The sequence below is a fragment of the Magnolia sinica genome, chromosome 1 (assembly GCF_029962835.1).
Source record: "Magnolia sinica isolate HGM2019 chromosome 1, MsV1, whole genome shotgun sequence".
NCBI lineage: Eukaryota > Viridiplantae > Streptophyta > Magnoliopsida > Magnoliales > Magnoliaceae > Magnolia > Magnolia sinica.
This window is the reverse complement of record NC_080573.1, coordinates 90359856-90431944: the sequence shown is the minus strand read 5'-3', so window position 1 is coordinate 90431944 and position 72089 is coordinate 90359856. Positions and strand designations below refer to the sequence as shown.

The 72089-nt window shown below is 40.7% G+C and overlaps 1 protein-coding gene across 1 annotated transcript; it reads right to left on the bottom strand.

The window, feature by feature from the left end:
* Nucleotides 1-21037: 21037 nt before the first annotated feature.
* LOC131247561 (uncharacterized) lies at nucleotides 21038-38812 on the bottom strand. Its single transcript, XM_058247738.1, has 6 exons — nucleotides 38568-38812; nucleotides 28237-28510; nucleotides 28046-28141; nucleotides 27806-27961; nucleotides 27433-27718; nucleotides 21038-21201 (listed from the first exon to the last, which is right to left on the bottom strand). Exons 1-6 carry the CDS (start codon nucleotides 38810-38812, stop codon nucleotides 21038-21040), a joined length of 1221 nt encoding a protein of 406 aa, XP_058103721.1.
* Nucleotides 38813-72089: the final 33277 nt, after the last annotated feature.

The window sequence follows — 72089 nt, the reverse complement described above, 5'->3', positions numbered from 1 at the left end:
CAACAGTCAACATAGGTCCTGACTGCCGGTAAAGTCTTTAGCAGTTGTTGCTGGACCACAACAAAGGCTTTGCCGGTGGTTTTATGGGCCTTTGCCGGCAGTTTTGACCGCCGGTAAAGGCCAATTTTGTTGTAGTGAATGCCTCATTTGCAAGGGCTGATCAATGAAGATGCCATTTGCCCAATAAGAGAGAATAGATTTATAGCCATTGATACGGTGATTGGTTTTGACCAATCGAGAAGTAAGAAATCTTAAGAAAATGCAAATGATTTAGCATTAAAGAGAATATTTGTCATGCAATCCCTTATAAAGAACGTAAGAAAGTAATTGACTTTCTAAACAATTCTTAAAGTTCACACTAATTTAGAAACATAAGATGAAAGCCAAACAAAGCTTAAAATATAAAAGAACAAGAATGCTTTGAATTGTAAATCGATATTCGAATTATAAATCTTAGGATTCAAATTATAAAATTATAAGATTAATGTAAAAAAGAATTTAAGATGGGAATTCAAGTCATTTTGGTCAATATTTGACTTAAATTATAAATTATAAATCACAAATTATAGGATTTTGACAACAGCGGATACAAGGAATCCAAGTTATGTATATAAAAATTGTAATTATCATTTTTATTTTTGTAGTAAAAGTGTATTTGGAAATTTAGGAGCCTTGTTTAAATACAGAAAAAAATAAATCCTAGCATTATTGGACAATGATAACCATGTGGCTTGGGCTACACAACTACTATGATAGATGAGGCTAATGATAGTTTTGTAAAATTTCATAATTTTCATCCTTCCAAACATTAACTGTTATCAAATCAAGGCAGTACAGTTTCTTTTTCCTTAAAGTCCTCATAACTAGTTAGATAAACCAGCGAGTTCTGGCATGACTTGTTCAAAATCTCCAACTATTTAGAGCGATCAGTGAATATCAAGAAAAACATATGGAAATGTGAAATTTCAAAAGCTCATTTCATCACGGGTCTTAAGATTTATGCTCACCCATGCCAATTGTGAATGCTTATTTGTCAAGATCTACATGAGGCCCACATTTTACATGATCTCGACGAATAAGTAGAGAAGCCCTTTCGTTGGTACTTGGAATTGTCCAACCCTAATTAATTGGATTTGAATCTTACATTTCGGGTCCAATTAATTACCCAATGACATTTGAATCCATGGATTCAGATCCATAACTAGACATGGGGGATTAGTTTCATCCTTTATTTAGGTGGTCTCAAGTCCAACCGATTGGACTATAATTTAGTATTCAAATAGTGTATAATGTCTAATGTATCATCTTTTCAATAGGTTGGGCCCACTAGCAAGATCATTATGTGAAAAAATAAGCCCTATTATGGGAAAAACTGAACTGATCTACTACATAGGACACATATACATCATGAGGAGAGAGCAGGGAAATGCTGGCGAAGAATCGTCTAGACAGGCTCCTCGAATCACTAACACATTGACCACCTGGATGAGTCGAGCTGAGATCAGAGGGGAAACCCTAAATGTTAGCTCTAAAAATGGACTCACTTATTAAGCTAAATTGCTCATATTCAAAGCTTGGTGACAGAACTTACTGGTTAAGATGATCAGACTAGTCTCAACCTTGGACGAGGGGTATCTGGAAAAGTCCCGCATCGTACTAAGTAAGGATAGACCTGATGAGATCCTAGTCGAAGATCATGCCGATCGAGATAGGATGAGAGATATTCTTGGAAGCATATACCCATGCACTCAAATTCAAATCCTTCAGCACATATGACAGATCCTACTGAGATTTGCAAACCGCCTAAGCATCTTATAAATACACCTCGTGCCTTGGGAGAAAGGTACGCATAAAATTTCCAACTCAGATCCTATTCCTGTGATAAACCTACCCTCCTAACTTAGGCATTAGAGGGTCCCCGGCTAACAACGACACTCCCGTGGTCCTTTATCTCCTTACTGGTGTAGGTATCCGAGTGCCTACAGGTGTAGCCGCAAGCTCATCTAGGTTTAGATGATAATAGGCCCAATACAATCATTAGGTGGGCCACACCATAGAAATAATGTCTATCAATTGATAAATAACAAAATACAATTGTGGTCCATTCAATAAGTGTATGTGGCTAGTTTTTGTTCTAGGCAATCCTTGTTGAAATTTTGGGTTTTTTAAAAATAGAAGCTTGAAAATTTTCATTTTCCTTAGAAAATGTTTTTTTTTATAAATATATATATATATATATATATTTATAATATAAAAAAATCAAAGAAAAAGTGCATTTTCTTTAGTCCCACATCGAATAGAGTGGGAGGGAAGTTGTTTATAAGTGTTTGAGTGGGGAGTATTCTTACTTAGAGAAATTGAGGATGATATGCTCAGTTTGCATGTTATAGCAACACTAAAACACACGTACGCACACATGTGGACACTTGGGCTCGGGTGAGGGCGAGGGCGTGGCCGTGGGCAATGGGGCTTTAGTGGCACACTTTACACTTCGCACATGTACATTGTGTCGTAAAGTGGTCTCCCTCTCGCGACCTTATGCAAATCGTTGCAAGAAGAGAAGTGCGAAATGGTATGGGTTTTATAGCCTGCTGGAAATGGTTGGATCAATATATCCAAAATCGTCAATTATTTTTTAAGAATGGTTACTAGCCTTAATTGCTAAAACGGTCCAAAACATGGATGGGCCTTGATGATTCAAGTCAGATAGTCGTTCCAATGATCTGAAATGTTTGAAAATTAGTGCTAACGGTCAGAAATGTTTCACAAACGTTCCAAACCATTTATGACCACGTGGTAATGGTCAACACTTCATATGCTATATAAATTGGACCATCCATGTCCAGAATCATCAAAGTCCAACAAATTCAATCAGAATCTGATATGATCTCTCTAAACATTTTTCTTTTTAAGAAATTGCTAAGTAACTCAAACATTGTTGGATTTACTGAATTCGACTACTCAACAGATATGCTAGATTTACAAACTGTATTAACATAGTCCTTGAGTAGATCCCTTCATAATTGTTACACGTAGGATCTTAATAAGAATGCTTGTCTTATCCTGAAATCAATTTGCCTGTCAACCATCAACAATCTCAATTTCAATCGAGACGGGGGCGAATCAAGCTTTAAGGACAGCGTATTACATACGTGATTCAGCCTGGTGTTAATTTCATTTTTTTTTAAGTTTCAGTTTTCCAATATAATTTCTCCAACATTCTTAAAGCTTTATTATGGATACCAAAACTGTTAAATCATTTAAACTAATGAACCATGTTCTGATCAAACTTGACTGATTTGATGGTACAAACTTCACCAGATGGCAAGACAAGTTGAAGTTCTTCTCATTATCATGAAGATATTCTTCATTCTGGACCCCAATCTTCAATCTATTAGAAACAACCGACAATGACACTCCAAAACAGTTCACTGCCATAATTAAATGACAAGAAGGTGAACTACTATGTCGCTATCATATTCTCAACACTATTTTTGATCATCGGTAAAACCTGTAAACAGGAACAACTTTAGCAAAAGGATTTTGGAATGCACTAGAATACAAGTATAAGGCCAAAGAAGAAGGAACACAGAAATTTCTAATCGTCAGGTACTTCAATTTCACGATGGTAGATAATAAATCTCTACTGGCCCAAATTAATGAATTATAGTTGATTGTAAATAAAATAAAGGCATTAAAAATTGACTTTCCTGAATCTTTTCAAGTCCGAGCTATGATAGCTACACTGCCTCAAAGTTGGAAAGATTATATGAAGAAGCTACTGCATAAATCAGAAGAGTTTACCCTATAACAAATCCAAAAACATCTTTGTATTGAGGAAGAATCTTGCAACTGAGATAAGATGGATTACGCGAATGGTGCATCCTTATCTAAGATGAATGTAGCTAAAAAACCATCACACAATAATAACTCTGAGAATAATGAATCCCTAAAACCCAATAAAAGAAGAAAAAACAGTAAACTCAAAGGTCCTTGCTATGTCTATGGCAAGACCGGACATTTTACCTGAGTTTGTAGGGACCGTAAAAAGCCTTAGAAAGATGTTAATGTAGTATACGATGATATCTTAGGAATGGTCATATAAGTGAACATAGTTTAAGAGAAAGTTCTCGGTTTGTGGTATGATACAGGTGCCACAATCCATATATGCAATGATAGATCTGCCTTCAAAACCTAAGAAGACATGACCAACGGTCAAGATTTTCAAATGGGAAATGAAGGTTGATCGAAGGTTGTCGACAAATTAACCGTAGAACTAATATTTACCTCTGGAAAGAAAGTAATCCTAACTAACTTGTTGCACGTCCTAGACATAAGGAGAAACTTAGTTTTAGGGAATCATTTGAGGAAACCTGGGATAAAGGTTGTGTATGAATCTAGCAAGTTGATCTTATCCAAGAATGGAAACTTTGTGGGAAATGGATTGCTTGTAATAGGATGATTAAGTTTTCACTGAATGAAAAGAATTCTTTTGCTTATATGGTTGACTTTGTAATCTTGTGGCATGATAGGTTAGCACATATAGGCTATAATATCATAAGACTCATGGGTAAAAATGGCTTAATCTCATACAATAATAGTGAGAATAATAAATGTGAAGTATGCATATGGTCTAAAATAACCAAAATCATTCCTTAGTGTTGAGTGATCATTTCAGATGTTAGACCTAGTGCATACTGACATATGTGAGTTAAATAGAATTATTATCCGAGGAGGCAAGAGGTACTTCATAACATTTATAGATGATTGTTCAAGATAAGTGTGATTACTTGCCAAAATCTAAAGACGAAGCATTTAATGCATTCAAGGTCTATAAATACGACATAGAAAATCAATTAGTTAAAAAGATTAAAATTCTCCGTAGTGACAAAGGAGGTGAATACTTTTCTAATGAATTTTCTAGCCATTGTTAAGAGTACGGCATAGTACACTAGTGCACAACACCTTTACACACCATAGAAAAATGGTGTGGCCGAGAAAAAAATAAGACTTTAGTTGAATGGTCAACTCAATTCTAATATAAGCAAAGTTGTCATTAAGCAAATGGGAAGAAGCACTATTAATAGCGTGCCACGTCCTGAATATAATCTCATCTAAGAAAATCAAGACTTCTACATATAAAATATGAAAAAGAAGAAAACCAAATGTACGATATCTTAGAGTGTGGGGATGTCTCATATATTGTAGAACTCCCGAGCCTAAAAGAACCAATTGTAGACCAAGAGCTATAAAGTACATCTTTATAAAATATGTAAAAAATAGTAAGGCTTATAGACTTTTGGACTTAGAATCCAATGTGATTATAAAATATAGAGATACAAAGTTCTTTGAGAACTCACTATCAATGGAGAAAAAGGATACCGAGATTCAATCTCTTAATAAGACTATAGAGGGAACTCAACAAGAAGTTGAAACTCCCAGTGAACCTTATAGGAGCAAAAGAACCAGAGTAGAGAAGATTCTTGATCCTGATCAAATAGACTCTCAGAGTGTCACGCCCCAAACTCGAAAACCGGGCTCACAAAATTTTCGATCACTGAATCCGATGCCAACAGCCTCTGTAGTACCCCATTCTCTGCTCCCAACACCCATATGCCAGATTCTGGTCCTAAGATCCTACAAGGAGGATTTTTAGTGTAAATTTTTTTAATAAAAGAGCATAACCACAAGTGTACCCAAATCACAAGAGCAACATCATCATCACATATCCACTAATATAAATCGTTAATTGTAATGCTAAAAGGAAATACATGAATATAATAAAATCTCCATAAAGCTCGGCCTCCACGCTCCTGCCTCAATGCTACTACGACCTAATGTCACCTGCACGCAACGGTCGTGCATAAGCTTATAGAAAGCTTAGAGGGTGGTGTATGTGTGTGCAATTCACATGCCAAGCATATATATATCAGAGTAAATGGAAATACTGGCAATTCCATCAATACCATTGGACTTATCTAGACTATGCGATGCAAAGACATAATAAGGCGAAGTCATATGCTGAGGAAGCAATGTAAATCGACTACGCAATGCGGAGATATAGTAAGCCAAATGTCATATCTAGGCCGTACAGTGCAGAATCATAGTAAACCCAATGTCATAAGCTAAGGGTGCAGTGCAATATGCAAATACAAAAGAAATGATAAAGCTGGAATGTGTAATTGGGATGATAGTACGTGGCATCGCAAGCTGTGGGATTCATCACAAAGAACTTCTATCCAAACTAGTCTCATACCTAAATTTGGATAGCTAGACTCAATGTGGTAAACTCCTATTGGTCACGCGCCCCAACCGAAATCCTGACCATTGCGAAGGTACACATAATGGATTAGTTGCGCACCACCAACCCGAGTGGATAGTGAATGAATTAATTAAATACTGAGTACACAAATCTTGCTCAGTAAGTCCACATATCAGTGTCGTACATCTCTGGGACCATCACCTGGGCTAGTACACTCTACGCCAGCTTGTCGCCCCATCAAGCGCACAACTGGGTAAGTGGAAGAGACCTCACTATCTACCTGCCAATATTGGACTGGGTTGCCAATAGCGGACCCATTCCTCAAGCTGGATCAGACTCAGCCTAACATTGCCTACTCCCTAAAGTAGATAAGGCCACACTCCCTTCCAACCGACCATGACATAGTGGGAAGCACGACCTCCTGGTATTTGGCACTCGGCGCTCCTACATTCATTCAGTCTAAACGTTGGAGCATCCTCTCATACCAAGAGGGTTTAGAGAATTTCACCTAAGGACACCTATACACCCCATGTAAAAAAAAAATTGGTGTCCTATCTGGCCATCCACGATATGCCTGTGGAGGCTACGACCCTGATATCGCTAGGGCGTACAGTAGTCATGTCACACAAATGCGACATGCATGAATCACGCTATCAGTCATGCAACAATCCTAGGCGTACCGCGCGATTATGTGGGCCAATTTCATCTCATAAGGAGTCCCATAATAAACCAACCCAATGTCATATGTTATGATCAATCACTCCTCATAACAAGCATACGGTTGATACGTATGGGCGTGTATCACGAAGTATACCAAGCATAATTATAATCACATACATCATAATGGGCTGGTATAAGATGGCCCATGACCCGTATAGGTGAATGGGTGGTGAGCACATAATCACCTACACATGGTGGGCCTCACACATACAATGGGCTTCACGCATATAATAATCCTCACACATATGATGGGCCTCATACATCACAATGGATCTGCCTCATACATCACAATTGAGCCTCATACAATCATAATGAGCCTCACATGGTCACAATGGGCCCCATGCGATCACACAATTAGCCTCATGCAATCACACAATGGGCCTCATACAATCACGATGAGCCTCACATAATCACAATAAACCTTACAATGACCTTATATAATCATAATGCTATGCTAACACATACTCAGTGCGTATAGTCGAAATCAACAATTGGCCTATATATGGCTGGGTCCATAGAAGGATAGCAGATCTAATCCATAACATGAGGATCGGTCCTCAACAGTGGATATACCAAACTTGACGGCATAGGTCCCCCCATCAACAGTTATGATGAACTCTCCTCATATCAAGATTAGGCCTAGGTGGCCTACCTATATCCTAAGGATCCGAAATGGGCTTCCTTCACCATACTATCACATAGCTCGTTAGATGCCCTAGGGGGCCCAAATAAGTCCTAGATGGACTCCAAGATTAACATAATTTTATTAGCGACTAATGGGGGCCCAACATCTTGGGTTAGCCCAATGAGAATAGATGGATCATGTAAATATCAATGGGGCCCAATGATTAGGGTCAACCCACTCAGAGAAGGAAGAATGGGCCTAACAAAAGCCTAAGGGAAGGTCATAATGTGGACATTTACCTATCATTGCCCATCAATATGGACATTTAACTAACATTGCTCCCAAGGAGTGGCCCACATAGAGCCAAACGTATAGTGGGGCTCATGACCTCACTTAAGGGCCTAATATACATCATATTGGGCCTCATCATATGGGCCACATATACATCGCATCAGGCCTCATCACATGGGCCTCTCGTACATTACATTGGGCCTCATCATATGGGGCAGCCCATAATTTAATAAAAATGGGTGGGCAGCATGCATAACATACACATTAAGGTGGGACCCACAAACTAGCCCATTGTCCGAGAAAAATGGATGGACAGTGTGCTTATAACACACATCAAGGTGGGCCTGGACAATTTAGGTGGGCCCAGCTCATATAACAGGTGGGCCCTACATTTACACAATAGGTGGGTCCACCATCCACGTGTGGACAATGTGGATAGACAACACATATATCAAGGTGGGTTGCACTCAGATGGACGATTTAGATATAACACACACCTCATGATCAGACCCACAGAGCTTGTTGACGTCAATACAATAGCTATATAGCTGGTGGTCCCCATAGATGGACGGCGTGGATGAAATACATACATAGAGGTTGTTGGATGGTAAGGATAAGACCCATACATCACAGTTGGCCCCATCAGATGGACGGCGTTGATGAAACATATGCATCACGGTGGATATCCACCGTCCAGATATCTGGACGGTGTGGATATAAAATATAAAATATAAATCATTGTGGGATCACACGTCCAAGCAGTAGATAGTGTGGATATCACACGTACATCACGATGGGCCACGGACGGACAACGTGGTTGCTAACCATATGCATCAGGTGGAGTCCCACCGTCCAGCAAGCTGGACAGTGTGAAAACAACACATACCTCAAGGTAGGCCCCATCCTCACACATGCAACACGTGTAAGGTGGGTCCACGTCCAACCAATGGGCGGACAGCGAGGATGAAATATACATTCAAGGCGGGTTCCCACTATCCAGCAGCTGGAAGGTGGGGATGAAACCCATATATCATGTCCACACATGTGGACGGTGGATAAAACACCTATATCAGGTGGTCCTACATGTGGACCGTGAGCTCCACGTGAGATTTGGATCTGCTACATCTCCCAGCTCGTGGCTTGGGAGCTTGGATGAATGGTGTGGATCCACTCATTCATCAGGGGGTCCATGTCTAATGTATGGACGGTTTGGGTATAACCCATACAACATGTGGGTCCCACACGAGTGGTTAAAACAAATACATCAGGTGGGAGTGGCCCACCAGCTTCACAACAAGCTGATATTTGTGTTTCCCTGCCATCCAGACAGTCAGCAGTCTGGACAGTTCTGCTGCTGTTGGACGGTCCTGATTTGCTGGATTTGTCTAGCTCAAAGGACCTGAAATGATCAGGAAAACTGCATGGACGGTGTAGATATAAGGTACATAAATTAAGGTGAGGTCCACGCCAGCATGGACCACCCATTGAAATAGGCTGATATCCATGTTTTTCCTTCAACAGTAGGGCCTGCTGCCTATCCAGCAGAAGGTGGCCTGCCCACCCCAAAATGATCTGAAAAAACCTAGATGGATAGCGTTGATACAATAGATCAGGGTGGGGCCCACAGGTGGGGCTCCACACAGCTGGTTGATCAAGCTGATATTTATGTTTTCCCTTCAAACATGGCCTGCCCAATCGAGCAGCAAGGTGGACAGTGAGGTGGCTGCCACTGATGGACGGTTTGGATCTAATCCCTACATCAAGGTGGGTCGCAACAGGGAGAGAGAGAGAGAATCGTGTGATGGAGGGCTCCGCCACTATGAGCCCTCCTAGGATTACAATACATATATCAATATGGGTCCCAAATAGAATCCATACCATCAATCAGTAGGCCCCACTTGGTCCATCATAAAAATTGAAATCTAATCCTACAAAACACCCATTAGTTGCAAATCTTCTAGGCTCCTTAGAATGTTAGGCTCCTTGGCTCCAACTTTGATGGAGGATGATAAAGATTGAAGGGCTACGATGAGGGATGAAGGGGTAGGAAGTGGGCCACACTTGGCTCTCTTTGGGAAGAGCTTAGACGTTTTCTCCCTTGGGTTGCTTGGGAAATGGGTTAAGAAAGAGAGAGAGAGAGGTTGATGGGATGAAAAGGGATGGGTAAGTGACATGAGGGTTGACTTTGGAGATAACTTGTGTAAGAGAGGGATTGGTTATGATAAGAGGTGTACTTGACTAGTATTGATTGATTGATGTGATGGATTAGGTAGAGATTCTCTTAAAATTTGCAATGCGCGGCATTTTCCTCTAGATGAACGGGAGCTCACAACTCCTGGCCTGGGTATCGCATCGGTGCATAAGACATGACATTAGAACTGCGACGACGGCGCGGTCACAATGATACAAGTCTCGGGTCAAGTCCACTCAGATTTAAATGATGCAGTTTAGGGTCGCGGGCAAATGCCGATTATAGGTCTCAGTTTGCAAGAATTCGACAAGGAGGATCACGGGAGTCTACGAAATGATATATACTAGGATACAAGCCTTACACAGAGTCTCTCTTTCATCTAATAAAGGGTGATGGAGAAAAGGTCATTAGGAAAATACCTATGATTTTGACTATAGAAGACGAACCTAAAACCTTTAGTGAAGCTATGACTTCAAGAAACTCTGCTTTTTAGAAAGTGGCCATTAATGATTAAATGGACTCGATTGTGTCAAACCAAAGATGGGGATGAGAAGACCTACCTCCAGGTTCTAAACCAATAGGGTGTAAGTGGGTATTTAAGAAGAAATATCATACTGATGGTACAATACAAACCTTTAAAGTTAGGTTAGTAGCCAATGAATTTTGTCAGAAAGAATGAATCAATTATTTTGATACATATTCACTAATGGCTAGAATAATATCAATTAAAAATTTATTTACTTTAGCATACATACATCATCTTCATATCCATCAAATGGATGTGAATATAACATTCTTGAATGGTAACCTCGATGAGGAGGTATACATGGAGCAACCGGAAGGGTTTGTTCTACCAGGAAATGAAAAAAAAAAGTATGTAGACTCATTAAATCTTTGTATGGATTAAAACAAGCACCCAAAAAGTGACATGATAAGTTTAATTCAAAGGTACTATCTCATGATTTTGTACATAACATAGTTGATAAGTTCATATACTCTAAAGTTTGTAATGATTATATTGTGATTATATGTCTATATATAGATGACTTGTTAATTATTTGTAACATAATGGAAGGTATAATTGAAATAAAAAGGTTTCTCTCCTCCATTTTCAAAATGAAGGATCTTGGACAAGTGAACACTATATTAGGTATCAAAATTAAATAACATAGTAGGGGTTATGCATTGTGTTAATCTTATTATATTGAGAAGATATTAAACAATTCTAACAACTTAAAAAAAATAGGCAAAAACCCCAATTGATCCAAGTATCAAATTAAAAGAAAACAATATAAGAACAATTGCACAACTACGGTATGCTAGTGTTATAGGCATTTTTATGCATGATATACATTGCACAAGACCGAATATAACATACATTGTGAGTAAACTAAGTAGCTTTACTAGTAATTCTAGTATAAAACACTGGAAAGCTATAAGTAGAGTTCTAAGTTATCTAAAAGAAACCAAATAATAAGTATTATTCTACTCAGAATTTCCAGCATATTGGAAGGATATACCAATGTGAGTTAGATATCAAGTGTAGGGGACAACAAGTCTACAACATGATAGATATTCATAATAGGAGGTGCAGTTATCTCTTAGGGATCTAAGAAACAAACTTGCATAACGTACTCAATAATGGAGTTTGAGTTCATAACATTGACTGCAACGGGCAAAGATACTGAATGGTTAAGGGATCTTTTATTAGAAATCACATTCCGTACAAAGCCTTTACCTGTTATTTCACTTCATTGTGACAATGAAGCCACTCTAGCGAGAACTTACAGTGGTATATAAAATGGGAAGTACAGACACATAAGTAATATGATTACATATGACAGTTAATTTAAGATGAAATTATTGTCATCTCATTTGTGAAGTCAAGTAATGACTAGGCTAATCCTTTTACTATACCTCTAACAAGAGAGGTATTAAGGACAACATCTAAAGGTATATGGTTGAAACTCTTCAACTAAAGTTCTACTGGTGATAAAAACCTAACCTAAAATTAGAAAATCTCTAAAGTTTAGGTTCAATGGGTAAAACAAATCACTGATATGTGGAAAGTTCCAACACTAAAATTATAAATAATCTTATCCAGGTTGAAGAGTGCTCACCGTTACAACTAGAGGTCTGAGTCTTGGAACTCTTAATAAAATCTAGTCTATAAGACAAGTGTTTTAAGTAGTAATAGAAATACTGAAAGGATTTTACTTATATGAATGTAGAAGTGGTGCTGCTTCTCATGAAAGTTAGATTTTTCTCTGGATCGTTAATGAAACAAGATAAGCATGTGGTCATTAAAAGTGTTGAGCGAGTAATATAAGGGAACTCACATAAAGCGAATGCTATTATGTGTATGGTATCTTCGATTATGTCATTTAGGAATAATTAGTTCAAAGTTGCGGCTACTAGGGATTTTGACAAATCTTTAAAATATTTACGGTAAGGAAAGATTCAAATCATAATGATATTTATCTTTATGCATAAGAGTTGTCTTTTATCTCTAGCAGAATTTTGTACTATTTATTTTTAAAAACGAAGTGCGGATTGCTGAAATTTTTTTTTTAAAAAATAAATAAATGTTTGAAATTTTTTAGTTTTCGTCCAAAATGTTTTTTTTTAAATAAAGAAAAGTGGGATTTTTTTAGTCTTATATCAGATAGTGGGAGAAAAGTTGTTGTTTATTTGAGTGGGGAATATTCTTACTTGAAAAAATGGAAGATAATATGCTTGGTTTGCTTGTTCCAGTGCACACGCGTGCATGCGCTTGCGCTCGAGTACGGGCATGAGTGTGGGTGTGGGCGAGGGCAGTATAGCTGTAGTAGTGCACTTGGCACTTCGTATGTGCGCATTGTGTCGCAAACTAGTCACTCCCCTCGCAACCTTATGCGAGACGGTGTGATCACAGTGTGAGAAGAGAAGTGTGAAATGATCTAGGTTTTCTAGGTTACCGGGAACAGTCGGATTAATGAATCTAAAATCGTCGACTATTTTTTATAACGACTAGTAGCCTTGATAGCCAAGACGGTCCAAAAACTGATGGACAGCGATGATACAACGGCCAAATCGTTGATCCAATGATCTGAAACATTCAGAAATTAGTGCCAATGGTAAGAAACATTTCATAGAAATTCTAAACTATTGATAACCACTTGGCAATGGACCACACCTCATATGTTATATAAACTGTACCATCCAGGTCCAGAATCATCAAAGTTCAACAGATTCAATAGAATTCAATCTGATCTCTCTAAATATTTCACTTTTTAAGAAAATGATGAGTAATTTGAACATTATTTGAGTCACTGAAATCGACCACTCAACAAATCTGTTAGATTTACAAACCGCGTTAACCAAGTCCTTGAGTAGTTCCCTTCATAAATGCTGCACGCGGGATCTTAACAAGAAGGCATGTTTTATCCTAGAAGTAATTTTCTTGTAACCTATCAGAAATCTTAATTTCAATCGAGAATGGGGTGAATGAAGTTTTAAGGACAACATATTACATACGTGATTCATCCTGGTGTTAATTTCATTTTTTTAAAAAAATTCAATATAATTTCTCCAACAATCCTTGAGAGACATGACATAAAAAATGTCGTTGGACAAGTTAGATGTGAAAGTTAGCTCCCATGTGGGCTCCAACTTATGGTCCAATTGGTTAGACTTGAGACTTCTCTTATTTAATTATATTTATTACTTGGTACCCCTTCTTATTTAATTATATTTAGTATTTAGGATTTTTACCACAAAATTTCTTGAGAATCAACATTTTACCAAATAAAGCCTTGAAGATTAGAAATTACATGGAGGTACTTTTTGAGAAAGAAAATTACAAAAAATGCCCTCATTCAATTATTTCTTTAAAATTAGTGAAAGACGAGATTTGTGGGGCCCGCGTGGTAGGTGTATGGCATCTAAGTCATCCCTACCATGGTGATTACATGAATCAAAGATCGGGCTAATCAAATCATCAAATGGGTTACACTTGAATTTGGATATTTTGAGTGATATCTATTATTTTTAATGGATTGGCCCACCTTGTCATTAAATCTCCAATTATTTTTGGTTTACTTAATAATTATGTTGGTGTGAAGATAACCTCATTCCAATACTGAGTTCTTGGTATCGATTCCCAATAGGGGTGTGGCTAACAGTGGGGTATGTGTACTAATGTGCTAAACAATAAAAGAAAAATGTTGGTGTGCTCCTTTTGGATGGGTTGGATGTCAACACATACCATATGGGCCTAATAATTCTAGATTATTCACTTTATAAAGGAAAATAATAAAAAATTAAGGCAGTAATGCAATTTTTCCTTTGTAAAAGCACTGCCCGGAAATACGAGCTCTTGGGACACTGTTTAGCAAATCCTCATCATAGAGGCATTATACCGTAAAAATCCCTATTATTTAAGGAGAAAAGCTCCCCTTCTCCCAGAGTACCAGTTGCTGCATCCCTTCACCTGGACAGTTCAATCAATCAATCTAAACTTTCCATTAAATCAAGAATACATTTCAAGAAATACCATGGATGAGATAGTTATGATTACCTAACAAAAGTGCTTCCACCCGAGATCCCGATTTTACCTAACAAATAATTGGTAAAAATGTTGATTAGACCTATTCTATGTAAACAATCTTGACTGTCCACATTAAAGTTCATTAATGATTAATATTGTCAGATCCGTATGATGTTTCCTTGGTGGCCCATGAAATATGAATTAGTCTTACTAGACAGTCTTGATCAATGGATTGGACTGTCCAAGTTTCCCAATGCAACTAGGAGCATTATAATTTATAGTCTACATAGCACCGGATTGCATCATGCCCCGCCCGGATGGTAATCCATCCAGGCAAGGCTCTGTGGGGCCCACCGTGATGTAAGTGTTTTATCCATTCCGTTCATAGTTTTTACAAGAGCATTTTAAGATATTATCCAAAAAATGAGGCATTTTAAGATCTTAAGTGGACCACAAAATGGACATTGAACATCCACCATTAAAAACTTCTTGGGAGCCGTATAAGTCTCAGATCAAGCTGATATTTGTGTTTTCACTTCATCCACGTCTACATGACCTTATGACTAGGTTGGATGGTAAAAAACCATCACAGTGGCCCTTAGAAATATTTCAATGGTGGGTGTCATTATCACTGCACCTTCCTTTTGTGTGGTCCACTAGAGCTGTGGACATGACTCATTTTTATTACCATACCTTAAAATGATCTAAGAAAAATGATAAACAAGTGTATAAAACACTTACATCACGGTGGGCCCTACAGAGCCCTGCCCGGATGGATTACCGTCCAGGCGGGGTAGGACGCAATTCGCGTCCAATCTAAGTAGACAATTGGATTATTTTCTGTTATTTAAATACCATGTGACCTAAAATGTGAGTTTGAATGCAAATTCCGACGGGATTAATCAGTCAAAAATAGATCCTAAACTTGAATATATAATTTAACACCATTCCAAGCTCTAACCTGTGCTTAAAACTATACTTGAAATGCTTCAACCCGAAAGACGCGGATTTCTTATGAAAGCCTTTAACAGGAAGTTCCTGCGCACGGATTCTAGGTGTAGTCCACTGCAATGTGTGAGAAATCCAGCCAGTATATCCATTTTTTGAGCTCATCATAAGGCATGCAATGAAAAAAAAAAGGGTGGATCCAACACTCAAATGGGCCACAGGGGAGGAAACAGGGGATTTAGTGAGCACCATAGAAATATTTATATGGCCACGACAGTTTTTTATTAGTCTAATTTTTTGGTGTTTTCACTTCATACTAGTGAAAATGGCCTTATAAACAGCTTGCATGGCATATATAAACATTAAGGTGGAACTTAGGAAGGTTTCAACTGTAGGAATTCCTTCCCCATTGTTTTATCCTGAATGGCCCAGTTGATTTTTGGATACTCATTTCTATTCGCATGTACTACAATGAGCTCGAAAAATGGATGGACGGATTAGAATTCTCATAAACATCACCATTGACCAACCTTGCATCACACCGCAGTAACTTGGCGGAAGGCTTTAGCAGGGGTCCTTACTCTTGCTTGGGTGGTAGACTATCAGGAGTTTCAACTCCCGGTCAAGGGTTCGAGTACCCATAGGTGGTGAAATTCCACCAGCGTGAGTGTGCAGGGTGTGTGTGCGTGTGTAAAAGAAAAAAAAAAAAATATATGTGATTCCGTGGTTCCAACAAATAATACATTAATTCATGTCCAATTTTGAAGATGCAGTTGGACCTCCTCGTACGGAGTTGGAATATCAGGACGAAAATACCCCTCCTCCTGACGGAAACGGATTCGGTACTCCCCCTGCCACCAGCTAATGGCGGACGGTCGGCGTTCTGTGAGCCCCACCATGATGTATGCTTTTCATCCATGCCGTCCATAATTTTTCCACATCATTTTATGGTATGAGACCAAAAATGAGGTATATCCAAATCTCAAGTGTACCACGTTACAGGAAACAGTGTTGAATGAGCGTCAACCACTAGAAACCATTAGAGGGCCATAAAAATTTTGGATGAACTTGATTTTTGTTTTTTCCCTTCATCTATGCCTGTATGAACTAATCAACAGATTAGATGTCAATTAAACAGTTCATTGGGCCTTAGGAGAAATTTAATTGTCAATATCCAATCAATATTATCTTCTTGTTGTGTGGTCCACCTGAGATTTATATCCCTCTAATTTTTTAGACGAAGGACTAAAATGAACTGAAAAAATGGATAAACGAAATGGATGAAACACATACATCATGGTGGGGCTCACAGACCACCGACCACAGCCATTGGGTGGTGGCAGGGTGAGTAGCCAATCCGTTTCCTTTCCTTTAATATATTACTACATTCTTTCACCCCTGTTGCTTTCACTCCCTTCTCAAAATAACAGTCTTTCACTCCTTTTCAACGATAAACCGACGCACGGAGGTTATTCTTCTCATTTTCCTCATCGAATCTTAGTGAATCATGTAGATATCATCATTCTACATTTGCCATTTTCTTTCTTGGCTGGGGTTACGTGAAATCCCATGAAGTGGCTGCATTTGCAATCCTTGAGAAGGTTGAAAATATTCCCTCACTCCAAAGCACCTCTCTTCAACCTACATTTGACTTGTACTACGGTAGTCAGTGGTACAAATATTTTTAAAAAATGCTCGGCTCATACAATTGCATTGCATGCGAAGTTCGGTCAATTCCATGTATTAGGCTTACTCAATTTCATGTGTTAGGCTTAGTTAATTTTATGTGTTGATCGGTCCAATCCATGTGGAACTCACTCAATTCCAATTGAAGCTCACTCAATTCCAAGTTAGAGCTCACTTGATCTCATGCTATGCTCGCTGAATTTCATGTTTACCCTGCTCAACTTCATGCTAGGATCGCTCAATTTAATGTTAGCCCAACTTAATTTCATGGTAGGTAAGATAAGGTCAATTTAATGTTTGCCTCGATAAATTTCATGCCAGGATCAGTCAATTTAATGTTTGCCCAGCTTAATTTCATGCCTAGATAAGATAAGTTTAATTTAATGTTTGCCTCGATAAATTTCATGCTAGTATCGCTCAATTTAATATTTGCCCAGCTCAATTTCATGATAGATAAGGTCAATTTAATGTTTGCCTCGATAAATTTCATGCTAGGATTGCTCAATTTAATGTTTTCCTAGCTCAATATCATGCTATGCTCGCTCGATTTAATTTTTGCCCCGCTTAATATCATGCTATGCCAACTCGATTTAATGTTTGCCCCGCTGAATATGATGTTATGCTCGCTCGATTTAATGTTTGCCCCACTGAATATCATACTATGCTCACTCGATTTAATGTTTGCCCAGCTCAATATCATGCTATGCTCGCTCGAAATATCATTTGCCCAGCTCAATATCATGCGACACTCGCTCGATTTAATGTTTGCTTGCATCGCTGAATTTATAGTTTGTCCCGCTCAATTTTCTGTTTGCCCTGTTCAATTTCTAGTTTGCCTGGCTGATTTTTTGGATTTTCCTATTGAATTTTGTAGTTTGCCCCCCTCCATTTCTAGTTTGTCCCGCTCAATTTTCATGTTTGCTTCGCTCGATTTTAGTTTGCCCCGCTGATTTTCTAGTTTACCCTGCTGAGTTTCATGTTTGCCCCGCTCAATTCCATGTTTCCCCAGCTCAATTTCTAGTTTGCCCCGCTCATATTTTCAATGTATGAGCTTTGGTTGTTTATTTGATGCTAGCTCAATGAATTTATTAATATACTTATTTGATGCTAGCTTCGGTCAATTTAATGCAAGTTGATGCGCATGTGTTAGGCTTAATCAATTTTATGCGTTAGGCTTATTGAATTTTATGCGTTGATGGGGATTACATACACTCGGTTTAATGTTTGCTTGCATAGCTTAATTAATAGTTTGCCCCACTTAATTCCATGTTATGCTCGTTAAATTCCATTTCGCTCAATTTCATGTTTGCCCTGTTGAATCTCATGCTTACCCCCCCACCCCCCACTGAATTTCATATTTGCCCTGCTCAATTTGTACGTTGTCTCGCTCATTTTTCCAGTTTGCCCCACTCAATGTCATGTTAGATTGCCTTACTCAATTTAATAAAATACAATATGAAATCATTCGTAGAAGGCCTAATCCATATAAGCTCTGGTTGTTTACATGAAAATTTAATGTGTTGCTTACTCTTTATTTCCTTAAGCTTTGTATCATTCTCATCTATAAGGGAAAGCAAGTTTTCGGTCTTCTATTATTTAATTGAGTTTTGTCTTATGGGAAGCTTCCATTGTTTAACGATTTATTGATAATTTGTCATTGTATTGAATTTTGCAGATAATGGCTACGAGAATCATCTGTTACTATGGTGGGGAGTTAGAATGTGAAAACAAGCAATGGACGTACACGAGTGGAAGTACGAAAACTATTTCGCTAGATGTTGATACTACATACAAGGAACTTCTATCCAGAATGTACAGGATTATTAAGAGAACACCAACAGATTGTGATATTCAGATGAAAGTTTTGTATCCCTGCTCCAATAAATCAATCCCTCCAACCGTACTTGAGGACGACGATGATGTCAAAGTGTTCCTGGCAACACAGTTGGAGCATTTGAAAAAGTTCATCCCTTTAGTCATCGAGACAATCGAACACATTAATATGACAACACACGTTGACAGTTTGGCAGAAGAGCATGGCGTGGAATTTGAATATAAGCCAAATCCATTACAAGTAGTAGGAATAAATGATCAACTGTCCGAGCCGCCCCAAACATCAAAATTTGTGAGTACCTAAGCCTGCGGTGCACGTGACATTGACCTCATTTGTGATTACATGACACCGCCTCTAGCAACAACAGCAGATCTGCCGTCATCATCCATAGCCGAAAGATACATCAGTCCTGAAAGCAACATCCCACATCCAAACCTTCCCGAAACATCAAACTTCAATACCCGTCAAGTTCCTGTGCCGTTTGATGATGCTGCATTCACTAATGCAGCAATGCTGGAATATACGGATTCGTTGAGTGAATCGATCGAGATAGTCGTTGAGCAAACATTTAAGGATAAGAGTCGGTGTCAGCATGTTTTGAGCCAATTTGCCCTTTAAAATAAATTTCAGTACAGGGTACTGTACTCAAATTCTAGGAGATTTACGGTTGTATGCTTCGAAGAAAGATGCGAATGGAGGGTTCATGCATCACGCGTGGGTGATTCAGGAATTTTCAAGATACAGACTTATACGCCAAATCACACGTGTGGCATGTCATGGATGAGGAGTGATCACCAGCAAGCAAGCAGTAAGTTAGCATGTGATTTGGTTGTTAGCCGCATAGAGCAACGCCTAGGGTTGAGGCCACGTGATATTATCTTTGCCATGAAAGAGAAGTATAATATTGTTATCAGTTATAGGAAGGCATGGGCAGCCAAGGAGCTTGCAATCAATCAGGTGATGGGGTCTTATGAAGACTCCCACAATCAACTCCCCTTGTATTTACATGAATTGAGGACGGTCAACCCAAGGACAGTGACTGCCCTGCATGTTAACAAAGAGACTTTCAGGTTTGAAAGATGTTTTGTTGCGCTTGGACAATGCGTTAGAAGTTTTCAAAAATCATTGCGGAGGGTATTAGCCATTGATGGGACACACTTAAAGAGAAAATACAAGGGTGTTTTATTCATAGCCACGACCTTAGATGGGGACAATCATATATTTCCAGTTGCGTTTGGCATCGGGGAATCGGAGAACGGTAGCAGTTGGAATTGGTTCCTTACTTACCTTAGCGATGCGATAGAGTCTCTGGAGGATCTTGTGATTATATCCGATAGATAAAACACCATCAATATATGCCGCATTATAATAGATGGGTAGCAAACCTTTTTGCAGGTACCTACTAAGTACAGAACCTCCAACATATACTGTGTTAGTTGTGTATGATTACCCGATCTAGGATACACATTGTACGTGAAAACAAGGTGGAGGAACCTGTAAACTGGAAACATCTTTGTTACCTTCAAACAATTATCATCCTGTATCCAAGGCTTATTTTCACCACAAACAAGAACAGTCCTCTCCTCCTTGTACCTGGACCTCTTCGAATCCTTATATGGAACAACCCCACGTGCCACCCCAGAAATCCTCTCAATGTCAGTAATACTAAAAGTTCTCAAGGAATTACCGATTAACACGTCGAAGGTCATTGACTATAGACTTGGATTTTTAATTGAAGCATAGAAATGTCGCACAGTATCGGCGTCGGCATTGTTGTAGGGTGTGAAGATGGGATTCCACCCAAGTGAGGCAAGCCACTTGCGCTCTTGGGTATCGGCGAACAAGTCCTTATGCACGTACCGCTCAAAGCATATCTTGCATTTGGTGAATCTTCCAAAATCCACTGCTCGTTCTGCCCCGACTCCCCTGCCGTGAGACGTTGACGGACCTGCCTAAGACGTGGATGGACCCTTTTGAGATCCCGAGCTAACTCTCTTCTCCCGGGTAGCTGCGATTGTTGAGGTTGGCGCTCCAATGTCCTCCCTTCGCTTGGAGCGACGATTGTATTGTTCTTCTTCTGTTTCCTGTGCACCACGCTTCTTAGCCATAAGGCTCACTATTAATGGGAGCAATAGCCATGAAGAAACGAGAAGAAGGAAAGCCCCCATTGGAAATTATCAATGGGTTTTGTTTGAAATTTTGTAGATTTCGGTGGAATAAGATAGAAAAATGAAGAAAATGAAGGAAATGAAAGTGGGTTATGGGATTTGTATGGGAGTAAAGAAGGGAGTAAAGAAGGATTTGAGAAAAGATTTAGAAAATAGGGAAGGTTTGTTGGATTTGAGAAAGGGTTTAGAAAATTGTAAGAAAGGTTTTAGAGAATGGAATGAAGATGATGATGGGTTTAGGATTGTGGAAGAAGGGAACGTGACTAGAAGATGAGAAGGTGTGTGGAAGAAGAGGAAGTGGGTTTTAGGCAATGGGTTTAGGATGATATAACTTACATTTCGACCGGGCTTCGGGCTTCCGGCTTCGGGCCTGTTGTTAGGCAGATTAATGGTCGAAACCATGGACCGGCTACGCACACAGGACAGCGAGATGGGGTCGACCGGGTCACCATTTACACAGCAAGATGGGGTCAACCAGGTAGACCCGGTCAACCGGGTAAACGGCTATTTGAGCCAGATGGGGTCGACCGGGTCCACCCGGTCGATCGGGTAAGGTCACACTGTAAATGGACAGGGTAGTCCTTTTCCATCCAAATTCGAGCAACAACAAGTATAATTGTCACTATTGTAGATGGACCATGCCCCTTCTAGTGTTAGCACACAAGTACGTAGTTAAAAAGAAATGCACCAACAATTCATATTCAACGGTGAAAAGACCAAAAATAGAATCTTACTATTTGGAAGTTTTTGAGCAGGGTCCATCCAAGATGGGTGCCATTAAATCAACGGTGTAGATAAAACAAACATGGGCCTTACATGTGCAGATTTGATGTACAAAATAGACGTTCCTTATTCCTTGGAAAAGTCGGCCCCTTATATACTAACTAGGGGTATGTGATAATGATACGAGATATTGAATTCAAAGTAAAATATTTCATTCAAAGGATTACTATAAATGTTTGATAATTGGGAGGGGATTAGTTGTAGCCTGGCCTCCCCAAGATGATGCGACCCTCACTGTGGGGCCGATCTTGATGTATATATTCTATATCTATGCCGTCCATCTGGTAATTTTCTAGATCATTTAAGGCATATTCTATAAAAAAAAAAAAAAAAATGAAATAGATCCAAATCTCAGGTGGAACATGCCATGAGAAACAATGGTGATTGACCATATATTAAAACTTTTTGTGGGCCACAGAAGTTTTGGATCAAGCTGATATTTGCTTCTTCTTTTTTACTTCATTTTAGGGCCTGGCTGATAATCCTGATGGCATTTTTCTTTTTTGTCAACCTCACTCAGCAAAACCAGGTTTCAACTCATTTTGTCAACCATACTTAGCAAGTAATGTTATTATCAGGCCCACACAGGCATTTCGTCGAACACAATACACATCGGTGGGTTTGCATATTTATATAATCCTCAAATATAACATATGTATAGTATTTTTACGGATATTTGGAAAGAGAAAACCCGATTAAATGCTTCAACCTAGGGTTTGGGTCAAGGGTCGTCAGAACCTATCCAACACACGAAGTTTATAAGGATAGTTGGAAAGAGAAAATCCAATTAACCTAGGATTTGGGTCAAGGGTCGGATCTCACCTCTTAGTTGATTCTAGCGAACAACAAAGGAGTTCTTAGGCTATGATTCTAGCGAGGCACATGCATGAATCATAGCATAAGACTTTAGTGCTGAAATTCCCCGAACGGTTTATCTTCCGGTTCTCTTTGTGTTAGTTGTGTCAGGACACATGCATGCGGCCATAGCTACGAAAATTGGAAGAGAGCTCGAATTTGTTACCTTTTATCAGCCACACTTCGCATCTACTACGGTAGGACCGAGGTCTCCGGCGAATACACCCACACACACTTCGTCCATGTTGCTGGAATTGTTGTAGGACTGAGTGAAAGAGAGGGGTTAAAGGGTTTTATACCCTGGTTTTAAGTCAGTTGGCCTCGGCTTTCACTAATTCACCCAAATAACCTTGTTGGACTTTATTTCGGTCACCATTTCTCAATCAAGGGTCAGATTTGACTGCTCCGCTGCAAGGACATATCTTCAATATTCAAAGCGTAAATTTAGGTGAAATCTGAAGGCCGAAATGCCTCAGTTGACTATCCCAATTGGCAGGGCCATTTGTTTAAAAAACACAAGATTTTATTTCAGGGCTATAGCGATTTGCACTTTACAAGTGCCCACTGGTCGATGCGATTCGTTCATTTACGGGTGTGGTCCGGATCTATCGTCTGTGATGTACCACAAGCCCAGTGAGCCCAAAGACCTCCCATTCAGTCAGATTTTTTTGCCCTTCACTGGGCGATGCATAGCCTGATAAGACAGTCGCCAAGTACAATTTGCACAGATCGGCTCTATGGCCTGTGTTTTACGGGGCAAAATGAAAGTTGGACGGGGCAAGTATGAAATTGAGCGGGGCAAACTAGAACCACAGCGGGGCAAACTAGAAAATCAGTGAGGGATAATAGAAAATCAGTGGGGGAAACATATAAATGAGCGGGGCAAACTAGAAAATCAGCAGGGGAAATCAGAAAATCAGCGGGTCTTTAATTTTCATATTAATTTTCAAAGTTGTATAGATGTATAAATGGCCTGTTGTCTTTGTGCATGATAGTTAAATGCGTGTTATCCTTTATCTTCGAAGATGTATAGATGGCCTGTTGTCTTCCTTTTTTAGCAACCAGCCAAGGAAAACGTATCTAAATAAGACTTTAATTTCACTATTAAACTATGGAGGTGTCTTAAAAGAATACTTTATGGATCTTCTAAGGAATGCTTTGGATCATGCTCGAAAAGTTCATTCCAATAAGCACATTGCATTGATGGGTATGTGTCCCAAAATAAGACTTATTAGATGTTGTAGGTTCAACTGAATCACCAAACCATGCGTAACAGTTGAATAAACTGAAGACCCCAGAGTACTATTCATATTATCTTTTCAACGATCATATCATTCAAATCAGCGGGGAAAGAGTGAAAATCAGCGAGGCAAACTAGAATATCAGCGGGGGACACTACAAAAATAGCGGGGCAAACTACAAAATCAGCGGGGGAAACTGGAAAATCAGCGGGGCAAACTACAAAATCAGCGGAGGAAACTGGAAAATCAGCGGGGGAAACTATAAGGGCCCGTTTGGCCAGTCGGATTGGAAGGGACTGGATGGTATTGGAAGGGATTGGAAGTTAAATCCCGGGATTGGCCGGGCGTGCCAAACAGAGTCGGTGATCTGATCTCATTCCCACCGATCTTAAGACAATCCACTGACAACATCATCATTACCTTTAAATCCCATCCAATCCATCCTAATCCGTTAAAATTTGCCAGGGACGTGTTTGGTTCGAGGGATTGGAAGGGATGGGAAGGTTTAATCCCGGGATTGGCCGGGCGTGCCAAACAGACTGGATGTAGCAATCCAGGGATATAGCAATCCCATGGATCTCAAGACAATCCACTGCCAACACCATCATTACCTAGAAATCCATGCCATCCACCGTAATACCATTCAATCCCTTCCAAACCACCCGGCCAAACGGGCCCTAAAATCAGCGGGGCAAACTAGAATATCAGTGGGGGACACTACAAAAACAATGGGCAAACTACAAAATCGGGGGAAATCGGAAAATCGAGGCAAACTACAAAATCAGAGGGGGATCAGCGGGGGAAACTATAAGGGCCCGTTTGGCCACAGATTGGAAAGGACTGGATGGTATTGGAAGGGATTGGAAGTTAAATCCCGGGATTGGCCGGGCGTGCCAAACAGAGTCGGTGATCTGATCCCAATCCCACCGATCTTAAGACAATCCACTGACAACATCATCATTACCTTTAAATCCCATCCAATCCATCCTAATCCGTTAAAATTTGCCAGGGACGTGTTTGGTTCGAGGGATTGGAAGGGATGGGAAGGTTTAATCCCAGGATTGGCCGGGCGTGCCAAACAGACTGGATATAGCAATCCAGGGATATAGCAATCCCATGGATCTCAAGACAATCCACTGACAACACCATCATTACCTAGAAATCCATGCCATCCACCGTAATTCCATTCAATCCCTTCCAAACCACCCGGCCAAACGAGCCCTAAAATCAGCGGGGCAAACTAGAATATCAGCAGGGGACACTACAAAAACAGCGGGGCAAACTACAAAATCAGCGGGGGAAACTGGAAAATCAGCGGGGCAAACTACAAAATAAGCAGGGGAAACTGGAAAATCAGCGGGGCAAACTACAAAATCAGCGGGGGAAACTGGAAAATCAGTGGGGCAAACTACAAAATCAGCAGAGGAAACTGGAAAATCAGCGGGGCAAACTATAAACTCAGCGGGGCAAACTACAAAATCAGTGGGAGATACTAGAAAATCAGCAGGGCAAACTACAAAATCTGTGGGGAAACTGTAAAATCAACGGGGCAAACTACAAAATCTAGAATTTTTGCATGTCTATCATTTTATGGCGTGAGCAAAAGAACGGATCAAATCTAAAGTTCAAGTGAACTCCACCATTTAAATAGTGGACAGTGACATCCACCGTTCGAACTTCTAAGGGCCACGGTAGTTTCCAATAAAGCTAATAATTGTTTTCATATCATGTATCTCTATGTTATCTTATGAATAGGTTGGGTCTCAAAATACATAAGGGTGGGCCCAATTTGATAAACATTTGGCCCATTGGTGTGGCCAATTTGATATACATTAGCTTTGACATTACTATATGATTGCATGTCTAGGTGCCCATGTCCAAGTTCTTTATCTTCAATATCATTTACTTCCCCTCGCTTCCTCAACTCCTCACCCTCCTCCATCACAAAACGTCCCCTCCGTGTACGACTACATTCCTTCTCCTTAATAAACTCTTCTCTCTCATTCACTAACTTTTCCTATTTTTTGTTGTGCATGTTCCATTGTATTAATTTCATGTTTTCTTGATGTGTGTGTGTGTGTGCAAAGAGACAATTTCGGCCGATATGGATCCTATAATCTGATACGCCCAGTATCATATCATTTTAGGGCCTGGCTGATACAGTCACGGCATTATTTAAAACCTTCCTCAGAAGTCAGAAATCCTTCTGTATCATTTGAAGCAGCAATCCCGTGATGTGCTAGCCTGACACTCATGGAAACTTCATTGTCCAACATTACCCATTTGGACCTCCATACTCCATGGAGTACTAATCAAGTGATAAAATGGATGTTATTTACGGTTTTGGTTTAATGGAGCTAACAGAGTTGAGTCAACTCCAGTGTCTCTCCATTGCCTAATCTCTAATAAACTCAACCAATCATCGTGGCTCTTACCTACGTTTATGCTTTAGCCCCAATCCTTCCATCCCATTCATCCATCATCACTTTCAAATATCAACGGGGGAAACTAGGAAATGAGCGGGGCAAAGTAGAAAATCAGCGAGGGATACTAGAAAATCAGTGAGGGAAACTAGAAAATCAGCAGGGCAAACTACAACATCAGCGGGAAAACTGTAAAATCAGCGGGGCAAACTAGAAAATCAGCAGGGCAAACATGAAAATGAGCGGGGGGAAACATGAAAATCAGCGGGGCAAACTAGAAAATCAGCGGGGGAAACATGAAAATCAGCGAGGCAAACTAGAAAATCAGCAGGGCAAACTAGAAAATTAGCGGGGGAAACATGAAAATTAGCGGGACAAACTAGAAAATCAGCAAGGCAACATGAAAATGAGCAGGGCAAGCATGAAAATGAGCGGGTCAAGCATGAGAATGAGCCGGCCAATCTCAAGCACTGAGTCACAGCAACAGCATACTTGATCGATAAGCATAGCGAGGCAAACGAAAAATATAGTGGGAAAAGTATAAAGTTCATTTCATCATCCACCAAAATTACAAAGTATGCTATTCATCATAACTTACAATTCCGGCGAATATGCCAAATTTTTTCAAAGTATGCTATCCACCAAAATTACAAAGTATGCTATACATCAAAATTTATAAAGTATGCTATATATCATAACTTACAATGTACATTCAACGATGTATATAATACAATGTATACAACATATTTCCAAAATTCATCCCATGCCCTAAACAAATATCATCTACAAACTAGAGACAAGCAATCATATGCTATTGACTTCCTCCAAATGGCGGTGAATTTTTGCATGTCTATTCCTGCTAAGGTGAGACCATTACATAAAATATTGATGTATTTCATTACGAATATGCCACAGTCATAACCATTGTCCTGCTTCAGCGCATATTCATCGACTCTGACGGTCCACTTCTTCCCTTCAAGCGCAGTGCTGTCTCCAGTGGCATGGAAGAGGATGGGGAGTGCATCAGTCATCTTCTTCATCTTTTGCTTGTACTTCGGCAATAAATTGGTGCACAAGCTATCCACAACAACAATTTCTCTTGCTCTAGGATAGATGACTAGCAGAAACCAATGTGAATTTTCGTGATTTATGGGCGCATAGACCTGTTCATGATTCACAAAATAATATATTAGTCAAACATGATAGAAGACATAACAGTAAGAGATGATGTTCTGTGACAAGTGCATTACCCGTTCATAACACCAAATTGCTTTGGCGTATGGTTTATCTCGCTGCTTGGCAATTGCGTAGGCCGTACCCATCTGACCTAATAGCTCGGCCCGTTCTGACGCCGATTTGGAGGCCTGGTATGCAATCAAAACAGGCAAACACCCCTCAAGGCTTTGCTGTTACAAACATGATGAAAGTTCACGTCATGTAAGAAAATCAAATTTTCAAACAGATTACAGATTAGCGCAATAAACAGTTACCGTAAAATACGTAGGACAGAACTTGCAATCTTGAGGATATGCTATTGAAAGGTCGTTATGCCTTTTCTCAAGAAACTCGATGTATGTGTCGATAGCCTAATCAATAGGATAGTACGATTTAGTCATAGATTAATATAACACATAATTATATGTCAATCAATGCATATCGAGAATAAATTAGTAATGCTTACCTCGCTATCAACCCACGCATCCTTCAGCCATATTGTACTGAACCATTTTCCCGCTGCCATGGCCTTGTTTGCTTCGTACCAGTCCTTTGCCTCTTCTACCTCATGTGCGGATAGTATCCTGAAAGGATCCATCTGTAGCGGAAATGGTATCGGAGAAGTTGCAGAAGCTGTTACTTGCTCGGGTTCGGGAACCGCCGCAGGGGTTGTATCGAATGCAGACAGGGACAAGTACGGAGAAATCTTGTAATATGATGGCTTCGGTATCCTTTTGGTTCTTTTTTCATAAACAGGATGAGAAGTGGATGCATTCAATACATTAGCTTTGACTTTACTATACGATTGCACATCTAGGTCCTCATGTCAAAGTTCTTTATCTTCAATATCATTTACTTCCCCTCTCTTCCTCAACTCCTCACCCTCCTCCATCACAAAACATCCCCTCCGTGTTCGACTACACTCCTTCTCCTTAATAAACTCCTCCCTCTCATTCATAACTTTTTCTTGTCCTCAAAAAATAAATCCTTCTCCCTCTTCAATTGTTCTTTCTCATTCAACAACCTCTCCCTCTCAGCAAACATTGCTTCTTTCCTTCTCATCTCTTCCCTCTCTTTTCTCAATTCGTCCCTCTCCTTCTTCAATTCCTCTCTCTCTTTCTGCAATTCTTCCCTCTCCATTCGAAATTCCTCCATAAAAATAACATTCTTCATAATACACCCCCTCGGTCCCTCTCCCTCCACGCCCCCCCTCGGTCCCTCTCCCTCCACGCCTTTCTCATCGTTATCATCTGACTCATCCTCCTCATGATCAGTCTCATTACCCTCATCATCATTATCTTCCTGGGTCTCGGTAAGCTACAAGATGTATAGATGGATATGTAAGAGTAAGGATAACTTTACAATGACAGAAAATTATAGTTCATTTTTCATGACATCTCACCTGGAAATTGTCACGCACAGAGCAAATGGCATCCATTTCCCATTCTCATAAAGTTGGCTCTAATTTCATTACTGCTAATGTCTGGAAAAAAACAAAGAGTAATGTTAAATAATTAAGCGTATACGTCAACTTAAGCAAAGTAAATGCCGGAGATATATAAACTTACAGCTTTACTCTCGAAAATAGCATTTATTCTGTTGTACCTCCAACATTTCCAGCCTCGGTATTGAATGAACCGTGGAATTTGATGGGGAACATATGAAACAATACACACTTGTAGGGCCGGAAATGTCTCTACTGCCCATACCTATTAGAATGAAATTGTATATGGTTAAAAATCCATAATTGAATATAGAAGGAAAACATATAGAAAATAAAAGGTGTTCTTACTTGTAGGGGAAGGACACAACCACATACAGTGTACCAAGGGGACCTTGATGTGGCAACAACAGATTCGATTCCTTGCAACATTGTATAGTATCGCAAACTACCCCAGGGATACATATAGAAATCATCTAACGAGTCCACCAGGTGAATATAATCCAAGTTGCACATGGTTTTCGGTTCGGTTCCCTGATGTTTTATTTAAACCAACATGATTTAAATGATTTTTAAACTCGCAAGTATACGAATCAGATGTAGATACGGTACGTATTACGAGATCATTCCCACGAGGACTGGTCGTCACAATTCAAATCTATGATTCTCCTTAACTAATCCAACAAATAATGGAATGAATTATTAAGCACAATTTTATGAAAAACAATTAATTAAGAACAGGGAAGAAAATTCAATCAGAGAGAGAGCACTAGGACTTTCGAATCCACCCCTAATTATCCTAACCCTTGTTTTGTCTGTTGATTCACCTTGATCTAGATTAATACCACTTATACAGAGAAAGCACAATCTGTGTCCTTAATCGGGCATACAAACTGTCTAATTCCTTTAAGCAAAGCCATGAATGACATATCCCATATCCTTGGTCGGGTACATGGAATGTACATTCATTAAAGCACCCTGTTTCTTCCTCTATAGGAAACTTGTTCTTGATCAGACACAAGCATCTATAATAAGCATCCAAACAACATCCATATATATACTTTAATCAAGTTCATAGATGGAGAAGTATAGAATTTAAACCCATAAAGCCCACTTAGAGAAAGAGACAAATTAATTAATATTCAAAGTAAATCAACCAATACAAGAGCTTATCAAATTAGGGGCTTCATCTCAGCCCTAGCTGAGAGATTAGTGACCCATAAAATCCATAAAAAAATATTAAATAAAATTCATAAAAATTAAACACCAAACCAATCGATCTCTCTCTCTTCCTCCTTCTCTTTCTTCTTTCCCTGGCTCTGAATCTGGAATTCCCTGGTTCTGAATTTGGAATTCCCTGGTTCTCAATCTGCTTTTCCCACGTCCAAAACTCCCATTTTATAGCTGCTGGACGACGGCTAGGGTCGGTGGCAGAGTCGTAGAAGGACTCGAAGTGCAATTTTTCGCAGTCGTGATCGGTGGGCCCCACAGAGGTGTTTTCTGGAAAATCCACCCCGTCCATTGGATTCAGGATGAAATTTCAGTCAAGATTGGGTGGTTTTGAATGTCCATTGACATGGCCCAGAGAAGAAAATACAAAAAGATCAGTTTTGAACGTCGCCGGGTAGCCCTTTTGTGGCCTCTGTACCGCACACGTGTGTCCGCATGGGAGTGGAATATCAGCATGGTTTTGTATTTCTCGAACCCATCTACACGATGGACGGCTCGGATCGGCCGTACGGGTGACGTACGGGGCCCACAATCCTTCGCGAAAACGGCCAGCGGTCGTCCTTTACGCGGACGCGAAAACAACTTCCGTGGCAATGGTGGGACCCATTTTGATAATTATTTCAATAATCCACTCCGTCCATTGCATGGAGGATGAAAAAAAAACGGCTAGGAATGCCCAATTTCGAGTTAGAGTTGTGGTGGCCCACAGAGTTTTGAACTCACCGTCCGTTTTGCGTTTTTCAGCGATCAACGTCCGTACACATGCATGGAACCAAACGGGCATCTAGGCGATGGTTATAACTGCCCCAGGAAGCGGATGGACGGTTTGGATTGTCCATTTGGACACTAGGTGGGCCCCACAACCGACGACCGCGGTTCGGTTCCGCGGACGCTGCAGCGGCGAGAGAGAGAGACGGGTCAGCGCTCTCGCTGACCGTCCCAGCGGTGCACAGCTGGTGCAAGTGTGCACGATGCACACTCTGCATACACAGGGCCCACTGTAATGTTTTTGAGAAATCTGCATCGTCCATCCTTTTTCTCATATTATTTCCACCGTCAGGACCAAAATTGATGTATATCCAGATATCCAGCGGGCCCCACTTAATGAATTAAGGGGCTGATCTGGCCGTTAGACCACTTCTCGAGATCGTTAATGGCTGAAATTTAATATGTACGGTTAATTTATGGTCCCCATCACGTGTATGAAGTTTCGAGTTGATCGGATGGCGGGAAACATGTGATCTTGCATTCTGGACCCTTTTCGAGCCTCTTTATCGTGCTTTCCTCAGATCCCAGGCGTGTAAAATCTTCACTATTGGTTTTCTGGAGTCCATCCCATGCTCTGGAGACTTTGGATCATAAAATCCATGCCTTTAACATTAATTTTCAATACACACTCCTGATTTCATCCTGTAATAAAAACACGAGTAAAACACTCCATTAAGCCTCATCATGTACGTCAATTTAGGCAATTACTGGGGTCTGATATGCAATATTTGACCCTGATCATTCCCCTAAGAAAGCACTCTACAACTAGAAGTAGGGCAACCTTTACGACGTCCTCATGCTTTTTGGTGTCAACTGATCTCTCAAACACATCCATTAGGTGCTTCTTTAAGACTGGATATTCTTTGAAGTATTTATCTCTTAGTATACTCGTAGTGCAACGATTCTTCGGTACAGTAAGATCTCCAATCTTAAGACCGGTAATGAGGGCGAAGTCCATCTCCGAAAACTGCAATCGCCTCCCCCTGATCTCAAATATTGAATCACCTTTGTATCTTAATAAAAGAACGTGAAATATAGCCCCTATAAATCTAAAGGATGTAACATGCAATAGAAACGAGAAGGGGGATTGCCTAAACAGATTTAGGCAACTATTGTGCTTTTCCACTCCAGCCTTCACCTTGTCAAACCACCATGTCAGTGTACACCTAGATGTTGGGTTGGAGATTATGGCAGAATATTCGTCGCCTGCAAAAATGAATTGAAAAACATATCAAACATAAAATTCACAAGATAAACATAGTATACAAAATTAGAATCATTTCTGAAAACAATGTAGCATTTCATTAATTTGAACAAGCTTCATATGAAATATAAATAGAAAATGAGCAAGGAAATACCAAAAATTGTACAGAGACAAACCATCAACATAAGCTATACATTGATCGGAGCTAACAAGAAATTGGAAATTGAACAGGGCAAGCTGGACATTTTACCAAGTTCAACGTTGGCCAAATTAGTGAACATTTATAGTGGTAGTATCAACAAGAAGATGTTATTTGCAACTAGTTTTATAGTTGGTGAATTGGTCATATTTTCTTCTTCAAGAGAGTTGTCATCTTTAAAGAGGCATGCCTAAACCCTTTTATAAAAACATAATGGTCAGCGGGGAAAACATGAAATTCAATGGGGAAAACATGAAATTGAGGAGGGAAAACTAGATAATCAACGAGGCAAACTACAGATTCAGCAGGACAAATCATTAAAATCGGCGGGGCAAACTAGAAAATTAGCGGGGAAAATTAAAAGATCAGCGAGGCAAACTAAGAAATCAGCGGGGCAAACTGAAAAATCAGCGGGGCAAACATGAAAATGAGCGGGGCAAACTTAACAAATAATTTCCTAGCTTGAGCTGAAAAATCTAAACATATCCAATGTTGAAATGGACCACACCACATGAAATTTTGAATTGAACTTCTAATGTTGATCATTTCTTGGGGGCCACAGAAGTTTTGGATCAAGCTTAATAATTGTGTTTTCTATTAATTCATATCTGTATGATCTTATTAATAGGTTTGATAACAAACAAACATCACTGTTGGGCCGACTATGGTTTCGGCGGTGGAAATCATTATGCCCACTGTTTCCCGTGGTATGATCCACTTGATCTTTTGATGTGCTTCAATTTGGGGGCTAAACCCTTTAAAATAAATAAAAAAAAATGGATGGACGGTGTGGATATATTACATACATTCATTATGGGCCCAGCTGAGTTTACATAGTACAATGGGAATGTATTGACTAACTCAGTACGCAATCCGATTACTCTTGCTACGCCCCATAATAGTGTTTTATTTGTAATACATCATGTTCATCGGATTATGCAATACCCATCCGTTTTCATCGCAATATGTAACACCAAAACCCCATATATGGAAGGGAACTTAGACATTGAGGGAGGAAACCTAGACATTCAGCGGGACAAACATGAAATTGAACGGAATAAACATGAAATTGAGGGCAAACTAGATAATCAGCGGGGCAAACTACAGATTCAGCAGGACAAATCATTAAAATCAACGGGGCAAACTGGAAAATCAGCGGGGCAAATATGAAAATCAGTAGGGCAAACTTAACAAATAAATAAACTCAGCGGGGGAGACATTAAAGTCAGTGGGGAAAACATGAAATTCTGTGGGGAAAACATGAAATTGATTGGGGCAAACTTGATATTCAGCGAGTGAAACATGAGATTCGGTAGGGTAAATCATTAAATTCAACGGGGCAAACTGAAAAATCAGCGAGGAAAACTAGAAGATCAACGGGGCAAACTAGGAAATCAGCGGGGCAAAGTGGAAAATCAGCGAGGCAAACTAGAAAATCAACGGGGAAAACTAGAAAATTAGCGGGGCAAACTGAAAAATCAGCGGGGGAAATTAGAAAATCAACAGGGCAAACTGAAAAATCAGAGGGACAAACATGAAAATCAGCGGGGCAAACTTAACAAATAATTTCGTGACTTGAGCTGAAAAATCTAAACATATCCAATGTTGAAATGGACCACACCACATGAAATTTTGAATTGAACTTCTAATGTTGATCATTTCTTAGGGGCCACAGAAGTTTTGGATCAAGCTTATAATTGTGTTTTCTATTAATCCATATATGTATGATCTTATGAATAGGTTTGATAACAAACAAACATCACTGTTGGGCCAACTATGGTTTCGGCGGTGGAAATCATTATGCCCACTGTTTCCTGTGGTATGATCCATCTGATCTTTTGATATGCTTCAATTTGGGGCTCAACCCCTTAAAATAGATGGAAGAATGGATGGACGGCGTGGATAGTAAATTCAATGTGGGCCCAACTGAGTTTAAAATATAAAAGGTGGGGTCCTTACTCTTGCTCGGGTGGTAAACTCTCAGGAGTTTCAACTCCCGGTCAAGAGTTCGAGTGCCATAGGTGGTGAAATTCCACCAGCGTGAGTGTGTGGGGGTGTGTGTGTAGCGTGAGTGTGTGCGGTGTGTGTCTGTGTGTAATAATAATTAAATAATATATATATATATATACCTGTCTTGTGTGCTTTCTTCGCTGGACCCATCATTTCAAGAAGAAAAGACAAAATGCTGATATGGGGCCGACAAAAAGAGTGTTTCTTTTGGTCTTTCTACCAGAAATGCAGTGAGGAAATGGGGGGTGAAAGCAACGGCAGGGAAAGTGGCAGTAGAAAGGAAGAGGAAAAGCAGAGAGAGGAAATGGAGAGGAAGAGCCGTTTCCGTCAGGAGGGGTATTTTCGTCCTGATATTCCGGCTCCGTACGAGGAGGTCCAACTGCGTATTCTAAGTTTGTATTGCTTCCAAAAAACCGCTGGATAAAAGGTTGGGTCCATAGTCGTAAATTTCTCTATAAAAAAAAAAAGGCTTTAGCAGGAAATCCGCGTCGTGCCGACTCTCCTCGGGTTCTGAGTTGTACAGACGCTTCAAAGGAGATCAAAGTTCCATTGGCTTAAAAATGTATTTATTATATCCACACCGTTCATCCATTTGGAGATATCATTATAAAGCATCATTCCAAAAATGAGTCATATATAAAACAAAAGTGGACCACACCACAAGAAGCAGAGGGACAATGATTCTCATCGTTAAAACATTCATAGGACCCACCATAATGTTTATCCATCCAATCTGTTCGTAAGGTCACAAGGAGCTATATGAAGAGGAAAAACAAATATCAGATTGACCCAAAACTCCTGTGACCCATAAAGGTTTCAATGGTAGACGTTCAATCCATATGATATCTGGATCTGTATTATTTCTATTCCTTGTACGGTAAACCAGCCAATATGCTTCCAACGAAACGGACGAGGATTTCCCGCGAAAGCCTTTAGCATGACGTTCTGCGCATGGATGCTGGGTGGGGCCAACAGAGATGTTTGTGAGAAATCCACCCTGTCCGTACGTTTTTGCGAGATTATTTTAGGACTATCGACCAAATATTAGGTGTATCTAACAATCAAGTGGGCCACACGAGAGGAAACAATAAACATTTAGTGAGCATAGTTGAAGATATTCTTATAGCCATAAAAGTATTGTATCAGGCTATCTTTTTGGTGTTTTCACTTCATCTCATTGGGAATGACCTTATAAACGGTTTGGATAGCATATAAACATTAAGATGGAGCCTAGGAAGGTTTAAACGGTAGAAATTTCTTTTCCTAATTTTTCCCCTCGTGTGACCCACTTGAGTTTTTTATCCCCCTCATTTTTTTTATCACACGTCACAAAATGAGATCGCAAAACGGATGGACGGAATGGATTTCTCACATACATTGCAGTGGGCCCCACCAGCATCTTGCGCAGGCTTTCGCTGGAAATCCGCGTCCCAACGAAACGATTCCCATGGGGAAACGGATTGGCTACGCCCTCTGCTATGTGGGCTCCCCTATGATCTATGTATTTCATCCATGCCGTCCATATATTTTTCTATATCATTTTATGGAATGAGACCAAAAATGAGGTATATCCCAATCTAAAGTGGACTACATTACAAGAAAGTGTTGAATGAATTGTGACCATTAAAAACTTTTTAGGGGCCATAAAAGTTTACGCTGATCTGTATGACCTAATAAACATATTGGATGTCAAATAAGCAGTACAGTGGGCCTTAGGGGGATTTTAATGGTGGATATCCAATCACTATTGTTTTCCTGTGGTGTGGTCCAGCTGAGATTTATATTCCTCTCATTTTTTGTATAAAGCCCTAAAATAATCTGTAAAAATGGATAAACGGAATGGATGAAATACATACATCATGGTGGGGCCCACAGAGCACCAACCACCAGCCCGGATTGGCTACTCTCCCTACCACCAGCCCGGTGGCTGGTGGTCGGTGCTATGTGGGCCCCACTATGATTTATGTATTTCATCATAGTGGAGCCCACAGAGCGACGTACAGCTAGACCAGCACCTGAACCTGATCTGCGGACAGCCCTATAGATGATCAAAAGGACCCGTACTGGTAACGGACAGAAATGGGACCGGCATGTTGTATTCATGACATCCAATCCACTCATCAGATGTGTAACCTTAAGTTACATCATTTACAGAAAACTCAGCCTAATCGAAAACTCATTTGGGCCACACCACAGGGAAACAAATTAGTAGTGGACGGCTACTGTTGATTCTGAATAGGGGGCCCACTGTGTAGCGTATTTGCAATCCAGGCCATTCAGACCCATAATCTGTAGTGAATGAAGGGTTATAGGTCCAAATATCAGACTGTCTTGAAACTCATATTCGCCCTGGTGCAAATCAAGGGTGGGAATTCCTTCCCATCTCGTTCCCTCTAGGGTGGACACCGGAGTGTTCGATCAGGCTGATTTTTGGTAGCCGGGGCTCACATGGGCTCAGTCATCTGATGGACTGATTGGATGTCCTATACACCATGTGGGCCACAAATCTGCCCACCACCGCCCTTAAGTACAGGTACCACTGGTGCACCCCTCATTGCAAAGATAAGTTTATAATCAATTGATTCCCCATCCATCTTGTCGATTATTCAAAATGATCAAATAAAGGATAACATAAACTTAGATGGACTGACCAAAACACCCTTATTATTGGAACTTCTTCTTCTTCTTTTTTTCTTATTTATTTATTTAAAGTTGACCCACGAATGAATTAGCTTATCAGTTAAGAGGCAGAGATTAGTCGTCATGTTTGCAGATCTCATGAATCGCAGGGATTGCTCCCACCAATGTACGGAAGGTCTGGACTATTAGACGGCTCTTTCTATAATGTCTAAATATATAGACTACAAATTTTCCTGGGAAATTAACTGAATGATATTATTGTAATTTTTTTCAAAATGACTGTAGTCTTTAATAAATATATTTCAATATTAACTAATTCATTGTATAATTATATACTGAATTTGAAAAGTGTTTGCTAATTTATAGTAAATATTTCTATATTTTTTAGTTGGATTTTTCTGATAATATATTCCCAGAAAAACCTCAAAATTTAAAACTCTCATGAGAAATTTTGTAGAACAGGAATTGTCACCATGGTTTCTACAATTCATGATGTTGTATGAAAGTGACATTAAAAACTTTGTTTATTGGAGTTCCTTGGGTAACTTAATGATGAGTGTGAACCTTAAAGGTACTAGTTTTGAGAGGCGTATTTTTACCCCAACTTGAGGCCATATATAACCATGTTGGTAGCAAAGCAAGCAGGTGAGCCTCTGTTACGTCTTCTACGGCTGAGAGCTCTACTTCACAATTGGAGCGAAGGCATAGGGGGAGGAATCCTGCATAGGGACAAAATTTTAAACGAACCGATCGTGTACCTCCATAGAATATTTACCGTGACAATTTGATTTGAACACAATATGGTCATCATCGGCATACTAAAGATCAGATGTACGATGAAATCTCGAACATAAAAGTGAAAGGCCCAATCAAGCACATTATACGTGCCGGCCGAGAGCGACTGAAAAAAGGCCGGTCTGATAAAGGGACCGAGGAGTGATCAATCTCTTACAGCCCCTCTGGTCAGCGCTATGTAGCCTTGCATGAGCAATTTACTGGAGTTGGCACGATGAAAGCTCAGGATGTAAATGAGGAAGACCTGCATGCAAATAGGCACTGATCAACAAATAAAAGCATCCATATGACTTATCTTGTAAAACTCAACAACTCCTGACCTGGACTCCCAAATTTGGTGGGAACACTGCTGGTTGGGGCTACCACTTCCCTGATGCGAAGAACCACTTATTCTTCCACCCTTTATTAGAATAAGGGTTGCCAGTGACGAGAGCATAGCCTTAGTTTGCCCAAGCTGAAAAGTAATAACAACCTAGATGTGTAGAGTTGATCTTCGCCCTGTACAAATACATGAACTTGTCCATGAATAGCTTAGAATGTCGGAGTTGTTGCCAGAGAACATAAGTCCCGAACAATGCCCTCCAAGCATTTGGAATCAACTGGACTGGGGCTAGCTTTAGAGCAACGGTGACTCCCTGTACTATGGGATGCAGAGGGAGTCGAAGACCACACTGCATAGCCACTATGTATATGGCCACTTCACCCTCGCGAGGATGGCCTGAGAGCTCCCCTAGCTCGGGCGCTCGAAGCACCATTGACACAGGGATATAATACTCCAATCTAATCCTAATAAGGCTGGATGTCCAGTCTAGTTGGCGGGAGGGGGGTCTCCACCTCCTCACCCTTCGGTATTTGAGAGGAAGGTGGGGAGGGTCTATTCGGTTGGGTGTCCTCAATGGTGTGATTAGAGTCACCATAAAATGCTCCCAACATTGACCATCTATCTAAGGGGTCTGACATCTCGAGCAGAGTACAGACATGAGGAGAAAGAAAGCCGTAATAGAACAATAGACACCGGAAAAATGAGAACAAAGGGATTTCTGACTTACTAGAAATCATCTGGTCTAGTGAAGAAGCGAAGTAGCAAGGAAAAGCAGGAAGCGAATGAGGAGGGTAGCGTGCTCCGCCCTCCTTTAAAACTAATCCCTAGGTCAAGGCATTAATGGCCGGCAACTAATGATGAGAACCGAGGAGACAATGCGACGCACGCCAGTGCACCCCGTGGACCACGTGGAAGCCTCCAATCCACAAACGGGTACGAGCACCAAGGCAAAGACAGGTGTCACCTCATAACACGTCTAGAGACAAACGGACGCTACCGTATGCACCGCCTCGAGCTACCCCACTATTATCAGTGAATCCGCTTGGGTTCCCGTGCTTGGCGCCTTTCTATCATCCACCATGATGACGAAACTCTCCAACCTCTAACCACTTGCACTTGCAACACATACTTCCTGAGCCTCTAAAGAGTGCTTAGAAGTAGGGGGCTACTGTTATGGGTAAAAATGGACTGACCAGAACATTCGGAGTAGGAGTGCATAACACAAGTAATGGAGGTCAGGTAAGATCTTGGCCCCTTACCACCGGTCAAACTTTTATCCAAGTCGAGCAATGATCGACATGATAGATGTAAAGCATAAATAAGGAGATCAGCATAGTCTTTGCTGCTGAGCATCACCTTCTCGATCAGCCCAAGAATCAACTGCGATGGGTGTCTAACTATGTAATGCCCCGAATTTTCATGGCCCAAGTACATACTCATGCCCGAGAATTTCAGGTGTTAATAATGTAAAATTTAAATGCTTTAAAATCGCACATTTTTTTTATTTATTTATAATTTAGATCACATCCAGTTACATTCATGAAGGTAACCATTAACGAGAATAAAATCGACTGTATTTATTATTTCATTAAAGTGAAAAGAGGAGAACTTTCTAATGCCCTCTCAAATGGGAGTTTATTACATTATTTAAAGTGTGTAATGGAAAATGAATAAAACTAAACACAAAGTTATCTCCTCCTTTATTCAGAATAATCTTTCCTAGGGAGATCGTCATCCGTATCTTCAATCTGTACATCACATGCATCATCTGTATGGTTGGAGAGAGTCAACGCCCTACTCATAGTTATGGTTATTATTTAAGATTAACAATAATTCAAGAGATTCATATGAATAATGTAAGATTTCTGATACGTCTCGTATACCACCACTACGAGTGGTATCAACATGCACAACCAATATAAATATGAATGCATGCTTAGCAAAGTGTGTGCGGTCCATCATACATAATGATCATCACAATGTGGAATATAATTCATAGAAAATCCATCTCACCCTGCATTCTCATACTACGGAGATTTGCAGGTATGTCCAATGCTACCCTGGATTTACGTGAACATCTCAATGTGACACAACACATGAATCAGTTGAATTACGTGACATGATTTATTCATGGAGCGACTATTTGCGACATCCAATCCCGGAAGCGATGTAACACGTAATGCGGATTACTTAAATTGATTTGTACATCACTACCCAAAATCTATGGAATTACGTGTTGACCAAGAGGGTCCCCAAAGTGCATTACATCCATGATAAAATATATGAATTACTAGATGTGAGACCTCTAAAACATCACTTGTATCAAAGGAAAAATAAATTGAACCATGAGAATTTTGGAGTTCCAAGACACATGCCCAAGCCATAAAGGGAGGTAGCACAATACTGACCTAATAAAGGAGAAGAGTAGCAATAAGCTAACTAATAAAAGATGTGAGTAGCAAATAATCTAACTCAACAAAATAATGGGAGAAGAGAAAAAGTTTAACTCAATATAAAGCGGAAGTACGCGTTGCTTTCAAAATTGGCAAAGGGCAAGACTTATATCCATCATCTCCCATAAATTCATAAAAATCACGCATAATTAAAATCATATCTTAACCATAATTCATAAAAGGATAAATAATTGATTATGGTAAATCAATCAAGTACATGAAAAATTATAATAATATGAAAGTATGCAAAAACAAGATAAATCATATCAACTCAAATTAGTGTAAGCTTTAAAGGAATCCCTCACATTAGCCTTAGATCCAAACCTTAGGTAAATATCTATGTAAGAAAGCTTCTACATGAATCACGACATCGCTTGAGCAAAAGGGAGACACTACACGTGTGGAGAAGGAAGAGAATGATGGGCATCTAGGCTTTTCTTTCTCCTTTTTTTTTCTCTCTCTCTCTTTGTCCATTGGGTGTGGGAGTACGGGTGTGTGGGTAGAGAATGGGATGCACACTCCTTTTATAAAGAAGTGGGCGTGTGAGATGGGGTGTGTTTCACATCCCACTTGGATTGTGCTTCTCCAATTTGACCTTTTTGGCAATCTTTCTTTAAATCTAATTCTTCCAGTGTGTCAAGGTCGTCGAATAGGGCTAGTGTATATGATTTTCTTAGTGATCCGAAATTTATATTGGCATATTTTGAAAATTCTCTTAACAAGTGCCAAAATAAAATTAATCTCAATTAACGGTCCACACTTAATAATTCGGGCTCAATTTTAGGAGAAATGTATAGTCAGGATAGAAAAATGGTTGGACAAAAGTTAGTGGTTGATCAATGGTGGAAAAGGCTTAAATATGAAATTTTACCTTTTGCACCAAAAGAAAGAAACTGGCTTTAACATTTAACAGTGTAGGATCATAGATCAGGGTCTAAATTTTGTATAACCTCGTAATCATATGATACCAAAGTGTGGTCTAAATTTAAGTAGCGATAATGGCAGGAAGTGGTTAAATCAGAAGATCCAGATTTATAAAGAGTTGGTAAGCCTCAAAAGGATAACTTCACGCCTAAGAAAAAGCTTACCAAAGTAGGGTCTTTATATTTCACACCTGCTCCATATTATGGGCAATCCAAATCGTTCATATGAAGGGAAATATGCTACTGTAACTACCCATAAGTTTTTTTCACTCGATGGACATAAAATCAATGATTATGGAGCTGATTTATCAATTGGTTCACTTTTACAATGATCGAATGGCTGAAATTCGATGTGTATAGTTAATTTATGATAAATAGGTATGGTATAAAATTTTACATGAAACGGATCATGAGAACCATGTGATTTAAAATTCAAAGTTCTAAGTTAATGATATTTTTGTAATTATTATTGATTTAAGAGTTTTGAGAAATCTAATGGTTATACATGGTTATAGTCACGTTTTTAAGTAATTCTTACAAAAGAACCTATAATTAAATCATTATGAATAAAGAGCTATTCACCAAATTAATCAGGGAATGTACATATATCAAACCACATAATGGATTGTCAAATGACATGTTAAAAAGAGAAAAATCGATGGTTAATACTCTAATAATGTATGTAAGTGGGCGTACAGTCAGTTTTGTAAACGAATGATCGTAAGTGGGTTTTTTGGAGTGATCAAGAGGCAGAACATGTATACCGTTAGATTCAAGTGACTTGTTTACATGTGTTTCTCAGATTGTAGTTTTGATGGTGGGTTAAGGATATTCATATGTGGTGGGTTAAGGATATTCATATGTAGTGAACAAGATGAATGGATCAAAATCTCAATTTGATATGTGTACGAGTGGATGCAGATATCAAGTAGTTAGTTTAGAATTATCGGGTGGTCGAAACTCAAAGTGGACGGTCAGATATCTTTACCTATCAGTGGATAGTTGACTGACTGGTTGGTTATGATGGATAAGTGGAAATACTTAGATATATGATGATCTTGTCATAAAATCAATGGTCAGATGGCTTGATCTATGGATGAAGATCATTCTCAATGGTCAAATTCATGTTGGAGAATAGATATAAGGTTAGGATAACTAAATTGGTATCGTACACATGTACATACTAAGTTAAACTTCATGGTGACACTCGAGAACTTTCAATACCCGGATAGTGAAAAGTTCAGAGTGTTACAATCTACCCCTCTTAAATAAAATTTCATCCCCAAAATTTAATTACTTCTATCATTCTCACTGATTCATTATGCTTAAGTTTTCAATATATTCCTTGCAAGGTAGATATATATGTCTACCTGCACATGTAATTGGTTACATGAAATCGAGACGTTACAAACTAACACCCCATTGTCGCAACTAATGACTATGTACTGACATGACCCTGAGGGTGAATCCCAACCACAATCAGTGATTTTGCTTGGTCTACAGGACCTTAATCAACTTGGCTTCGAGGTCACCCTCGATCATCAAAGGTCGACCACGAACTTCAATCACATCGCCCATGAGGTTAGACTCGGTCATTAATTTTAAACTCCTCAAAGGCCGATCAGAGATGTTTTTAAGGTAAGATCTCCCCGAGTTCCTCGCCTATGATCTCAGAAAGATAAGAGTGAAATACTAAGAAGAAGATTCCCCTTACGATGTGCACCTGCCAAGTGGGAAAGTTTTCCGTCTATGTAACCAGCACCTAAGATATAAATAGAGGCCCCAACTATAGTGAGAGGTAAGGGACCTAAAAACCCTAACTTGACTAGACTCAGAGCCCCCATCCTAACTTAAGCATCGGAGGGTCCCCCAGCCATAGCCAGGGCCCCCATTGTTGATTGGTTTTTATAGGCATTCAATAGGTCTAATGTTGGGATTTATGTTGCGGAATCATACAGATATGGATCTAGGATAACAACCCAAGAGCACTAAGCACACATAAGAGAACACGCAGATTTAACATGGAAAACCCTTTTGGGAAAAAAACCACAGCACAAAGCGACAAAATTTTACTATGAAAGCATAAATTACAAAGAAAAAGGACTTACCCAATTCAAACAACCTTGAATCTCACCCTTGCTACACCCTTTGAAACCCTATAACCCCTTCTAAAACCCCATCCCTTCTAGAAACCCTTAGAATACCTTTAGAAAGCTTTAACACCACTCATAATAGCCCTAAAGACCCATATTTATAGTTTAGGAAACTCCTCTTTTGCACCTCTCTAAAATCGCCTTAAATTTACGCAGTCCGCGCAGAATCCGTGCACCGTCTGTGTAACCCTCGACTAGTCGAAGGAGGGCTTCGACTGGTTGAAGGACCCCTTCAATTGGTCCAGCCAGTCCCTTGAATGGTTGAAGTCCTCAGAAATTTCAGGAACATTGTTACTGGACTTTAAGTCGAACTTACTTCAACCAGTCGAAGGGACCTTCGACTGATTGAGTTACTCCCGCGTCTCGGTGAACCAAGATTTAAGACATCTGTTTTACAACAATCTCAACCATGTCTTCAATCTTTAACCGTGTAGCTTCTTGACCTCTTCTTTTATCTTTACATCACATCATGGCTTCTCGTACACACTCCGTCCTCCTTTTATACTATCGCCAAGTCCAGAGAAGTTGCACAGAACTTAAACTTCTCTACAGGAATGACCTTGGTAATCATGTCTTCTGGATTCACACTGGTGTGAATCTTCTCCAGTGTTACTCCTCCTTCCTCAAGCACCTGTTGGATAACATGGACATCCAACTAATTGCTCCACCTGCTAGTACAAACGAGTAACCTGAAGTCGACTTTTTAGAATCCACACCGCCTACGTAATCTGAATCCACATACCATACCAACTTTATCCCTGTCTTCCCAAAAGTAAAGACGTATTCTTCTTACCTCGAATGTATCGAAGTAAGCATCTCATCGCCATCCAATGTTGCTTGCCGGGGTATTTTCTCACAACACCAAATGCTTGTGAAATAACCGGTCTAATACAGACCATGGTATGCATTGCCAACCGCATTTAAATAAGGCTCATGAGACATATCTTGCTTTTCCTCATCTGTTTTGGGACATGTCCTGAGGAAAACTTGAAGTGAGTCGCATAGGGAACGCTCACCGACTTTGCCTAATCCATCACATATCTACTTAAGGTATTCTACATGTGATTACTAAAGCCTGCTCCTCTTCTAGTCTCTATGAATATCAATGCTAAGAACCTCCTTTGCAGCCCCCCGATCATTTATCCCGAATGTCCCACTTAACCGAGTTTTTTATACATTGATTTCAGACAAGTCATGATTGGCAATCTACATGTCATCGACATACAATTCCTAACTCACCATGAAGGAATCAAATTTTTTACCACTGCCTAAGTGATAAGTCGTACCACGACCTCCTGCAAACTCTTTTTCTCAGCCCCTTTAACTTCGAACCGCTCTGGTTACTTCATATAAATCTTCTCTTCCAATTTCCCGTACAGAAGTGCAGACTCCACATCCATCCTTCTCAGCTCAAGATCGCATTGGCAACCAACGCTGAATCTATTAGACACTTACTATACCGCTAGTACGAATATTTCTGAGAAGTCGATCCCTTCTCCCTGAGCATAATCCTTCGCTACCAACCTCGCTTTATATCTATGTTGTATCTCCTTGAAGATCCACCTACATCCAACCGCTTTCCGGCCCACTAGAAGCTCCACCAGCTCCCATGAGATGATCTGGTACAATGAGTCCATCACATCGTCCATAATCGCCTTCCACTTCTCAGTACCAGGCTCACCTAGAGCCATCTAAATAGTAGACAGATCCCCCTCGCCTGTAGCGAGAACATTAGTGAGAGCATATGTGGTATTAGAGTCTTCCATATGCCTCACCAATATCCTACGATTATACTGTGTGATTCTTCTCATAGGTGGCTGCTCCACCTGCTCCGTATCTCTGTCCATGTGTCACATCCTTCTTGCCCTGCATGCTTATGTGGCCATGCTTAGTATGCCACACACATGCAGAAGTGGAATCTACTACAGCCACTGCAGCTCCACCTTTTGAAGTGCTCCCGATCAACCTGTAAACATCATTGAGTCATTGTGCTTTCATGATCACCCGTGCCCCCTTAAATACTTTAAGGACACCATCAATACCCATGAGCCTGCACCCTATAACCTTGAGTGCATCGAGAGAAATCAGGCTCTTTTTCATGTCAGGAATGTGCCTCACCCCAGTCAGGGTATGCGCTTTCCCATCAGACATCTCGATACGCACCGTACCACAACCACAACATTATAGGCACTGTTATTGGCCATAAATACCTGTCCACCATCGCACTCCATGTAGCTGGTGAACCAACTCCGATGAGGAGTCATATGAAAAGATGTCTTTATATCTAGAATCTACTCGCCCTTACGATCATCATATGGGCATCTAATCATAAATATAGACAAGACATCACCATCACATCCACTCGATCCATCTAACGTGGAAATATTGGCCTCCCTGTACAAAGCTTTAGATTATTCTCTCTTAAATTTAGGATTTGTACAATCCTTCTTCATGTGTCCTTCTATCCCACAGTTCCAACACTTTATCTTACCTTGCCTTTGCCCTTAGATTTGGATCTAGAACTTGAATATCTTGTACCTTGTTCAGAATTCTTGCCCCTTGTAAACAGTGCATCAGAAGATGTTCCCATGTCACCGTTAAGCTTTCTCATAGCCTTCCCTTAAAGGGATGAGATAAAGGTGTCGACACTCAGGGTTTTATTCATGGTGCACATTGTGTCTTTGAATGAGTCATGCGATGTCAAAAGAGAATTCAACAACATACATGCTAGTTCTTCATCTTTCATTACTTCCTCTATATCTAGCAATTTACAAACCAATTTATTAAAGTTGCTAATGTGAGCCTCCGGATCTCCACCCTCTGCCATCTTAAAGTTATACCACTGACGCTTCAAGTGTAGGTGATTTTCAGAGAATTTTTTCGCATAAATATCCTCTAACTTTGCCCATAAGTTAGCCATAGTTTTCTCTTTCATGACATTATAGAGAACCTCATCTATGAGACATAAACGGATTGATGATAAGTCCTTCTTATCAAGAATATTCCAATTATCATCAGTCATAGTAGACTTTCGCTCCTCAAGAGCACCATCTTCACCTTACTTGATTAAGGAACTAATCATCTTGATATTTCATAACTCATAGTTATTTTTCCCTGAGTACTTCTCAATCTCATACCTAGTGCTTCCCATTGATGTTAATCCCTCATATTCATATCTATGCCCCAACGATTACTCTGATACCACTTGTTGGGATTTGTATTACGGAATCACACAGATATGGATCTAGGATAGCAACCCAAGAGCACCAAGCACACACAAGAGAACACGCAAATTTAACGTGAAAAACTCTTTTAGGAAAAAAACCACGGCACAAAGCGACAGAATTTCACAATGAAAGCATAAATTACAAAGAGAAAGGACTTACCCGATTTGAACAACCTCGAATTTCACCCTTGCTACACCCTTTGAAACCCTAGAACCCCTTCTAGAAATTCTTAAAATACCTTTAGAAATCCTTAACACCACTTAGAATGGCCCTAGGGACCCCTATTTATAGTTTAGGAAACTCCTCTTTCACACCTCTCTACCTCAAATTTACGCAGTCCACACAGAATCCGCGCATCGTCTGCGTAACCCTCGACTAGTTAAAGGAGGGCTTCAACTGGTCGAAAGACCCCTTCGACTGGTCAAGCTTATCCCTCGACTGGTCGAAGACCTCGAAAATTTCAGAAACATTGTTGTTGGACTTCGAGTCGAACTTGCTTCAAGTAGTGAAAGGGACCTTTGACTAGTTGAGCCAGTCCCTCGACTGGTCGAGCATCTCAGTGAACCAAGATTTAAGACATCTGTTTTACAACATCTAATAGAGACGAGATGACCAGATTTTAGCATCAATAGTATGTATTCATATGGTCATACACCCCATCTAAGTTAGGTTATTAGCATAGATTTCATATAGTTTATGCATCCAAAACTACATAGTCTAGGTTTGTGCCTAAACATGATTCAAACCTTCATCAAATCAAATCCAAACATGAAGTCACTCATCCAACATATAATTTATAGCAATATATCATGTTTAAATAGAAAATAAATCAAGGGTTTTGCAATTTAAACAAACAATTAAAAATCAATCACGAAGAAACTAGGTTTTGAAATTGAAAAATCTAAGCTATAATTGTGTCTAAACTTAAAGGGATTCTTCACCTTTTCCTAACTTGAAACTCTAGCTGAAATTCTTGATTAAGACGACATCTATATGAACCATAGAATGCACATGAGCCTAGGAAGAAGGGTCCCACACGATGGATGACTTAAATGAATGGGTATGGACGGCTAGATGGGTGGGCATCCTCCACTCTCTCTCTCTCTCTCTCTCTCTCTCTCTCTCTCTCTCTCTCTCTCTCTTTCTCTAAGGGATGTGAGGGGCTGGAGAGGTGTGAGCGTGTGGATGCATTATTGGGTAGAGAAGGGGTGGACGCCCACTTGTAATAAGGGAATGGGCATGAGAATGAGTGTATGTCTCATCCTACCAACATCGGGTTTCCAAAATCCCAATTTTTTTGACAATCTTTCTTCAAATCTAACTCGTTCATGGTGTTTATGTCATCAAGTAAAGATGGAATATATAATTCTCTTGGTGATTTGAAACTTAGATTGACTGATATTAAAAAATGGATATATGGGTGCCAAAAAAGACTTAATCTCGATTAAATGTACACGCATGATGATTAGGGCCCAACATTGGGAAAAATGTGTATCCATGATAAGCAAACAATTGAAAAAAATTTGGTGTTTGTTCAATGGTGGGAATAGTCTAAATATAAAATTTCACCTGTTGCATAAAAAAGAAATAACTATCTTTGGGGGTGGTCATCATTCAATGGTAGAAGATCAGAGATCGAGGTCTAAATTTGCTATGATCTTGTAATCATATAAGGCCAAGGTCTGATCCAAATTTAAGTTACGATTGACGGTGAGAAATGGGTAAATTGGAAGGTCTATATTTGAAAAGATTTGATAAGCTTAAAATGGATAACTTCGCACTTAAGGAAAGACTTATCAAGGTAAAGTCATCACATATCATATTTGATCCATATGATGGGCAATCCAAGTCATTCAGATGAAGAAAAATATGAAAGTGCCCTTGTTTGTCAATTAACGTAATGGTTGAGTCAGTAAGTCAAATGAGCCCCATATAAAGAACATACAAGCTGCTGCCTCAACCAGATGGGTGATTCAGGAACATCAAAGGTAAATTAAAACTCACATCTCATGTCCAAAACACCTAGGTATATAATTCCCTTTAAAAATCGTAGAACAACAAAGGAATTCAATGCTTGAAAACTTGGTACAAATAGGTAAATTTTCTAAGTTTTCTGCATTTCACTTCGAGTCATCGAGCTTGGGTCGATGACATCAAACACTCCTATTTGATGACATCGAACATGCTTCGATGACATTGAAAAGTAATCCTCATATGTCCAACAACCACAGATATATTTGGATGAAAAATTCGATTCATTGAACATACTTTTGATGACATCGAACATGTATATTCGATGACAACGATGGTGAATCAATGCCACCGAAGAACTTAGAGTTTTTGTCCAGCAAGCTTCTTGGAAAAACTTCTAAAAATTCGAGGAATTGAACTAGACTCAGTGTCATCGAGATTCAAACTTTGATGGTTCGATGACATCGAAAAAGGACAAAAAAATGTCCAGCGAGCTTCCAAGGAAAATCTTCTAAAAATTTTGAGGAATTGAACTAGATTCGATGACATCGAGATTTAAACCTCGATGACATCGAATCAGGTTCGATGTCATTGAATAAGGACACAAAATCGTCCAGTAAGTCTTAAAGATAAATCATGCATAAATTCGAGGAATTGAACTAGATTTGATGACATCGAAATTCAAATTTCGATGAATTTGATGACATCAAATGTAGTCAAATTCTAACAATTATATTACCGTTGGACTTTTTGCCTTTATAATGAGGATCTTGGTTCTAGTTGTTGTATTGAGAAAAAGAGAGAGCTATGAGAGAGTTGTTACTTACCTATCATCATAAACCTCTTTCTCATGCGAGCTCATCCTTCAATCCTTTCTTAAATGCAATAATTGAATATTCAATAGATTGGATTGAAGAATGAACTTCACCATTCAAGGATTCTCCAACTACCTTCTTAATGACATATCATTAAGCTGGAATCTCTTGATTGCATAAACTCTAGAATCTCTCTGCCTCTTAAATGATCAATATTCATTAGAGTAGATTCTACAAAATACCTTGACCTAACCTCGACTACTTATATTAGAGCATCTTCAAGTGTTGCAGTTCAAGTGAGCTGAAGAATCTCTGTCATTAAGGGAGATCGTCTTCATCATGTGCTGAATGGGGTTCACCTACTTACAAGTAAGTCATTAGAGTCCAGAGATCTTGTAGATCATTCATTATGTAGGATTGGGTCACAGGTTGTATCTCAAACTTACCAAGCCCTCAATGGAGGCCTCCAACGGGAGAGTATGTTTAAGTTCTTTGTGTAGGACCTTGGCCTGTGTAGCCTAGACCTAGGTTCTTTGTGTAGGACCTTGGCCCGTGTGGCCTAAACCTAGGCCCTTGTGTAGGACCTTGGCCTGTATGGCTTAAACCTAGGCCCTTTTGTAGGACCTTGGCCTATGTGGCCTAAATTGAGGTGCTTTGTGTGGGACCTTTGCTATTGTGTATGGCATAAATTGTTGAGTCCTTTTGTATGACAATTTGCCTTGTATAGGCATCCTTAGGAACCTTGTTGTTGGGGAAAAATAGTACAAGTCTAGAGACTCGGCTATGGAATGGACCAACTCTACTGACACGGCCTGGGCTCCCGGGACAACAAGCCTGACTGAGGAACGCATGCCCAAAGCCTAAAGGAGAGACTTAGCTCAGCCTTCAAGGAACCAATCCTGACCAAGGCTTACAAAGTCCTAAGCCATAAGGCAAGGAATCTGTAGAAAGATCCTGGCATTAAACAGAGGTGCACGAAATTGGTTCGATAAATGAGGTAGTAGCATCCAAATAGGCCGACTAGGGCTCAATGCTCGGAAGCCACACGACCGACCATAAAATCGACCTATCCTTGGATAGGTTATAGAGTTGGCTATCGAATTAGGAAGGTGCGTTGATTATGGATCGGTCTTGTCTCATCTGATAGAAGGTAAGTAGCTCAACCTTTTATAGCCAGCCGAAACTCGCTTATCAATAGAGTCGGCCAAGCCCGATTCAATCGGTAAAAATCTATCGAGAAAGGAAGAAACGGTGTAAAGTGAAACATCATCCCGAAAATCTAGTAAGAAGATCCCTAATCCCGAGGATCTTGGGATCGGCTGGAGTCCTAAATTGGATTGATATTGAATCTCCAAAATATCAGGAAAGAATCCTGGCACAATGAAATCCTCCCCCTCCTATAAATATAAGAGACTTTGTTGATGCAAAAATTTGGTACGCCCTCCTCGGATCCTTTACCTACATAGGACGAAGATAATGGAGACCCTAGCTAGAGCCGGGGACCCTCCAATGCCAAAGTCAGGGTTAGGATCGTATTGAAGGGTTTTAGAGAGTTTTTTTTTCGTACCTTTTACCCTTGAAGTCTCTTATATTTATAGGAGGGGGAGGATTCCATCGTGCCAGGATTCTTTCCTGATATTTTGGAGATTCAATGTCAATCCAATTTAGGACTCCAGTCGATCTCGAGATCCTCAGGATCGGGGATCTTACTGGATTTTTGGGATGATGTTTCACTTTACACCATTTCTTCCTTTCTCCGTATATTTTTACCGATTAAATCGGGCCTGGCCGACTCTATTGATAAGCGAGTTTCGGCTGGCTATAAAAGGTTGAGCTACTTACCTTCTATCGGATGAGATGAGACCGATCCATAATCAGCATACCTACTTAATCCGATAGCCGACTCTCTAACCGACCCAAGGATAGGTCGGTTTTATAGTCGATCGTGTGGCTTCCAAGCATTGGGCCCTAGTCAGCCTATTTGGATGCTGCTACCTCATTTGTCAAGCCAACTTCATGCACCTCTGTTTAATTTTAGGATCTTTCTATAGATTCCTTGCCCTATGGCTCAGGACTTTGTAAGTCTTGGTCAGGATTGGTTCCTTAAAGGCCGAGCTAAGTCTCTCCTTTAGGCTTTGGGCATGCATGCCTCGGTCAGGCTTATTGCCTTGGGAGCCCAGGCCGTGTTAGTAGAGTTGGTCCATTCCATATCTGAGTGTCTAGACTTGTAATATTTTTCCCCAACAGTACGCCCCCTTACTCCTTGCAACAACTTTGTTGACGCTAAGGAGTAGAGAGTTATTGAGTCGGCTTGAGCTGGGACCGACTTTATGATGGAGCATTTATTTCTTGCTTGGCAGCCAGCCTAGATGTCGAGGTGCTTTATATCGTCGAGAGCATGCGCTGGTTCATTAATCGAGGTCGCTTGAGCGGGAAGCCACCAATACGTCTTTTCGCCTTATGAGAGCCAAACACGTGGCGAAAAAAGTGCTCGCGTCGCCCGAAGCGTGCCACGTGTCGGGCGGGGGAGTCGAAGCAAGCGTCGGTTCGACGACTCCTTAAATGCCCTTGCTATGTGGTAAGGCTATAAAAGGGGGAGCGGGATGCTGGGCTCCTATTTTCGTGCATTTTTCCACTGCTTTCCGCCATTTTCCACTGTTTTCTGCCATTTTCACCCTTTCATTTCTGACTTCTACTTCCACATTCTGTCTTTTCTTCAGCCACTCCTGCTATCTCCGGTGAGTTTTTAATTCTCTCCCTCCCTTTTGCTTTCAGTTGTAGTGATAATGCAAGGAGCCTTGAGCCCCCGGGAGGGAGCTTCCGGTGACAAAGGTGAAGTGAGACGTCTTAGGGATGTTCTGGAATCACCTTCGCTATTGGCGGAGATAGCTGTGGATGCCAATGCTACTTTCCAGCACTTCGAAATAATGGCGGGAACTTCAACGAAGCATCTAGTTCCAGCAAGTTCATCTCGCAGAGGAGCGTCGTTGGTGACTGCCCCTGGTAGGCCCAATCCTCCAGAGGAGGAAGCAGAGGAGAAAGAGGGTGAGACGGCTGAATGAGTTAGTGAATCGGTCGCTGCCTGAAAATCGGTAAGTGTTGCTGAATCAGCAACAGAGGGAGAGGAGGCTGAGGACGAACGGAGGGGTCATGTTCCCTCGATTCTAACCAAGGCAGAATTGGACAAGATCAGGGCCGGGTACCATGTTCCAGACTCGGTTATTCTTCGCCTCCTTCTCCCAAATGAACTACCCGATCGTCATCCTATCAAGATGGTTACGATTTTTCAGGTCATTTTGCAGTACAGCTTGCGTCTGCCTCTTTAGAGGATAGCTCAGGATTTACTTTCCTAACTTCAAATAGCGCCTGGGTAGATAGTTCCAAATGGGTGGAAGGTCTTGTTTAGAGGTGCAGTGTTATGGACTAAGATGGAACAACCCTCACGTCAATGAGTTTCTTTATCTGTACCAAGTACGGCCGAACTTGCAGCAGCCCAGCTGGTATTTTTTGTGTGCTTGCAGGAATAAGGGCGAATCTTTGATAACCGACCCTCCTACTTCTAATAAGCATTGGAGAGATAGGTGGTTTTGGGCATGTGGTCACTGGGAGACTGCTGAGCATAGGCCTATTGACTCTCACGTTCCTTGGGTTTTCTCCCAAGCAGGTGACTCGGCGTGCGCGCTTTTCTCCACCTCCCCATAATCCTAATTCCGAGTCTAACTGTGTATGTTTTGCAGATATTCCCAGGCGAAAGTCAAGTCTTGGAGTCAGCGCTCTAGCTTGGATCAAGGATCTAAAGGCGCTGAGTTCGGAGTGAAGGTTTTGAAAGAGGCTTATCCAACCGGAGCATCTTTTTGAATCGGGTTTGGACTCGGTCTTAATAAGTACTTTCTAGTTGCCCTTTTTTATTCCCTTTTATTCTTGTTTGACTCATCTTGTGGTTGATGCAGAGATGACTGAGGCTCGTCCCTTCCTCTGTCCGCCTTTCAAAATGAAGGCCCCTCTAAGGTCAGAGCCGTTAAGGACATGCTCCCTTGGGTGATCTCCCATGGGAGCGAAAAGGACTTCGCTGCCCTCTTCGAAGCTCTCTCGAGGCCGACTCTCTCCCATATGGTGAAAATGCTTCTCGAGGTAAGAGCTGAACTTTGCGCTTGCTTTGTCGGTTTCCTCAGGCTTGGCTGACCTCTTATTTTCCTTTTGTAGTTTGCCCCTTGTGTGCTCAGGGCTTACTCGGATCTGGCAGACGCTTAGAAATGGGCTAAGGAGGTGGAAGCACAACTGGCTACTGTTGTGACTCAGTTCAACATGATGACTGTTGACTTAGGAGCTTCCAGGCAGGCTCTCGAGGGGGCCACCGTCGAGAGTGCTCGTTTAGCCTCGCAATTGAAAGAGGCCTAGAAGGAGAGCCAGCGGAATCACCAGGCTTATGTCTCCTCTGAAGAGAAGTTGGCTCGGCTTAGGACCGAGATTAAGGGTGCCATTGCCCATGCTAAGGTCCAGGCCGTATAGGCCTATCTAAAATCCCATGAGTATTTGGATGAGCGGGACCGCTTGTATCAGGATGGCTATGCCAAGTGCATGGACCTGATGAAGTTGTCCTTCCATGAACTTGATCTCTCGGGATTCGACGAGAGCGACTCTGGGTCTAACGATCTGGATGCCGGGGCAGCTGGGTCATTTGGTATGGCGGTGCCTGATCTTGAGATTACTTCCGAGGCTGCTCCTGAGGCGGCGCCAGTGGTTGATCTGAGTAGAGGCAGCAGTTGAATCCGAGTCACCTCCTGAGTTAGCTCCTAGTGAATATTGAAGCTAATTTTGGATTGCAAAGCTTTAACCACTTCAAGCACACCAGGATTCAAGCCGTAGAACTCGAGAGCATCTTCGACCGAGGGGGAACATCGCTTATCTCAGCCAACTTTCTTTTTTGCGTCTTTCCTTGTCACTTTGTCAATGTAATTCGAAACTGGGAACTAATGTAATCTAATTTAAAACTCATACTGATGAATCAATATATTTGATTTTCACATTCATTTGAAAATTTTACATGCTTTTCATTTTTTGCTCGTCTGATAATAGAATTTAACCAGTCGCTCAACGACCGACCTGGGGATAGTATATTTTTAAATGCTTGGCATTCCATGGACAGGGGAGTAATTGCCTAGTTAGATCTTCCAACCGATAAGTTCCAGTCGGATGGTACTCGAGACAACATAGGGTCCTTTCCAATTGGGTCCTAGTGTGCCCACACCAACTTCCTTTGTGTTTGGGAACATTTTTCAGAGGACTATGTCCCCAACTCAGAATCGTCTAACCTTGACTCGGGCATTATAGAACCGAGATACTTGTTGTTGCCGAGCTGTTATTCGTAGCCGAGCCCTTTCCCTTTGTTCTTCCAAGAGGTCGAGTCCGAGAGCCAATAGTTCTTCGTTGTCTCATTTGTTAAACAAACTGACTCATGCAGAAAGCATTCCGATCTCGACCGGAGTGATGGCTTCTAATCCATACGCAAGGGAGAAGGGAGTCTCTCCCGTGGCCGTTCGAGCGGTAGTTCGGTAAGTTCATAATATTTTAAGAAGTTCTTTAGCTCACGCTCCTTTAGCTCGATCGAGTTTGGTTCGGAGATGCTGTTAATGATCTTGTTGACTGCCTCGACTTGTCCATTCGTCTGAGGATTATGGGGAGACGAGTAGACATTTCTTATTTCGAGATTATCGCACATTCCTTGGTATTGCTTGTCGTCTAACTACTTCCCGTTGTCAGTAACAATAGTCCAAGGTATCCCGAATCGGCAGATGATATTTTTCTAGACAAAATCTGTGATCTTTTGTTCAGTTATCCTGACCAATGGTTCGGCTTGGCCTATTTAGTAAAGTAATCCACCGCGACAACGACAAATTTAGTCTAGCCTTTCCCCATAGGGAACAGTCCGATGATGTCCATCCCCCACTGCACGAAGGGCCAAGGACCAGCTATAGGGGTCAGTTCCTCGAGTGGCTGTCTTAGAATAATCGCGAATCGTTGTCATATGTCGTAACTTCGGACGATTTTATGAGCATCGTGCTGATCGGTCGGCAAGTAATACCCTTGCTGCAAGACCTTCTGCGCAAGCAATCGTCCTCCCGAGTGATTTTTGCAAATCCCTTCGTGAATTTTCTGCATACATAGTTAGCCTCATCGTGTCTTAGGCAGCATAGCAAAGGAGCGAAAAACTCTTTCTTATATAGTACACCATTGAGTATGGTATAACAGGAAGCTCAGATTTTCAGCCGTCAGGCCTTGGCGCCATCCTCGAGCAACTTTTCATTGTTGAGATATTGGATGATCGGGCCAAGCCATGTAGGTTCCAAATCGATCGAGTGCACGGTCAAGTTAGGCGGGTCGTCGATGCTTGGTTTAGCGACGTACTCAATTGGAACAGACCTGGGTATATCATCTTCATCGGCAGAGGCTAGTTTTGCCAATAGGTTGGCTTTAGCATTTTGTGTTCGGGGGATCCGAATGATAGTACATCATTGAAAACCATCGATCAACTCTTTAGCTTTCTTCATGTAGGCTTTCAACTGCTCTTTACGTGATACACACTGGTAACCTGATTGACGACCAACTGCGAGTCACTGAATACGTTGAGATGAGTAACACCCAAACTGGTTGCTAGCCAAAGGTCAAGTAATAGGGCTTTGTATTCTATTGTATTGTTCGAGGCTTGAAATTCAAGTCTTAAGGCATATTGCATGTAAGTTTGATCGGGAGTTTCTAGGACGAGTCCTGCCCTGCTTGCCTTAAAGTCGGATAAGCCATCCACGTAAAGCTGCCAGTGGTGGGTTGATTGATGTATCGGGAGCTGCAGTCATCAGCTGATTGGCTGGCTCATTTACAAGCTCGGTAGGTGAATCAGTTTGTGGGGTAACTTTAACAATGAAGTCGGCCACAGCCTGTCCTTTAATTGTTACCCTCGGCTTGTATTGAATATCAAATTCACTGAGCTCAATTGCCTACTTCGTTAGGCAGCCGGAAGCTTCTAGTTTCTGGAGAATCTGACGCAGTGGGAGGTCAGTTACGACAATGATGGAGTGCGCTTGAAGGTATGTTCGTAGTCATCGTGAAGACACAACTAATACTAGGGCCACTTTCTCCAGAGGTGGATATCAGGTTTCTACTGGGAGCAGTGTTTTGCTGACAGAATACACAGGTAATTGCTTCCCTTCATGCTCACATATCAAGGCCGAGCTTAAGATTGCATCAGAGACCGCCGGATACAATAGCAAGGCTTCCCCAGGCTCAGGCTTTGATAGGAGAGGTGGAGATCTGAAATATGACTTCAACTACTAGAATGCTGCTTCGCACTCTTTTGTCTAATCTACCATTTACTGTTCCTTCAATTGTTTAAAGAATGGGAGGCATTTATCGATAGCTCGGGAAAGGAAGCCACTGAGTGCGGCTACCTGTCCAGTCAGTCTCTGTATATCTTTAATTGTTCTCGGGGATTCTATGTCAAGCAATGCCTTGATCTTCTCCAGATTTACTTTGATCCCTCGCTGGCTGACTAGGAATCGAAGAAATTTACCTGAGCTTACTCCAAAGGCACATTTGCTCAGGTTTAATTTCATTTGATACTTGTGAAGGATAAGGAACATTTCTTCTAAGTTGGCAATATGATCGGCCGCACGAATACTTTTGACGAGCATATCGTCGATGTATACTTCCATGGTTCGGCCGATTTGCCGAGTTAACATTTTGTTCACTAGCCGCTAGTAGGTTGCTCCTGTGTTTGCCAAATGGAATCACTCAGTAACAGTAAAGACCTTTGTCAGTGACAAAGGTAGTCTTAGATTTATCTGATTGATGGATTACAATTTGATTGTACCCAGAATAAACATTCATAAAACTAAGAAGCTCATGTCCCGCCATGCTGTCCACCAACTGATCGATCCTCGGAAGAGGAAAGCTGTCCTTTGGGCAGGCTTTGTTTAAGTCGGTATAATCGATACAGACTCACTACTTCTCATTGGCTTTTTTAATGAGTACGACATTAGCTACCCATTCCGGATAGTATATCTCCTCAATGAATTTAGCCTTGAGGAGCTTACTGACCTCTTTTTCGATGATGACGTACCTTTTAGGGCCGAGAGGTCGTTGCTTTTGTCGGATCTGTCGGTAGGACGGGTAGATATTGAGGCAATGAGTAATTACCGAGGGATCAATCCCGGGCATGTCTTCATGGATTCACATAAATACGTCGGCGTACCGTCGGAGTAAAGATACTAGCTTATCTTTTAGGGACGACTGCAGAGATGAGCCAATCCGAACAGTTTTAAACTCTTCTGTCTCAACCAAAGGTATCGGAATGAGGTCCTCTACCGGTTAACCTCGCTCAAGAGTCTTGGCTCGAGGGTCCAGTGATTCGATCATGGTTACCTCGACTGGAACTTTTACGGCTGTCGCATAGCAGCGCCTTGCGTCCTGTTGGTCGCCCTTGATGACTCCTACTCTTGACTCAATAGGAAATTTTGCGTAGAGGTGGTACGTCGACACAACAGCTCGGATAAGATATAGGGAGGGTCGATTGAGGATGGCGTTGTAGACTGATGGTTGATCGACTATCAGAAAGTCGGCCATAACCATCGCCCGATGCGGGGAATTTCTGGCAGTGAGTGGTAGTGAGATGACTCCTTCAGGAAGGATTTGTCCACCCGAGAATCCAATCAATGGGGTTCAGAATGGTCGTAATGCCGATCGTTCGATGCCCATTTTATCAAATGTTTGACCGAACAGCACATCTGCAGACGATCCTGTATCGATGAAAATACGAAACACTTTGCGGGTTGTTATAGTGAGGGAGATGATTAATGCGTCATCATGTGGGTGATGAATGCCCTGAGGTTCTTCATCAGTAAACGACACGCAATACTTTTACGTCTTCCTCTCTTTTGAAGGCTGAAATAAAATCAAGATCTTGGACTCTGGTCGACTGATGCTCCTTGCATGATTTTTTCGAGAATTGTTCGAGTCGCCTCCACCTTGGGGACCACCGATAATGGTTCGGATTTCTTCCATAAGTCAGTTGTCATTTGAGCGTTCTTCCGTCATCCCGATTCTTTGGTCGATATGCTCTCTGAGATGACCTTCTTGGATGAGCCTCTCGATTTCCTATTTCATGTTATAACAATCACTTATATTGTGCCCATGATCGCGATGATAATGACAATACTTACTCTTATTCCGTTAGTTCGGATTGCTCCGGAGTCTATCTGGCCAGTTGACGAATCCTTCGCCCTTGATTTCCATCTAATTCATAATCTCCACATAATAAAAGGTCTATATTCTTTATTGTCCATCAAGTGAATGATATAGATTATACGCTCATTTTAAGCTAAAATAATGGCTCAGATCTAAACAACAGATCCCAAAATTAGCTCCAAAGCGAAGGCCCAAACATTTAACGTGCATTTAGCATTTCCTGAGTTGGGTTGAATTAAAATGATATGGGCTTAGAATAGTAGTTTCATCTAGTCAACAACTAGGCCTTAATTGGGCTCATAATTACCTAGAGTGGGCCCATGAGCTAGTCTCTAAGATGGGTTGCTAGACAGACCCAATTCAAGCCCATGACTACATTAAGGATTAGCCCAAGGTATGGGCCCAACGTAGGAGCCTACATATGTTCAGCTACCATACTTTGTTTGGGTCTGTAATTAACTACAGTGGGCCCACAAGTTGACTTTAAGATGATTGGCAGGACATGCCCAATTTTGAGCCCAAAAACCAAATTAAGGTTCAACCTGACCAAAAGGCTCAAATCAGGCCCCGCACAAATGGCCCACATGATAGCTCGGCCCACAAGAAAAGTCTTGTAGACTAAGCCCATAAGAGAAGTGGGCCCAAAGGTCGGTTCCCTAAGCAAGCCAGATGCCCATGCATATGGGCCGTCTGGCACTGGGAAAAATACCCGATATAATGCAGACCCGATTCCAGAAAAGGGTCCTAGACCCGATACAATAAAGGGTCGCAGACCTGATTACCACAAAAGGGTCTCTGACCCAAGATGGTTAACGAAAAAAGGGGTCCCATTCCCGATCGGACAGGGAGGGCTATGCCACCCTTCGTCTCTTCTGCGAAGAAGACCTGGTCGTCGCGGCCGGCAGATAGGCTTCATCTCCGACCCCGGTATCTGTCTGGTGCTGCATTGATGCAGTCCTGTTGCAGCCTTCACGGAAGATTGCTACCAAATGAAGTGATTCCAAGGAAAGAATAAGGAGATAGCTGATCACTGCATGCCATCACTGCCGCGTGAGGAATCCCGACTCCAAAACTAGTTTAATTTGTCGAGGATTACCCTTTGGTGGCTGCGACAAGCGTTCATCCGATGCAGCACAAGCTGGAGATGCTTTGCCATCACCTAATCACCGAACCACGTATGTGTACTGGATTGAGTGAAAGAAGATTCGAAGAGAAAACTCGATTCTAATTTCTGAATTTAGGGAATGGAATTCCCTAACTGTTAGATCTGAGTTTCAGAATCCCCAATTGACGATATGAGATTCGAAATCCCTATATGATTTGGGAATCAAGATCCCTAATTCCTGATTTGGGAACTGAAAAATCCCTAGTTATCCGATTTGGGAATTCGAAAACCCTGATTTCTAATTTGGGAAATTCGAAAATCCTAATTGCTGTATTTGGGAATAAAAATCCCCTATTGCCGGCAAATCGAATTCCCTAATGGATTGATAGAGGAATCGAATCCTTGATTTGTGGATTTGGGATTCAAATCCCTAATGTCTGAATTTGGATTCGAATTTGAAATCCCTAATGCTTCTTTCTGGATTTGGGGTTCTAATATGGAATCCCAATTTTGGGATTCAAGATTTGAATTCCCTAATTAATGTCGATGTAGGGTTCAAATCTAAAAACCTAATTGATGTATTTGTTGTCTTGGATCATCCATTCTAGATGCGTAGAAGCTCTGATACCAACTATAAGCCTATATGCGGAATAGCAAGGACCGTGTTATGCATCGAATATGGAGATCCGAAGGGCTAGATGGCTTACCTTGTTGGGACGTCATTGTTGAAGATGAGATGCTAAGGTCTTCCTCTCCTTACACCCTTTAGAGAAGCTATGATTGAGTTGTAACTTCAGTCGATGGTGATAGGGCTGTAACATTCACAATCAAGCCAATTTTATTGTAATAATAATAATAATAATAAAATCTTATTTTCATCCCGTAATCTAACAATACTATCGAGTCGACTTTTATTATGAATGTTTTTGTATTTTTTGAAAAAGATTTAGCTTGTCATCTTGTGATCTAAAGGTTGTGATCGAGTTGATTTTATTGTGAATATATTTGTGATTTCTTGAAAAAAAAAATCCAGCATGTCATCTTGCAATTCAACCATCATGATTAGGCCAGTGAATATTTTTGTGATTTGAAGAAGATCCATATTTAACATCTTATTATCTAACTCTCTTTTTCTCCAGCCCTATTTCATTTATTTTCTCATGCAAATTCTCTTTCTAATTTCTCCTTTAATTCCTTTCTTTCCCTCCATCTTTTAATTTATCATCTCATTTCTTTCTTTATTTTTTTTTCTTTTTCTTTTTCTTTCTCAAGGTCTCTCTTTTAGAGAATCCATCGAGTAGGTCCCATCCGGTCAAAAAGTAGCCAACGGTTATTCGATCTGACCATGGCTTGGTCCGGTCGAAATGACAGTCTGTCAAGCCCCAAACTCGAAAATCGGACTCACAAAATTTTCGATCGCCAAATCCAGTGCCAATAGCCTCCGTAGAACCCCATTCTCGGCTCCCGGCACCCATTTTCCAGGTTCCGATCCTGGGATCCTATAAGGAGGATTTTCGACGTGAGTTTGATTCGTAATGAGCATAACCAAAGGCATAACCCACAAACAACAATAAAAAACTTCATCATATTTCCACTATGATAAAAAATTTATAAGTACAATGCGGAAAGGGAAATACAAAGATATATAAAAGCTCCAAGATGATCTGTTACGCGCTCCTTCCTCAGTGTTGCTGCGATCCAATGTCACTTACACGCAACGGTCATGTATGAGCTTATGGAAAGCTTAGAAGGTGGTGAAAGTGTGTGCGCGAGATAGTAATACAATTATGCAATATCAGAGTAATGCGGAATATACTGGTGAATCCATGAATACTATCGGCCATATCAAGGCTATGCGATGCAAGATATAAATGATGTTAGCCATACAAAGGCTATGCGATGCGATATGCTACTCAAGCACACCAATTCTCATCTAAGTCCACAAGTCAATACAGCTCAATTCTGGAATATCACCGGGGTTTAGTGCACTCCAAATCAGATTGCTGCCCCATCGCGCACAACAAGGTGAGCGGAAGAGACCTCACTACCCGCCTGCCAATATCGAGCTCGGCTAGTCGATAGCGGACCCATTCCTCGAGTTGGTCAAGGTCAGCCTAACTTTGCCCTCTCCTCTTGGGCGGGTAAGGCCGCACCCCCTTTTAATTGACCACGACATAGTGGAAAGCGCGGCCTCTTGGTATTCGGCACTCAGCGCTCATGCATCCACTCGGTCTAGACGTTAGAGCAACCTCCTGACACAATATGGGTTTAGGAAATTTCACCCAGGGATATCTATAACACCCCATGTAGAACAAGATTTCTGGTGTCCAATCCTAACACAATATGGGTTTAGCAATGGGAGTGAGGGTTTTGGAATAGGGTGATGGGTTTGCACGAAAAATGGAAGAAGAAGAAGATTTGGGAGAGATTTGGAGAAGATTGGAGAGGGTTTTCAAGAAAGGGAGAGCTTGGGAGGGGAGCTTGTGAAGGAAATAGGTTAAAGGATAGGTTTGAAGGTGAAAACTGTGGACGGGTGGGCCACACAAGTCCAAGGAAGCATCGGCTCGGCCCGCCTGGCCCGCTGATCGGCGAGCCCTCGCCGAACCGGCGATGGCATCGCCGGTCTCTGGACTGACCGGCGATGCCTCGCCGTTTGGGCGAGGTCTTCCTGGTCCCCCATGGTCAAAAAGATGTGGTTCCCCCCTGGGCCCCACAGGAAATGCCCCGATCGGCCCCTTGCATGATTTGACGCCTATCGGACCATTCTGGTAGAAATCTGATTCAAATAAAGATTTTTTGAAGGTTTAAGGGTTAAAACAAGATGATAAACCATCTATACTCATTAATAGATGATCTAGAAAAGGTTTCGGATCGCTGTGTGTGATCAGGTAAGAGTACAGACTCGATCTCGACGAAAGTTTTCAGGAAACTTTCGCCGATAGAAACTACGGAGCACAAACACAAAAACTACGATAGACGCGCACCAAATACACTAAAGTGGCGACAACGTGCGGTGTGTAACCATAACCCAGGTCCAGTTTAATCCAGATCATGCTCTAATACCAACTTGTAACGCCCTGAAATTCGGGGGTCGAGCATAACTCAGCTCCCGAGTTCCAAAACATCACTTATGCAACATATTTAATGATGGATGTATGTTGACTGTATTAGTGCATAAAACATGGAATAGATTAAGCCAAAACACAGATATGATTCAGGGATAAGTGAAGAAAGCAAGCGGAAGACTTATAGAAATATATGTGTACAAGTGTAAATCCCTGAAATACATATACAAACCAGGTCGTATAAAGGAGTTACTTATCAAAATTACAAGTGATCAGGTTACATCATTTAAATTCTCAAAAATAATCCCAGCATCCCGCGCATCAGAACAAGGCTTGCTAGAACCCGTCTGAAAACTGCATATAAGAGAAAGCAGCCTTATCATCATCATCCATCTCCCGCTCTGCCTCAGAAGTCGCATCAACATCTGCAACATCAGAACCTAAGACAGAGTCTGGTGGGTATTTAACACCGCCCTAGAACGTGGGAGTGAGTGATCAACTCAGTGGAACAATAAGGCACTGGTTAACATGTTATCAGTTCAATCAAACAGTAATGATATAGCAGAACAATTAAATAAATCTTAAGTACTCTTGTTAATGCAAGGATGTATGCAAAATGATGCGTGCCATCACGCGTACACCCTCAGCGTCTTCATCTTACGTTACGCATGACACCACCTCAAAGTGCGCCACATCTACAAAGCACATGCAAATGCGGTGCATGGATATGATTACCAAGTTGTTATTAGTCTGTTTCATACAGCAGGATTAGGAAGCTAAGATACCTTCCTCATATCACCATCCAAACAGTGATCCATTCTAGGGTCGTCAGTCCTAGTCGTCTCATACGATCATATATTTGAGGTCGTAGCGAAGGGCTCATCACCAATCAATGCACGCCTTTCATACCTTTATTACCACAGTTCGGCTCGTCACCTCATTGCGGTATCCAGGTATGCTCGAGGTCACTACAAAGGGCTCGTCACCAATCAATGTAGGCCGACAGCACGAATATAGTGTCCCATACCACCATAATCGGCTCACGAGTTTAGTTGCTCACTGGTCACTACGGGGAGGCTCGTCACCCTAGCGTAGGCCAACAGCTCCACCATGGTGTCCCATACCACCATGTCCGGCTCATGAGTCTTAGCGGATCAAGGTAACATGGTTAATAGGATTCCACTGGTAAGTTCGGTACCCTAGATTCAAGCAGTAGCGTCCAATACATGGTGAACATACATCGGACAATCGGGTTACTTGACGAACTCGACTAGCACGAGCGCACGTTGGGTTGAACAACATAGAGTGCACAAACACTCCGCGTGGCCAAACCACTGTCGCCAACTCTAATACGGCTCGGGTTCGTCTAATACGTCCTACGTGGCGAAAGCAACCTCAACCATGATCTTAAGGCTGATTATCGATTTCCTGCACTAATGCATAGTCTCACACACCTTACACTACAACAGATATTCATATTGAATGTTGAACAGTAATGGAACAACAACTTAAATCATGGTACATAAGCACTTGAAGAGTATCAACTTAACATAAATGTAAGCATAAGTAATGCTTGAACTTAAATAACATGGAATGTAACTTGCATAAAGGAAATCATGCACATTAATAAGAGTGTTGAGAATCACTTCTCAACGCCCGCAATTAGTGTAATAAGTTACACTTTAGATCACTCAGACATTTCTACAAACACTTAGAATACATGATACAACATACATGACGTATGTTGAAATACATGCATTTGGACAATTCCTTTTACCAAGGAGTTGTCATACATACATCTAGCATACATACATGACAAATAATCATGGCAAACATAAGTGCATATTTTATACGTATATGATACTTTATACATACGCATAGAATACACAAATCTCAATATAACACATGCATATCAGGAACGCAACATAAACATAACATTTGGCATGTGAAATCTCATCCATAACAAAAATAAATCATTAACTGGCATTGAAAGCCTTGAAAACCATAACCTATACACTTAAAGTCCGCACCTTAAGCCAGAAAAGAAACACCGAACTGATTTAGACGAGTTGTCTTCGTCAACGGCGATAGAATAACCTAAGACAGGAATAGAAATGAGATACAACAACACCAAGACTATTCTAAGCTCTAACACAGATTAGGGTTAGGTTAACTTACCCAAAGATTAACTCAGAATCGTCAGAATAACGATTCAAAGCGAAGGTTCAAGGATGTAGAAGAATAGGAAAGAATCCAAGATGATTCACCAACTTATCTCTCACTTTCTCTCTCTTTTCCACTCTCTTTCCAAGCTAGGGTTAGAGAAAATTCGTATGGAAAAGAGAGCTAGGGTTTAAGGACTATAAATAGGCCTAACTTTGATGAAAATAACCCCAGGGCCAAGGTATACTTAGGGTATAACCAAAACCTGACTCTCTCGATCCAATGAAGCACTTCTGGTGGGCCTATAACCACGAAAGGTCGGACTTAAGCTCATTGACCATGGATCTAGGTCAAGCTGAGTTTTCGTACTGACCGACTCTTCAGATCAGCCGTGGCGGACCACACTCAATTCAACGGTCAGAGAATCTCGATCAGGTCCACAAGCACAAGGATATGCCTGAGCCACCTTCCCTGATCAGATGGTGAAATTGGGTCAGAATCCAACGGTCAGATAGTTTAAAATCGTCGCGCAAGCGACACGACTCAGATTTCATAAAAACTTAATAAATATCCAACCGTTCTCACACTCTTCACTCCGAACTCAATCAAATCAACCCAGAACATCACATGGACTCGATTTTCGAGGTGATGGTCAAGCCCAACATGGTGACCGCAACAGCCTAAGATCATCGTTATCGGACTTTCGACGCGCGGTCCAGGTCCGATCCAGATCTTCCAAAAATTCTCCAGAACAACTGGATTTAGCGATGGATCCCAGATTTCAGAGTAACATAGTGCTAACTAATCTACAAGTTTAGAGCCATGCAGATACAATTTAAAGTGACTGATGCGACTTTCCTAAGCAATCGAGTATAACGCTAATTACCCCAAAAACAACTACTTAAGGAAAGATTAGCACAAAATTTCCAAGGTCGTTTTACACATAACAATCTACCCAATGACATGTGCTATGATCAATCACTTATCTCATCACAAGCATGCAGATGATGCATATGGGCATATATCATAATGCTATGTTCTCACATACTCATAATCGGTATCGATAACCAGCACCGATAATCGGCATCGGCCTCGATAATCGGCACTAAGAATCAGCATCGACAATCAATACCGACAATCAGCATCGATAATCGGCACCGACAATCAGCATATAAGCAAGGCGGGGTCCATAGATGAACAACCGATCAACCATAATATAAAGATCGACACTCGGCCATAGTTATATCAAATCTGATAGCACAGAGTCATTCGTCTATGACGAATGGGGCCCACTGGTTTGGGTTAACCTACTAAGGGAATGATGAGAATGGACCTAACAACGCCTAAGGGAAGGTCACAATGTGGACGTTCAACCATCATTGTCCATCAATGTGGACTTTTAACCAACATTGCTTCCAAGGAGTGGCCCACATAGAGCCACACGTATAGTGGGCCCATGACCTCACATGAGGGATTCATACACAATGCAACGGGCCCCACATACATCGCATTGGGCCTCATTCATGCGCCTCACATATAACACAATGGCCACGTCCTATGGGCCACGAATACATCACATTGGCCTCACTCATGGGCCTTGAATATATCACATTGGCCTTGCCCATGGGTCTCGACGCTGGGCCTCATATATAACGAGTGGGCCACATCATATGTGCCACACCATAAATAGTAGCGGGAATAATGATTTTCACTGTTTAAAGCTATAGGGCCCACCATATTTTTCATTTCCCATCCAATCTATTCATAAGGTTGCAAAGACCTGAATTAAGATTAGAAACAAATTTCATATTAATCCAACACTTCTGTGGCCCCAAATGTTTCTGTAAGCATTCAATCCCGCTGATTTTTGTAGTGTGGTCCACCTGATAGATGATATGATATAACATATACATCACGGCGTGGCCCATTGTCCAGCCATCTAGACAGTGTGGGCCAAAACGTGTACATCAAGGCATGACCCATAGAACCTACTGCCGTAATTACATCAGCTATTAGCTGGTGCAAGGGTACTCCAGCCAATCCAGCTCAGGCAGATGAGTCCCACGGGGGCCCACCACACATACCTCAAGGTGGCCCATTAGTAAAACAAAATGGATGGACGGTTTAGATATAACGCGTACCTCGTGATCAGCCCACCGTCCAAAGGTCTGGACGGTGTGGATTTGAGGCATATACATCATGTTGGAGCCCACTGCCAGTGTTGTCATGTGCGATCGCATATGCGCATATTTTTGGGGCAATCGCATATGCGGCAGTGGCATATGCGATCTCTGCACATATGCGATCGCATATGCCACATGTGCGAGCATATGCAATCGCATATGCGATGTATGCGATCGCATACTGCAAATGGCCAACGGTCAGATTTTTGACCGTTTTTTTACCTTTTTTTTTTAAATCCAGATTTTTTTTCTTTATAAATATGCATTCTAAGCATTCCTACATGTTAAAAAAGCTCATACTCTCTCTATTCTCTATTTTTCTTACTACATCCTCTCTTACATATTTCTAATTCTAACTTCTAAGCACTCTACAAGCTACATTCTACATCCACTCCTCTCCATCCATATTCCATTTCCATATTTCTTTTCTTTCAACTTTTAAAAATTAAGAATCAAGGAAGGGTACAAGAATCAAGAATCAAGAATTAAGAATCCAAAATACATGATACATGATACATTATACCATCCATATTCAAGAATCAAGATTCAAGAGTCAAGAGACTCCTCTCCAATCTCCATCCACTGAATTAATTGAACTCTCTTTCTAGTTTCTACTTTCTAGTTCAATCAAGGGAACATACATAACATCACTCTCTCTTTCTATCTCATTTTCATTTAGAGTTTTATATTTCATAATATTCAAGTTCTAACTAAGTTTTCTAAGTTCTAACTTCTAAGTTTCTAATTCTAACAACTTCTTTCTATCATTTTTTTCTTTTTTTAATTTTGTTTGTTAATTGATTTGTTTCTTTGTTAGTTGTTAGTTGTTAATTGTTATAACTTACAAGTTTTAAGTTACAACTTACAAGTTACAAGTACAAGTTACAACAAGAATTCAAGATTAATACTCAAGTGAAGGGGCAAAGGTGAAGAGAAGACAAGTAGACAACTTAGATAAGAATTTGGAAGTCGAAAGTTGGAAGTTGGGAACCTCTTTTAGATTTGTAATTTTAATTTTATTTGTGTGTAAATCTCTCTCTCTCTCTCTCTACAAGTGTAACTCAAATCTCTCTCTCTTTCTCATTTTCTTTTCCCTCTTCTTCTCCCTTCCTACAAGTGTAAGTATAACTCAACTCTCTCTCTCCCTCTTCTTCTCCCTTTCTAGTTTCTACGAGTGTAAGTGTGTAAGTGTGTGTGTGTGTGTGTAAGTGTAACTCTCTCTCTCTCTCTCTCTCTCTCTCTCTCTCTCTCTCTCAAGTTCCATCTCTTTAGGCTCTTTAGTCTTTAATCTTACTTACTCTCTTAGATCTACTTCTTTCTTACTTCTTAGTTCTTCTTCTTAGTCTCGTACTTTAGTTTTCTTTTTATTTGTAGTTTACTCTCTAGTTTCTAGTTAGTAACTAGCTAGTTATTTTTTAGTGTTAGGATACTAGCAAGTGGTAATCAATATCACACATACCACCATCCACCATCATAATGTCTTCTTCCCAATCTTCCTCTTTGAAGTCCAAGTCGAATGACCCGGGTTAGAAGTATGGGCACTACCGTAGTGCTACTGAAAAGACTCACATAGTATGTGAGTTACGTGGGTATGTGAGTTCCGGTGGTATTGCAAGGCCTAAGCAACACCTTACACATTTGCCAGGGTCAAATGTAAAAGCATGCGACAAAATTACTCCAGAAATTCGAAGGGAGATCGTGAAGTAAATGGAAAAATAATCAAGAAAGAAATGCGATAGTGCCTTACATCAGGAGGAATATACGGAACAAGATGCATATAAAGATATAAATGTAGTTAATGTAGATGAAGCTAGTCCCACTCCCCCTACTTCGACAGGCCGGTCTAGACCACAAGTACAACCATCGAAAAGAGCCCGAGGGTATGGGCCCATAGATAGATGGTGTAGACTACACCCCGAGGATGTGGTCGACCAAAGGGGTAGAGGGAAAGAACTGACTCAAACAACTTTAGAGAATCGATATAAACAAAAAGATAGCAAAACCACAACTCAATATATTGCTAAGTAGTTTTACCAAAACGGCGTTGCTTTCAACGCCCTTAAATCGAAAAGCTTCAAAGTAATGATTGAGGCTACAAGTTAATTTAGACCTGGGCTTAAACCTCCTTCATATCATGAAATGAGGGAGATATTGTTAAAAATTGAAGTTAAATATACACAATCCTTCACAGCTAAATATAGGGAATCATGGAAAATATATGGTTGTTCACTAATGACCGATGGATAGACTGATAGATCTGGTCGGTCTCTCATTAACTTTTTAGTAAATTGTCCAACTGGGACAATGTTCTTGAAGTCAGTGGATGCATCGGGCCATTCATACATAGGAGAATATTTGTTTAACTTACTACATAGTGTAGTTGAAGAAGTAGGTGAGGACTACGTTGTATAAGTAATTACAGATAACGCAGCCTCGTATGTAATGGTCGGTCATCTTCTTATGGAGAAGAGGCGACATTTATTTTAGACCCCCTATGCGGCCTATTGTATTGATCTTATGTTAGAAGATATAGGTAGATTATTTATAAATGTGATTGCAAAGGCTAGAAGAATCACGGTCTTTATGTACAAACACGCCTTTCTTCTCAGTCGAATGAGAAAACACATTGGGGGTAACTTGATATGTCCAGCAGTCACCCATTTTGCTACAGCCTTTTTAACACTACAAAGGCTACATGCAAAGAAATCAGAACTTAAAACCTTTGTAGTGTCGGCCGATTTTATAAGTGGGCCTTGGTCAAAGAAGGCTGAAGGGAAACGGGTTCAACAAACAATTCTTTTTCAAAGTTTTTGGACTCAAGTGGTAAAGGCGCTAAAATCATCCGAGCCCTTAATCACTGTGTTGCAATTGGTGGATGGGGATGAGAAGCTCACAATGGGCTAAATATATAATGCGATGGAGAGAGCGAAAAATAAGATCATGGACCATTTTAACTATAGAGACCGTGATTACAAGCCAATTTTAGATATTATAGATAGAAGATGGGGTAGCCAAATGTCATCCCCATTATATTCGGCTGCTTACATCCTTAATCCACCCTATTTATTCGCTTCTGCTGATCCAGCAGAAGCACTAACTATGCATATGGTTGGATTTATTGATGTCTTAGAAAGAATGATTCGAAATAAAGGAGAACAGGACAAGATCTCAACTTTGCTGGACTTCTACACAAAAAGTGAAGGGATATTCTCAAGGGATATCGTAATAAGACATCGGACAATGAAATTACCTAGTAAGTCTTCTATGAATGAATATTAGTGTACTGTCAACTAGGTACTGAACTATTACAAAAACATTTTCTACAAAGTGTCTCTAAGAGATTAAGACTCTAACCTTACTTAAACTGTTTTTCTCAGCTGATTGGTGGGCTGCTTATGGAGTGGACCCGAACAGGAAGGATCCAGCTCTAAAGAAGCTGGCTCTGAAGATTCTTGGACTTACATGTTCTACCAGTGGTTGAGAGTGCAATTGAAGCACGTTCGAGGCGGTTTGGACTGTTTAGTAATTGTTTTGTTTTTTTGTAAACTTTAATTTTTTAGTGGCCTAAGCTAAAATAATTACCTAAATAGCTAATGCTAAATGCGCTTTCTTTCTTACAGATTCATACCAAGAAAAGGAATCGCCTTGAGCAAAAAAAGCTCAACAACTTGGTTTTCCTTCAATACAATCAAAAATTGCGAGAACAATTCCAAAGTAGAAAAGAAAAGCTCGGTTTCTTTTACCCTATCTACTTATATGAGTTAGATACAAATAACGAGTGACTCGTAGAGATAGAGGACCCGGTATTTACCGGAGAGGAGCTGACATGGGCACAAGTTGAAGATACCACATATGGATCAACACTTAGTGAAGGTAGTAGTACCACTCGAAGGTGAAGGATGGGGGGAGCCCGGGGGAGAGTAGTAGCCATCAACCCGTTGATGAGATTAAGGAGATTGAAGAAGGAGAAGGTGATAATGATGATCAAGCTGAAAATCATCCATCATTGGATGTTGATGAAGTATTAGTACGTACAGATGATAAAGAAATGGAAGAAGAAGAAGTGTGTGTGAAAGAAGGAGATGACTCGAATGATGATGATGATGGTGGTGGTGGTAGTGGTGGACCTGGTGATGATATGCCACAATGGCTACGAGATCAATGTATATAATTAATGATTATTGATTAGATAAATAATAAATACATAACTTCTTAATTGTGTTTAATGCTTGTCTCATAAGTCTAAGTGTGTTGATGTTGATGTTATTGATTGTTGATAACTTGATATATTATGTATCATGTACATGTAGTGTTGAATGTTGAATATGGATATTTGATATTTCATATTTGTTATTGTTAAATGTAAAATGTTAATTGTTAAGATTTAAGAAGTTAACTATATTGCAATTTGTAAA

Bases quoted from the DNA above. Each gene is read 5' to 3' on its own strand.
- LOC131247561 (XM_058247738.1), bottom strand. From the start codon at position 38,812: ATGGTGCTTCGAGCGCCCGAGCTAGGGGAGCTCTCAGGCCATCCTCGC. The intron at 28,511-38,567 runs GTATTTGTACAG...TTATGAAAAAAG, and splicing joins CTATTCATGGACAAGTTCAT to AACCAAAAGGATACCGAAGC. The intron at 27,719-27,805 runs GTAATGCACTTG...AATCATGAACAG, and splicing joins CAATTTGGTGTTATGAACGG to GTCTATGCGCCCATAAATCA.